This window comes from Mercenaria mercenaria, chromosome 3, assembly GCF_021730395.1.
Source record: "Mercenaria mercenaria strain notata chromosome 3, MADL_Memer_1, whole genome shotgun sequence".
NCBI classification, from domain to species: Eukaryota; Metazoa; Mollusca; class Bivalvia; order Venerida; family Veneridae; genus Mercenaria; species Mercenaria mercenaria.
This window is the reverse complement of record NC_069363.1, coordinates 73,757,114-73,829,202: the sequence shown is the minus strand read 5'-3', so window position 1 is coordinate 73,829,202 and position 72,089 is coordinate 73,757,114. Positions and strand designations below refer to the sequence as shown.

Genomic DNA, 72,089 nt, shown 5'->3' with positions numbered 1-72,089 from the left:
CAAATATATACCTACTGGGTTCAAATTACGGGTAAATTTAAGAAAGACTGAAAACGAAATATATACATTACTAAATATTCAAACTTGTATGTGATAACCTATTATTTCTGTTTCATTTATACTTAAAGTTCATGCATACATTATCTAGAATTTGGTTAAAGTTAAACTAGATGGTTGCGGTTAAAGGCAGGTCTAAACTCGTGTATTGAATGTATTTGCCGGAGACATATATACATATTAACCTGATTTAAACTCAAACTTATCAATTCGAGATCTAGCAAAACATAGTGAATCATCGAATTAAATCAAACATGTATGTCATTCAAAACGCATTAAATGTCTAAAGTACGTAACTATGTCCTAAAATGTCATCATTTATTTGAAGAGAAATGCTGTTAAGTTTTGAAATAAAAATAAACAATAACTGTACCTAAGTCTGGAATAGCTTCATTCAAAGCAATTTTCGAAGCCAATATATCAGGCACAAGTGGTAGTGATTTGATCAAACCTTCGTTTTGCCTACAAAAGAAGCGAATTATATGTTATTACACTAGGAAAAATAAAAGTATAGCAATGTCGGATTCCACAATAATTACATAATTGTTTGATTTCTGAAACAAATGCTGTTTCAGTTAACAAATGTGAATTGCTATTACCTGTGCTAAGAAGTTTAGGCTCAGCTATTATATCTCTTTATTTTACTCATTGCTGTTGGTTATAGAATCTTAAGCCATAATTTGAACATTTAGGTACGAAAGGAACACAGTTTTTTTTACTTTAAACAAAAGCGACCTCTTGTAAAATACACTGTTTGAATCAATATTACCAAATAATGGTATGCAATGCAAAATAGATAAATATATGCAATCATGAACAAGAGAGGGTGAAAAATGTTATGGAAAAGATAATTCAATATACCTGTCAGAGGCTGGTTTTGTCAGTACTTCAACACTGAATCTATCATTCGCTGACGCTAGCGGTGGCAAATCTGGAGCCTTCTCATGCAGAGTGAACATAACAGTTAACACTCCTTTGTCCTTCTTTATGTCATTTACAACTGCATGACCGATCCAAACGTTACCTAGACGAGGCCTAATACTCTTTTCTGCCACATTGGTATGCAAAACTCTTTTCAAGCAAAGCCAGTCGTAAGATGACAGTACTTTTTGACCATCAGAACTGACGTCCTCTCCACCAGAAAATACAATATTTCTGACCCCACATTCTTTCAAGGAAAGCGAAAATGAACCCTTCCTTTCATCAAGAAACTCGACCTTAAGATTGTTGATACAGAAAGTATTTCCATTTAAAATTGTATTTGTTGCTGATTCCATCAGGATTATTGGAAGCCATCTTTCAACATAACTTTTTGTACTTCTGTACTGGTCAATGGTTGGTCGAGTAGCATAGCGGCAGAGATGTAGAACTGGATTTTCTTGGTGTAGAAGACAAAGCTTGACGTTTTCCGTCATGTTTAAAAGGACTGGTTTTGGAACGATCTTTCCTTTCTCTAGTTCTGACGACATCTGCAACTGAATTTGCTGTCCCTGCGAAAACATCATTGAAAACTCTATGCTTTGACGCAAATACGACGTATTTGTACATTCTGTGCTTACGTCATCATGCGTTCCTGTGTGATTATTCTTCATCAGTGCATGGTTCTTTACAAGTTTTCTTAAATCACCAATACGACCTTCTACTATGCACTGTAAGATCTTTGCCCAATGATCCAACGTTATTGTAACAAACCCTTTGTAAGGGTTCAATTTCAGTTCTTCACCTGTACTTGGATGATCGTTTGCTTTCGCGTCAGACTTGTACAATCGTTTCTTCCCAGTTGCGTTTACTCTGCACAATTTTGATACACTACCGGGATGATCTTTTGCTATCGCGTCAAAATTGTACAATCGTTTCTTCCAAGTTGCGTCTACTCTGGACAACTTTGAAAAACTGTCTTTGTAAACATCAGTTTTTTTCCGAATATCAAGTAGATTAAACGCAAGTTCCATGTCCAAGTTTAGTGACCCAGAGCAGATGTGAGCACCTGTGTTTGTAACGTCCGTAACGCAACAGTTAACAATTCTCGGGTTGTTCTTCAAGTCAAATAACTGCGACAGGATTTTACAGTCCTTCTGGAATGCATTTACTTGTTTAGTGACAGAGTTCAGATGTTCGCATATATTTTCAATCTCTTCTTGTGTGTACGGGGAGCTGGTTTTGTCGAATACTGATGCATGTACAAGACGATGGACAACTAAATCGTTATACCTTCTGATTGGAGATGTGAAATGAATGTACGGGTACGTCGCTAGGCTGTAATGCGTAGCATCAATTTTACTTGAAAGGCTACCAGAGCATCTGTAGCTGGCACGCTTTTGAATAGAAATCCAATCACGATATACAGAAAGTTGTATTGGATGCAGGTCATCTGTTCTAATGTACTTTGCTGCGTTTTCATTCGTGGAAGCTATTTGCTCCCAGACAAGACTTGGAATAAGTATCGGAGATACAGAACCAAAACATTCTTTAAAACTTATTCTGTTTGAACCTATTTGTTTATCCTGCAGTCTGAAAGGAATGTTCATGTAGTTTCCATATTTTCTGACGAAGTCCTCTAAACATTCTTTGGAAGGAGGTTGATGGCAGCGAAGTGGAACGCAACTGTTACAGGTCCACCTTAGCAGTCGTTTAGCTACCGTTTTGTTTGCCATAATCATTAACTCTTCAACGAGGTAATGTGCTTCTCTACTTTCTTCAGTTATATCGTTTCCTTCCGAATCTAAATCCATTGCTAACATCGAGTTTCCAAGTCTGTTCTTTCGAATCATATGCGCCACCTTGAAAAGTCCTTTAACATCTTTGGCTATTTTGTCATCGTCTCTCTGATCTCCTGAAATCATTGCTTGGGCTTCTTCATACGTAAGACGTCTCTTTGAACGGATATACGATTTCACTATTTCACAGTTGTTTCCCTCCATCTGCAATGGTCGACCATTGCGGTCGATATAGAAAAACACCGAAATTGTCAATCTGACTTTCTCTGGAATAAGACTGAACAAATGTGTACTTAAATGTTCTGGTAGCATATACCTCGGATTTTGAATATCGGAATAAAAAGTATTCCCCCTTTGTTTCGCCTCTCTATCTATCGGTGAATCTTTTTCTATGTAAGCACTGACATCTGCAATGTGAACCCCAACCTTATATCCTGTCTCTAGTTTCTCAAAACTCAAAGCGTCATCAAGATCATGGGAATTGACCGGGTCTATTGTAAAAACGCTCATTCCTGTCAAATCTATTCGATCCTGAAGAAATAAAGGAGTAGGTTCATCAATATTATGTTCTAACAGGCTTGCAACTTGATTTACTGTTTCCTTTCTGTAAAATTTTGGCACGCGGTGCTGGAGATTCAGCAGATTCACTCCTGACGAAATGCTCTTTCCAACTGGAAATGTTTTGATTATCGCACCTAAGGGATACCTGTCACGTAGTCCCCACTTGATATAAGCAACTAGGTGTATCCTGGAGTTTTGTTCAGCTGGATTTACATCTTCAATTCTTACATTGCACAGACGACCTTCAGTTTCATTGTATTCATATATTTCTATTTTATTTCTTCTTGACTTCTTCTGGTTGTACTTTCTTGCTATTTCCATTCCAATAAGGGAAACTTTGGATACAGTCTTGCACAATGGTTGAGCACTCACACTTCCATCCTTAACGTCTAAAGTACATATAAAAACGGGATGTTTAACATTTTTCATATGCCGCCTATTCCAAATACCGACTACTTTGCCAAACCTTTTGCCTTCGGCATTGGTATCATTCAATATTTCGACAATAACTTCGTCCTCATTAAAAACCTGTCCTATCTTCTGCCTTCCAGAAATTTCGATTGTATTCGTTTCATCATGTGAATTTACCGGGATACATACTGCATCATGACATCGCTTAAGTTCTATTACGCATTTTACATATTTCTTTGGTTCTCGAAGAAGCATTTGTTCCAGCTCACTCTTTTGAAGAAATTCGGTATAGAAAGGTGCCCGGGTGCGGATAAAATCAGGAGTGTCCCCAAAACGATACAGGAATGATTGGCATAACAGTATTCCAGTTTGTAAAAGTTTCTGATCTTTATCTAATTCATTCATGACTGAATGATCATTACTGTGCAATTTGCAGCTCTGTTCATAGAATGAAAAACTGTCCTGTTCATTGTCTTCTTCAGTGTCTGACCAAAGGTTTTCACCAGTATGGTATTTTCCACATTTAGTACTGTGAGCAGTAGTTGTGTCAGCTGACTCATTATCTGATTCATAGGATTCATAACCAGATGTTTCCTGTGTCGCTGTGCGTAAGGTTACGAAAAACCTTTTTCTACGGTCCGTATATTCTTCGACATTTTTGAGCTTTTCTATAGTTTTACAGATTAGCTTTGTCGTTATGGGTGATGGATCCGAACTACACTGAACTTCTTCAATCGCTCCTAAAGAACTGTTTTCCGATTGTAGAGAGGAGCATGGTCCCAGACAGTCTTTGGTTTTTGCTAAATGTACAAAAATTGATTTTCAGTCACCAAAGCTTCCTTGAAACAATGTACCGTTAAGTTAATTGTTTTAACAGTTGTATCAACATGCTATATGAAGAAGAAACACAATTTTGTCTACCGTTTCTTCAATAAAATATTTTTACTTTTACGATTAGGTTATTTTTAATATACATTTAATTGTGAACAGCTGGATTATCTTGTGTCGGGGAACATATTATTGTGGTGCAATTAAACTACAGAAGATTGCCAAATTGTTCCTCAATTCCAAACATATACATAATATTTACATTGGCAATACTTACTTCTTTTTTCCCCCTTTTTCCTTCCCTTTTCTGAATGTTTCGGTACCTTAGATGATCTCTGTAAATTGTAAAACAAACATTTAGTAACTGACAAAACTTTAAACGATATCTGTCTCGTCAACCTTTGATACGTGTGGCTTAATAAACGTAAAAATTAGGTAAAGATATACTGTCCAACGTCTTTTTATATTTCGACGTCTCAAAGGTGGTGTGCAAACGTGTTGACTACGAATGAATTGCAACGGTATCGAAACAAATCTTGAATAAATTCCATTAAAATTAATTTTGAGTTGTTTAATGTAATATATTTATCAAACAATATACTAACTGTAATGTTAATATTCGTGCCCTCCAACCAGTCTTCTACCGGTGCAGTTACACAAATTTGAACAGCGTTCATTTTTCCTTGTATTTCTGACATCAAATCTTTCAGCTGGTTGGTATTTTCTTCATTCTACAAAAAAAATATGACTTTGATTTTTAAAGAGAATATTGCTGACATATCAAGAATTATCTGTAACAAATATTGCAAAAATACTAGTGGACCTAACTGATAAAAGCTACATGTGCCAATATAGTTATGATTCTCTTTTTAAACGAGTCCGCCAATAAGGTACTGTCACTAGTATACAAAAATATTGAAATTTTAGTGTCAAATTCCACAGTTACCTTGCAATACTTCAATGCCAGCCTACATTTATCAAATGCAAGATCAAGGTCGTTTGATTCATACAATGAACGTGCCCAGAGTTCCAGCGTTTCGGAATCATCATAATCGCAAGCCTCTTTAAGAACTGAAAGAAATATTGAGATGAAATGTACACCGATCTAACATAGTAAAAATTATTATTTTATGCATTTTTGGGGACATCGGTAGTAAATACAATCAATGAAATAGTCGATCGGATTTAATATCACTAAACAATGGGAGTACGATCCCTTGTACCGGCTATCACGATTATTATTTTCCTCTTATCACAGTGTTGTAACACGAATCATATTCTGCCACACCCTCTCAGAGGAAAACACGCTTTCTTACAAAAATATTGCAATTAAACTTGCAAATGGAATACCAGATTATAAAACTTAGTTTAAATTAGATGTGAAGTGAAGCATGTCCAATTTTGAGACATACTGGTTCGATAGGACTAAAACGTTGACTTGATAATACACAGTACTTAATATCTTACATATACAGAATGTACTTACTCAAACAGCATGATCTTCGGAGGTTTTCATGCATACCCTGAAATTTAGAAAAACAAAACGGTATTGAAAAATTATATTTATGATAACACTATAACTAAAACATAGTGTACATTTTGATGCAAAGTTTGAAACAATATGGAATCTACGTAGTCATTGCTCCAATATATTATAAACTACATAAACATACTTATACAAATTGTATGTGTATTAAAGTATTTAGTGTATAAAAATCATTAAAACTGTTTTCATACCAGTTTTAAATAGCATCTTGTACAACATTTCATTGCTTCCGCCACTTCTTTGTGTTTTAGCAACTCTTCCATCCCTATTTCCGTATCTGAATGTTTTTTCGTCTGCTTGCAACCTCTTAATGATTTTTTAGTTTCCAATGACCTTACGCTGCTGTAGTAAGTGAAAAAATCTTTGTAAATCTCCAAGGCTACTGACCATTTCTTAAAATCTGTTGCAAGTTTTGCCAACTCAGCGATATCCATAAGTAGTCCTGTCATATTCTAAAAGAAGAAAGGAAACGTGTTTTATTTAGTTCAAATTTTATTCCGTCGGTCCTTTTTTTTTTGCATGATAGGGTGTGTGTTCGTAATGGTGAAAAATAAATAGTAACTACTATCTTATATAAACACAGATTCATTGTTTTCTTACTCGTAAACAATTTAATTCTTTATTTAACTCACTTGCTCGTAAAACAAATCTGAACATTTTCAACTTTTACAGAAGTTTGTTTGCGCCCATGAAATACAATTCGAAAATTGTTAATGATTTTTATTTTTTCATATTTTTTGTTCACATTTTTGTTTCGATAAAAATGAAGTGTGCTCAAAATATGTTAAAAATTTCAATTAAGAGTTTTTAACTTAACCAATATTTTACACGTGATTTCAATGCCCATTCTTAAACAAATGTTGACGTAAAAAGTCAATAAATTATGCTTTAACGAAATTAAATAGAATACTAAACCCCTACATCAACATGCTTGGTTTGACAGATCTTTTTCCACACTGCATCTATTCTTGGTCTGTATTTCCCTGAACTTAGGTAGGGGTCAAACAACATTGCTGAATATATAACGAATATCAGTTATTTCTAATTTTGCCGACGCAATAACAGTAACTACGACTTCTTTTTTTGTTTTCATTCATGATAAGATTGAAACAAATAATTAATAATTATTCGCTTTTCTATTGTACATAAAAAATATACGAGCAAATATCTCCCTAACATCGGAATTTCCATTTTTAATTTGTTACAACAATTAAAAATAATTCAATGTTTAGCAAGGAGTTCCTCTAAAGTGAGAATCATCCTTCACGGTCAATAATTAAATACTGACTTGTTTAACAACCTAGGATTTGCTTTTAACGTTGATCCTACAGATGTGACACAAAAAATCCTAACCTTTATATAAGCATCTGGCCGCCGCTACATTCTCGTTTACCTGAAAAAGATTTTTTATATTTGGCTGGGGTGGATATTAGCAATTTATCTTAAACATTACAATATTCACATCAAAGCTGCTGGGACATCTCAAAGAACAATTTCAGGGATTGGGGACGTCGCAGTCATTAATATTCCTGAAACAGCTACCTATGAAATATGTCTCGCACTATATTTGGATTTTATTTATCTATACAGGTTGTGGGTACCTTTTCTTATGGTTCTTCTTTTACAACTATGATATATATATATGGCATTTATTTGTTAAAGTAAGTTTCGGAGTGTACTGTAAATGGTGAATGCAATGACATACCTTTTCAAGTAAATAGTAGATTGAGCTGTATTGACTTGCTAGAATCTGTTCTGTAGTTTCGGATACCTGATCATAAACGTACTTAGTCTTCTCAACGTCTGCGGCAATGTTTGCCTTCAAAGTGTAATGTTTTGCTTGTGCGTCGTCGCCACATTTTAACGCATCAAATGCCTTCGCCAATAATGTGGAGATCCGATCCTCCATCTGAAAAACATGACTTTGCTAGATCTCAGCACTGACTTTACTGATTTGAACACTGGGACCGTCTTCCTATAATTGTCTTAGTTTTTCTTCATTTTCAAATTCATTAATTATAAACAAGAGGTCCATGAAGGCCCTAGATAACTCACCTGAGTTCCGTTCCACCGCTTCCTACTGTTTTGGTAGATTTGGTAGATGATCATATGCAAGGAAAATTTCTGTAAAGTTATATTTGAAATAGAAATGGGCGGGTAATGTGTGTGTGCGTGCGTGTGTGTGCGTGCGTGCGTGCGTGCGTGCGTGTGTGTGTGTGTGTGTGCTTTTAGGTGGAGGTAGGGTAAGAGGTTTGGGGATACTAAGTGACAATATCAAAGAAGACAATTTTTAAAATTTCCACTTAAAACATATAGGGAAAAGTGACCACAGCCCCTGGCGGCCAATTTCTTTTACAAAACGGTATAATTTGTATTATCTTCGAAAAGAGGTATCCAAAAAGTATTTGTGTAAAATTATTTTAAAATCTGGCCAGCATTTTCACACAAGAAGATTGTTTTAAGTTCCCACCATATACATATATGGAAAAGTGACCACGACCCCTGGTGGCCATGTTTTTGACAAATCAGAATAATTTGAACAATCTTGACAGAAGATTAAACTAGAACTATTTATTTGTGTAGAATTATTTCAAAATCTGACTAGCTGTTTAGGAGAAGAAGTTGTTTGCAGATTTTTTATTTTAGTTCTTTCTGCCCCAAGCGTACCTGTCCGGACAATTTTGGAAGAAGACCACCAAAGGAACGGCCAGGCTAAGTTTCATCAACTTACGCTTCACGGTTTTCAGAGGAGATGTTGTTTGAAAAAAAGTATGGACGGTCAGACGGACGACGGACGGTGAGTGATCACAACAGTTCATCCCGAGCACTTTGTACTCAGGTGAGCAAATAAAACAGAATCTACAAAAAGTTTAAACTTATAATATTTGAAGAAAATCTGACAGAGTGATAGCATCAAATTTTTGAATTCAAAGGAATTTGAACTTTGTATATTTACAACAATGAAACTGAATATTGGGAGCATTACAAAAGACACTATTGTTGTTGCTAAACATTTTATTTTTCCAGATCGGTGAATCATGTTAATATTTTCTAAAATTCAGTCATCAGGCAAAATAAGCTAATCAGTAGAGTGTCAGAAGTTCAAATACACAAAATTCAATTCTTACATGTATATATTTTAACAGGCTATAAAACAGCGAATGTACTTACTTCGTTCAAGATAACTGATATATCCAAACACTATATATTCTTTTTTGAGGTTAACCTATTCACGTGAAGAACGCTGTAACATTGTAAAAAAAGTATAATTAGAATCTCATATCAGATCTATAAAAATCTACATTATTACAGCCTATAATATTGCGGTCGATTTGGATATTTGGACCGGCTTCCAAAATATATGATGTAGTCATAATAAAGGAACAATTCAGTCAGCACTGAAAGATATCAAATCATTTTAAAATGTATAATAAGTTCTGATATTTAAAGACAATTTTGCAGAATGGTAGTCTCAAACTTATTAATTTAAAAACTTATGAGTTTTGTGCAGCTCGTGTGGGGATATCCTTTCAGGAGGATATGTGTTTGTTTTAGTATAAGATCGAAATGTATCTTTTACCGAGTGAACACTATAATGCAATATTTTCACGAGTAGCGCAGCCACGGGTGAAAATGTAAATTATTGTGTTCGCGAGTGAAATATATTTCGATCTTAACCAACTTATATCCAGTTTGTCAGCGCAACGTCACGTACATCGCATCATGACGTCTTTATGCGGTTACATCAGGATAATTATCTTTGTAGAAAAACTGTAAATAGTTCTATTATGTTTCCTGATTTCTTTTACATTTTATTACGATAGAATGTAAATATCTATGATCCTTTTATTATTTTTATACATCTATACCTTTACTGAAGAATATTTTGCATGGAATTTTCTATCATTTATAATTCATATTATTCCACATTAAAGTGTGGTTCCGTACCAGTGAATAATAAAAATGATATTTTCACTGTTTCAAACAGTGAAAATATCATCAATTTTATTGCACAGATAACTTTCAGTATTTCACTGAAGAGCATAAAATAATTAAATGTTATTTGGCATTTGCAGCGGTAAAAATAAGCTTTAACTAACATCGTACAATATTCTATCAAACAAATAAAATGTTTTCCACCGATGTCTGTAAAACAATATTTTACTATTTGCTACACGTACCGCTTAATATGTCCTAGAAACTAAATTTGTAAATCGTATAAAAATGGACTTACTTTATCTAGATAAGTTATAATCCTGTAAAGTTATTCTGTTCAAAATAAAAGTTTAAACGATACTGTTTTTATTTTGCTTTTTGCACTGTGTATTTATAGTTAAGCAGAAACTAACATCCAATCAAATACCAGTTGCTGTGACCTAATTTCCGTGAAAATCCTGGTAAAACAGTTCAGCAGAAATAAGTGCGACAGATTCTATTTATAAATTATAAACAATAGCCATCATCCAATCGCAGTGCATTATATATTTAGCAGTTGCTGTGACCTACTTCTGTGGGAAAAACATGATATAAACGCGATTATGTAGAACTGTCAAATACAGCGCTATAAGAGTGTCAGTCCGCCGTCCTAAATATTCACGAACGATTCACGAAGAATTATGACCGTTGCTTGTTCACTTAATATTATCCATAATTTTGTGCATCTATATCATGTACTGTTTACAAATTTGAATCAAATTTTATGACAAAAATCAAAATTACATTAGCATTTATCATATTTAATGTTCTGAATGAAAACTGAATATGAATTTCAAAATCCAACAATCTTTTGACTCAACCGTCACTGCTGACAGGCCCATTAACTAAGATTTATCTAGCAACCAATGTAGAAATAATAATCCATAAAGGTCTGGGATGCAGAACAATACATATAAATTAGAAAGTGTTGCTGTGATAAGGTTTCAATAAGGCCTAAAAAAAATTCTTTGTTTCCGGTAACATGCTAAAAAAAATTAGGGTAGGTAGGTCGGAATTTTTTTTTTTTTTGGAAATTTTTTATTAAGGGAGACTTTTCGGAAATTATTTTTTTGTCACAAAATGATTACAAATAAGAGGGTTATGCCTTTAGAGCATCAGTGAGTTGATTTCTAACATCACTGGCCATGTTTAAAGCATAAAAAATGCAGTTTTGCATCATTTTGTTAAAAAGTTGAAAAAAAAATTCTCCAAGGCCATAAAAACATTTAGGCTCGGGCCAAAATTTAGGGTAGGTCGGGATACCGGAAACAAACAATTTCTTTACGCCTAACAGATATATTTACGAGTTAAAAATTCTTATATTTGAAGGGATTTTGGGCGATTACAGCAAATGAATGACTTCAGAGTATGAATATCTTTTTTTAATGAGACTGAATATTGGTAGCCGTAAATTTTATATTATTTTTGTTCGTGTTGCTGTTGCTGTCTGCATATAAGACTAGACAAACTGTTGCAGTATTCATTTACAGCTGTAAACGCATTGTGTCATAAAGTTAGCAGTTATTTTTGAAAAACCCGATGTCAAATGATTTCTGCTGAATTATGAGTGCTTGCGACCGATATACGTGAAAAACTAGATTGTTATCTTCTGCACATGTGTACCAATTTTTAAGTACAAAAAATGCGTGTTGGGGGGTTGTTGTTGTTTTTTTTTTTTTGTTGTGTTGTTGTTGTCGTCGTCGTCGTCGTCGTATTGGATTGAATAGTTTACAATAACACTGCCTACATTTTTCTGCTTCTAAATATGACTTTACTGATTTGTATGCTGGCACCGTCTTTCCAAATATACTTGTGGGCTCTTCCAACTTGACCCTTTTTCGTTTCAAATTTATCTAATCATAAACATATTTTGACACTTTGTTATTAAAAAAAATACAACAAACAATTGCTTACTGTAAACATGTTATGCATACTGGAAAATTACTGCCATACAGTGCACGTGCAAAGTGAGTTATTTGACACGTGGTCTTGTAGTTGACGGTATATATACCTACAAAATAATTCTTCTTACAGATGCATGCTCCCTAATATTTCGAAATAAGTTGCACGAAACGGCCATTTTCTAGTAGCCAAAACATCACAACGAGACAAGGGAAATGATTTGAATGAAATTTTTCTGCAACAGTTACTCAGTGTAAAAATATTTTTCACCTATACTGAATTTCAATACGGTACTGAGGACGGCCAGAAATGTCTGGTTTTGATTACTTTGAATAAAAAGAATATTCAATTTTACCCCCTTAGTAGGATGAGTCAATTTGTAAATATAAATGAATTTGATCTTAAAGTGAGTTCATTTAACCACAAGTAAACAAGACAGTTTTACTTTTTATTCCTTGCCTATATAAAAGCTATATAAAGCAGATTCCTTTCTATTGAATTTCTCCCTGTCAAACATGTTTAAGAAATGAAATAGTTACTTCTTTTTTTTTTTTTCAAGAATACAATTAATTCAGTTTTTGAACACTTACACAATTTATATAAGAAATGTTTATAACAGTAAACTACATTTTTGATTCAACGTACTTTTTACGTATACATAATGAATAGAAAAAATAAAAATGGACTTACTTTAAGGTTATAATCCTAACACGTTAAGTTCTTTAGAAATTCAAATCAGTGTTTAACTAGACTAAGTATAATTTCATTCATCCCTCTTGGCTGTCTATTTATAATCATCAGCTTTGACCTACTTTTCTTGGAAATCTGCAGAATTGCGCTTATCCAATCGCAGTGCGTCATATTATTAGCAATTGATGCGCCTATATTTCTGGGAAAACCCGATATTCATAACGATGCAAAATAACAGAGTTCATTTTATTTGCTAAACGGAACCGCTTGAGATGATTAATGCCCCAGAAACGGTGAACTGCATTAGCAACAAAGGTTTAATAATTTTCGTGTGTGCCCTCATTAATAATTGAGCCGCACCACGAGGAAACTAACATGGTGGCTTTGCGACCAGCATGGATCCAGACCAGCCTCGCAGTCTGGTCAGGATCCATGCTGTTCGCTAACAGTTTCTCTAATTCTAATAGGCTTTGAAAGCGAACAGCATGGATCCTGACCAGACTGCGCGGATGCGCAGGCTGGTCTAGATCCGTGCTGGTCGCAAAGCCACTATGTTAGTTTTCTCATGGCACGGCACAAATATATTTCACTTTTTTTTTCATTTTCTTGATAAATGTATGTTTGTTTCTTTTCTTGAAACAAACTGTGCCTTTGAAAGGTTTTATCAAACTGTTTTAAGTGACCTGGTAGCTGTCTAGGCTGATTAAATATGTGTACCTTCCTCAGCACACAGACAGCACTATTTTTACCGATTTATTTTCTTTTTCTCAAAGAAGAGGTGATATACGTACAGTAGTGTGTTTACGTCAGAAATACTAGAGATTTTCTATATTACCTACTTGCTACTTATTGTATCGTAATTTGCTGTATGAGTAATGCTAAGCTTTTTAATCAAGGAGATGACAAAAACCAATTCTGATTAAGGCTATAAGGCCAAACGTTTTAAGGCGAGGACAATTTAAACCTTACTTATATTGAAATATACCCTGTTTTACATCAAAACGATTTTTTTCTGTAACTAATTTTAGAATTTGATTTCAAAAACAGTGTGTCTCTTGATTTGATTATCGCTGTTATTGATATTGTTAGATATTTTTTTTTTGTTTCAGAGAATGTTTTCTCTTTTTTTTTTTCTTTTCTTTTTCTTTTCTTTTTTTTTTTTCTTTTATTTTACTGTTTTCGCTCGCTGGCTTTTAGTCACAAGTTAGGATTGTTGGTACGCTAGTGTGAACGTTTAAACAACACCAGCAACGGTATTCAAAATTTAATGGGAAAAATAAATGATAAAATAGTATGTGTGTGTGATTACAACCCATGATAGTCGATTTGATACGTGATAATACAAGGAAGTCGAAAGAATAGAGACACTTGATCTACTTTAAAGTTTCTACAAAATCAATAGTGATCGGTTTTAACGCTGACACAGCGTGCGTCATACTCGACTTTCTAGTTTTAATTTTAGAGGAAGTACTCCAAGTTCCCTCAGCAACGGTGGGCATATGTATGAAACCGGCGGCTTTCAACAAGCCTGCCTGATAACTTCCTCACATGAAATGAACTCTACGTGTAATGTTGAGTTTAGAAACCACAAAGGTGATGGGCAAGTGGTTCGAAGTCAGCGGAGATCTCTTGTATAAGGAAAACAAAATGACGAGCTTCATGCGATTTAATAAGACAAAGCACAAGTCTCAGAGCTCATCATGACATAGTAATACAATAAGGTACGATAGCAATCAAAAAGATGCAACCCATTGCAATGCAATGATGTCCGGTCCGGTCCGGTCCTGTCCGGTCGAGTATGGTAGTAATGGTACAGGGCAGGACAGTACAGTACATTACAGTATAAACCAGTACAGTACAGAGCAGTTTGGTACGATACTTTACATCAGTACAGTATACAATACAGCAAGGCACAGTACAGTATACAGGTAGTGTATGTTGCAAAAAATACAGTACGCTTCTACATGTAGTACAGTACAGAACAATTACCAATAATTTGTGCAAAATATAAAAGCATTCATTTGGCATGTTGCTCAGGAAAAAATGTAATTTAGGACTTTACTAAACTTTATTCCTGTTTCATTGTATACTTTTAAAAATTAATTCATGGAAAATTATTTCGTTTGATTACAATGTATACATTTAAGAAAAATGAAAATAACATGACAATAAATTTAGCATAAAATCGAATAGAGAGAACGCTGAAGGTTCATATTTCGGCTCGTGTTATCAGCATCCGTATCAAACCAAATGAGCCGTGCTATGAGAAAACCAACATAGTGGCTTTGCGGCCAGCATGGATCCAGACCAGCCTGCGCATCCGCGCAGTCTGGTCAGGATCCATGCTGTTCGCTAACAGTTTCTGTAACTGCAATAGGCTTTGAAAGCGAACAGTATGGATCCTTACCAGACTGCGCGGATGCGCAGGCTGGTCTGGATCCATGCTGGTCGCAAAGCCCACTATGTTGGTTTTCCCATGGCGCGGCTCAAATGTGCATGGCATTGCTCGGTTTCTTTCTTCACTAACTGCACGTACGTTTAAAATTCTAGTATTGTGACAGACTTTGTGTCTTAAGTAAAAAATGTTGCACAAGAACAAATGACAAAAGTTTCTCTTTTATAAATACGACTTAAATGAATTATTTGCATGAACTTTGTAAATGAGTACTCACATGTTCCCTATTCTTCAAACATATATCCACTGGGTATGGTATAAGTATACTCAATTGAGAAAAAAGATATAATTCTGAGTATACTGGAAACTTTCAATAAAGAAATTCTTGATATTCAGACATGTCAGTATCACGTGAAATGGTTTTATCGTACCTAGCTATCAGCTGTTTCACATTTAAATTTCCTGTTATAGGAAACAAGGCATTTCTTTCGAAAACTTCCAATAACTTGAGAAATATCTTAACGTGATTTCCTATTCTTTGGAACTAAGTACAGAAAGTCTTCTTAAAAATCGAGAAGTCTAATTAAAATCTCATTCTATTACTTGGGCGAGACGAATATTTATTTGATAGAAAATAAAAATACATATTAAACAAATCACAACATTTTATACCATAATGATACAATACTTGAATACTTGATAGAATTCAAAGTGATGTGTTTATTCTAATCCAGCAGTGTTATATGTTGTCAAATACTTCATATAATACACACATACATACTGACCACACGCACACGCGCGCATGCACTCATTATATTGTATGTCTTATAGATGTGATATAGGATGGACAGATCGCAATACCTTATGCTTTTTTGCTTTAACGCGATCTGTAGATCTGCGCTTTTCTTATTAAGCTAAGTGGACGGACCACAATACCTTAAGAAGTCTATTATTTTCTCTACCACAAACCATCGTTGTACCTCACACATAGATCATATTTATGTGAATAAGTTAATGCGTTTTCAAATCATATATACTATTTGTTATAAATTTTCAACTCGGCCCTGTGTTAGATGGCAGAATTTCATGTTATCCTTTTTTATACGTATCAGACTTGTAGTGGGTCAATTGCTTATGTTTGTATGTTAATCTTTGTTTTATATTGATTAATTTATTACATGTTTTTCAGTGAATTACTGAAAAAATGCAGCCTAGTGAAAAATTTCTTGCCATTTCACAGTGAAAAACATCACATAGATAAATCACTGGTTATATGTGGAAATGGGAAGATCAGCAGTTTGTTTAATATAGCTTTTATATATTTCTTAATTGTGGTTAAATGAGCAAGCTAACTTCAACTTCAAATTCATTTACATTTGCAACTCTATTTATCCTATGATTATAATAGGTTTTTTCCCTATATGCTACGTACATCTTTGATAATATATACCTTTTAAGTATAATGAACAGAAAAATTATTATTGTTAACTACAATTTGTATAAAATGGACTTACTTAAATTTATCACAAATGTTATAATCCAAACACTTTTAAAGTTCTTTAGAAATTCAAAACAAGTTTAATTTCAACTCTCTTGGCTGTCCATTTATATTTAAACAGAAACCCGATGCATCATCAGCTTTGACCTACATTTCGTGGATGGAAGGCAAGGTTAACAATTCTGCAGAACTGACCTATTTATGGAATGTAAACATCAGCTATCATCCAATTGCAGTGTGTTATGTTGTGTGGGAAAATCCGATATTCGTAACCAGGTAATAAATAAAGGACTTCGGACACTATCATATGCTTCTAGCCTACATTTTGAAGGCAAAATTCTCATTAGGTATTTAAACAATACCCAAATCGTTTCGAGTCAATGATAAACCAATGTGTTAGTTAACTTATTACAGCAGAAACTGGTTTGTATCTGTTCCTATCAAGATGTTTTTTCTTATATTATCTAGGCCAGGGTATATTTTCTTGAAAAAATAAAATGTTTAATTTCCGTAAAAATATAATGTCATCACTTTACGGAATTTTTAAATATATGAATTCCAGTCGAATAAAGTGACAAAATCATTTTATTTAAGGAAAAAATAACATTTTAAGATTAAAATCCTATTAATAAATAAAAAATAGAACGATATTTTTGCAAAGAACCTGTACTTGATTTATCTATACACTGTTCTTAATGTAAAGTTATTGATGCATTACATGTGTGAAAGGTATACATGTGTAAGTGACCGGTCAGTTTTATTACAGTGGTTCAGGTAGTTATTTAAGTACATGTACATGTCTGTATAGTTCTGTTATAAGTGATGGCAGATAGTTGTGTGCTGCATAACATTAATACTAAGAAAAGGCAGTCATCTTATCAAGGCCGTAGGGTTTGTTCTTGTTTGGGATAAGTACCAGTGGCATAGATAACATTTGAGCCGCGCCATGAGAAAACCAACAGATGGCATATATAAATACGGCTAGACGCGAAAACGAACTAAAAGGTCCAGCCGAGTTTCAGATGGATTTTTTATGCAGCGACTTGGATACATTTTTATAACATGTTTAAGCCAAATGAGCCGTGCCGTGAGAAAACCAACATAGTGCAATTGCGACCAGCATTGATCCAGACCAGCCTGCGCATCTGTGCAGACTAGTCAGGATCCATGCTGCTCGCTAACGATTGGTCTAATTCCGATAGGCTTTGAAAGCGAACAGCATGGATCTTGACCAGACTGCGCAGATGCGCAGGCTAGTCTGGAACCATGCTGGTCGCAAAGCCACTATGTTGGTTTTCTCATGGCACGGCTCATTTGGCTTTGTGGTGTAACAGTTACTAAGGTTTACTATTCTAACTACAACAACAACAACTCTGTTCTGTATGATAACTACTATTTAATATTGTACTAAGTTCTAAGGTAATATATACATCAATGTCTTTCTTCACAATTCTCTATCATAATTTTCTAACATTTTCACAGTTATTAAAAGAACTTCTATTCTTCACATAATTACTTCAACGTTAATTTCCTCGGTCTTTATCTAACTAATTCATTTTGCTAGTATCGAACATACGCATCTAACCTTACTGAGTACCAGAATGATACTGAAGTTTTGTCTCAAAACTTCTGCTTATGAAAGAAATGATTCGTGACTTGAGTCATGCGGCGTGATCAAAAGACCGGGTGTTTATAATTACCCTGTCATTTATCCAGTTGGTCAGTTGTCAAAACAATATAGTAATTTTGAAACATGCATTGCTAGACAATGCATTAACTGGGCGATATAATGTTAACCTGTCATTTAATGCACATGACTAATTTCTAGACCGTTAAAGCTAAGTGTGAAAAGGAATGCGAAATATTCTTAAAGTACATGACTTATTATTGACCGAAAAGCTATCTGAAAAGAATGCCTAAGAAGTATTTGGTATAATGGATTCTTTAAACCATTATATCACAGCTTAAACATGTAACATAAATGTATCCAGGTCGCTGAATAAAAAATCAACCTGAAACTCGGCTGGATCTTTTAGTTTGTTTTCGCGTCTAGCCGTATTTATATATGACATCTGCATGGAAAGCGACTTGACACATCACTTTCGTGGCATCACACTGAATGTGAAACCGTCACTGATATGACCTGCCATGAAGCTACTGTTCTTGACCTATGCATCACAGGCATATCAATGCCAAGTGTTATTTCTGTTGGATAGACTATAGTCAGGATCAGATTAACTGCTGTGCACATATTGCCTCTTTTTTGTGGTGTTTAGGCCTAATCCGCCGCAAAGAACAGTCTTCAATTCAGTTTTCACAAAAGGAAGAACTTGAAGTGATGAATGCGTGTGACATTTAGTATGTATCTAAAAAATAATTATAAACGCACAGAAAAAGATAAAAAAAATAAAGAAATGAAAAATATATAAGAAATACAAAAAAAAAAAATAATAAAAACAAAATGGAAAACAAATTACATCATCATCGCTAGTGGCGTGCGCGTCGCGAAGGGGGTGGGGCATGCAGAAGATTACCTGGTGTGTTGCAAGTATGTTAAAGCACATATTTGTCAGTCTACTGCAACAAACAACCAGGAAAAGCCAATGAAAAGTTAACCCAACGGATAATAATGAATTCACAGTATTTGCTTCTTTCACTACTTTACATGTATAACATGCATATGTGTACCCTTTCAAACATTTGTATAGTACTTGAGTTACAAATAGATGTAAAAATATGTGACTATCAATTTATTAAGAATTAATATAAAAAGTATTGGTTACTTTACATTTGGGAACACCCTGTAGTTATATTTTTTGTTTAAAAGTACTGTTCCACCCCTTGCATCAACACAATAGTCACAGAAAATGTGTATAATTAATATCTACATATGCTGGCCAAATATGGTTTTGATGCATGGGTGGGAACAATGTTGTATAAAGCAAAACACTTTTTATATCTATATAACAGGGTACGTAATTCTAATTAGAACAAAAAATACTGTTCTATGAAACAAATATTGAAAATTTGACTTTAAGAAATAATCTCAAATATGTATTTTGATGGCATATGTAATTAAATACTTATTTCTTAGTAGTTTATTTTTTACACTTGGAGTAGGCAAATTCATATAGAAAGTGTCCGAAGTCCTTTGCTATATGTTCTATATAAAATTAATAATTTCTTAGAGCTGTAACATATAACCAGGCCTATTTCAAAAATTTCTTACTAGCCATATGTTCTTAAAAACCTATAAACCACAAAAAAAAAAAAATGTAGGGGTCATGTATCTACTAAGAGAGATTTTTTGTCTGACAGGTCAACACTATGGAATAGCATCCAAACTGTAATGAACACATGAGTTATAAGGGTTTTTTTTTTTTACATTTTTAGTTTTTAGTGATATCTGCAAAAATATACTCCTTGAAAATGCTACCAAAATGTAAAGTATACATCCACAATGAAACAAAAAATAGGAAATGGCTGACATAAAACATGAAAATGCCACTTTAACAAGGAAAATATTCAGGATTTTTTCTTTCCGTCATTATCTGACTAGCTCAGAAGTGCTGCTTGATTAACTATTTAGTACTATTGTATCTCAACGGCTCGGGATGATACATGCCTCAGAAACTGTAAATAGCATTTGCTTTTGTTTGTTTGTTTGTTTGTTTGTTTGTTTGCTTGCTTGTTTTGGGTTTAACGCCATTTTCAACAGTATTTCAGTTATGTAACGGAGAGCAGTTAACCTCACCGGTGTTTCTGGATCCTGTACCAGGACAAAGTAACTGCCAACTTCCCGACATGAATCAGAGGTGGAAGACGAATGATGTCAGACACGATGTCTTTTATCAAATCGTCACGGGGAACGAAACATACATACGGGGATCGAGCTCGCGACCCTGAGATCCGTAGATCTGCGCGCTCTCCCTATTGAGCTAAGAGAGCGGGCTAAATTTTCCTGTCTGACCTCAAATAAATTTCTTGTACCCCAAACTCTATGTCTCCAGCTAATGAAAATGCTATATATGGGGACAAAGGGTCATAGGGCCTATAAAGTGATTATATATAAAATGCACTGTACATATACCGGATCACATAAACATCTTTTTGATTGCCAATAAAACATAACAACTGATATTCTAAACGATTATAATAGAACAATGTTAATCGATAACCTCATCTATCTAGCTGATAGCAAACAAAACCTTTTTGCATGACTTATAATTACAATCTGACTGATTTATTTCTAAGAGATAAACAGACAATCTTACTGATTTTAAACAAATCATATATAATGGGCAACCTAAACTGGCCATATAACTGATTAGAAACAAATCATTACAAAATATTACCAAGATAAGCATATTTTCATTTATCGTTAAGGTTAGCCTTGAATTTTGAGAAACAACACCAAATCATGGAAAGAAAGGGTTGTTTCACATGCAAATTAAACAGCATATGAAACGTCCTTATTACTCTACAAACAATGGTCATTTTACTGATATAAATGAACATATAGTGCAATTCGGGTGTGAATATAAAGCATCAACGAAATTAATCTTATTGGGTTAGCGGACTTGCTGTGGAATATATACGCTCGTTTGTACTGCTATAGGCACTTTGCCGTAATTGGTCTGGTATATTGTGGTTGTGATTAGTTCGTAGAAATTCTCTCTACATATTTACATTGAATTTTAGAAAAGGACTGCATTAATTTTTGAGGAGCCACACTTTTGGACAGTAAACATCTTTAAATATTCACCATTTTCAAAGAAATATTACGTATCTTCGTTTTGGTGCATTTGCAATAATGTCCCAGTGCTGAAACTTCACACAACTTGGTGGAACGTTGTTTTCAGCAATTGTTAGTTTTTATTTCTTTTCAAATGACATTCAATTTTAAAAGAGAACAGCTTTTTGAGAATATTTTATTATCCATCATACAGGTAAAGATGTTGGTAAAGATTTGTCAAATATTTCTATGTTTTGATGATAATTATACTCCTAAACCGTAAGGTATTCGATCCTCAAATAAGTAATATTTCGATGCCTGGTGACCCCATGTTTTTCTAGTATCATTTGAAGAGTTGTGTCTGCTGAACAAAAATTATTTAATTAGATGGCCATAAATAATATGCACGAATCACTACAGTCATGTTTTTTGACTGCGAAATGATAAATCTTACACTGGAGTAACTGGATTTCTGTTTAAGTATCACTGAAAACTATAAAGTTAAAAAGATAAAAATTCTATAAATATTTTTGTAATGTAATTTATATTTTCTTTTTCAGTAGACAATACACTTTTAAATGATACCAAAATTATATGAGCTTACCAGACACTGCTTCTTTGTGGATCGGATACCTTAAATAACAGGTTTAGGAGCGGAGTACACGCTACTAATCACATATAAATTCATGCGCTACATAAAACAGTTCGGTTCTACGATAAAGTAGTTCAGCCTGTGACTTCACCATTCAGTGCCGGGCTGCGATTATGTACTTTTTATCACAGCTCTTGGCTACATGCATTTAGGCTGACCGTTTAAATTACGTATGAGAGGTCGCACAGAATTCAAGCTAGATCTGAGGGATAGCAGAATAATTATTTTTAAGAGCTCTATCAATAGCACAATTATTTGTCATTAAGCAGACGTATGGGTATTTTGTTTTTGAGGCTTTATTTTATTTTATTTATCTCAAATGTTCGATATATTTATTTCTTTACTCGAGATGTGTCTCCTGAAAGGTTTTATCAAATTGTGTTAAATGACATGGTATTTGTTAACAGGTCGTTGTCAACATTCAGCATAAAGAGACAAAGTCATTGCAAACTATACCGAAATCCGCTTCCACGGTGTTCAATTAATCAAGCAATCAATTTCGAGCTAAAATAAGTTCGCATTAAAGTGATGCATTCTGTTCAACTTACATGTAGATTAATTTCTGAAGCTGTCTAGGCTGATGAAATATGTGCACTTTTTCCAGAACAGAGAAAGCACGATTTTAACCAATAATTTTCGAAAAGTTACGTATATAGTAATTCGTGTACGTCAGAAGTACTGGTTAATCAACAATCTATAACAGTACAACAGTTTAACATGTTCTTGATATCTACTCATGTTCTTCCGCTGTTGCTGGTATACGTATATGTTAATTACTTATGAATAATCATATGTAAATTAACAAATACTGATAACGGCTATAAGGCCAAACGTTTTCTTTTTTAATTAAATGACAATTTAAAGTTTAGTTTATACAGAAACATAGCACTGTTTTGCATCAAATTAAAGTGTGTCTCTTGATTTGATTGATGTTGTTAATGATGTTATTAGATTTTCTTTGGTTTCAGAGAATGTTTGTTTTCGTTTTATGCCCCTGGGCATATAGCGATTGAACTGTCCGTCAATCCGTTCGTATGTCCGTCCGTTTGTCTGTACGAACCAGTTTGCGTACAGCCCACATTAATGACCCGATTTAGTTCATACTCACACACATCAAACCTTGTAACATGGCAAGACCTACAAACTGGCCTATCTATAGATGACACTGACCTTCATCCATCCGTATGAACCAGATTATCCACAGCCAAAATTCAAAATCCAATGGGAAATAATAAATGGTAATATAATATGTGTGTGATTACAATGATAATACAAGGAAGTCGGAATAGTATAGACACTTGGTCTACTTTCTACAAAATCAGTCTTGATCGGTTTTAACACTTACACAACGTGCGTCATACTCGACTTTCTAGTTTTAATTTTAGAGGAAGACCCCAGGTTCCCTCAGCAATGATAGGTACCTGTGTGAAACCAGCGGCCTTCCACAAGCCCGAACATGAATGAGCTCTACGTGTAATGCTGACTTTCCAATCCACAAATGTTTCGAAATCAGTGTCCTTTAATATTCCTTTACGGAGACCTCTTTTATAAACCACGCAAAATGACGAGTAACATGCGATATGATAAGATATAGCACAAGTCATAGAATATATCATATAAAAAAACACAATACGGTTCGATAACAATTCAAAAGATGCAACGCATTATGTGCAATGATGTCCGGTCCTGCCCGGTCCAGTATGGTAGAGGGCAGGACAGTGCAGTACATAACAGTATATACATGTCCAGTACAGAGCAGTTCGGTACGGTACTGAAAAGCAGTACAGTATACAGTATTTAAATTAAGAATCATATATGTAAAATTTGAAAATATTCATTTGACATTTGATTTAAGAATTTACTAAACATGTTGCTAAAGAAAAAAAAAAGACTTTACTAAACATGGTGCTAAAGTAATTTAAGACTACTAAACATAAAGAAAATGGCTAGAGAAAGCTTCATTAGTATTATGGGCAGCAGTGTATATGTTAACTGTTTAAATGACAGTGTTTATTCTATGGGATGCAAAAGTTCTCTTTTTGATAAAATTATACCAATATACAAAGTTTTTACAAATTTTTAGGTACAATGTGTTTCATAAGATGGTAACAACTGTATTGAGAGGTGACAACAGTATTGAGAGGCACCAACAGTACTGAGAGGCAACAGCAGTACTGAGAGGTAACAACAGCATTGAGAGGCAACAACCGTATTGAGAGGTAACAACAGTACAGAGAGGTAACAACAATACTGAGAGGTAACAACAGTATTGAGAGGTAACAACAGCATTGAGATGTAACAATAGCATTGAGAGGTAACAACAGTACTGAGAGGTAACAACAGTACTGAGAAGCAACAACAGTTTTGAGAGGTAACAACAGTATTGAGAGGCACCAACAGTACTGAGAGGCAACAGCAGTACTGAGAGGTAACAACAGCATTGAGAGGCAAACACCGTATTGAGAGGTAACAACAGTACAGAGAGGTAACAACAATACTGAGAGGTAACATCAGTATTGAGAGGTAACAACAGCATTGAGATGTAACAATAGCATTGAGAGGTAACAACAGTACTGAGAGGTAACAACAGTACTGAGAAGCAATAACAGCATTGAGAGGTAACAACAGTACTGAGAGGTAACACCAGTATTAAGAAGCAACATTAGTATTGAGAGGTAACACGAGTATTAAGGTATTAGGCCCATAACAGAGTACCTCCTTTTTTGAAGAGTATTCAATTCCTACCATAAACCTACTTTGACTGCAATTCTCAGGAGGGCGTAGGTTCAAGCCCCACTGGGACCAAAATTGTTTTTCTTTATTTTCCTTTTTTTTCTAGTAAGTTTTTACTTCTTTCAAGACTTGTTATTGATTTATTGTACAAAAGTGGAAAAAAATCATTTGATAAGCGATTTTCTGCTGTTCAAAGTAAATTTACCTCTGAAACAGAAGGGGTAGAGTTAGACATCTTTGGAAATACTGAGTTACATGCGGTAAAAGTTCTCTATTTTGCCTTCATTCTTTAGATTACATATTGTGGAAAAAATGTAGGTAGGTTTTACTTCTGCCCCAATGTTATTTTTGAATGAAGTGAGCACAATTCAAAACAGACCCGCAGGATTCGACCTTAATTTTTCAATGTTGGAGTTAGAATTCTGTCTCATTAAATCCGTTTACTTGAGGCACACTACAAAAAATTACATTGACAGTTTTATTTTAAGTTTTATCATTGTTTACCAAAAGTTTGATGTTTCTTTCATAAAAAATAATGGTGTAATGAACTCTCTGCAAACATTTTAGATAAAGGCCATCATTTTGAAATTTGTCTCTACTTCAGCTTGAGGAAATACCATAAATTACACAAAATTTATAAAAAACAGCACGGTAAAAGTTTTTAGAAATTTGCAACACAGTGCGAAGCACGGTCAACTGTAAGAATATACAAAGCAAATGCCATTTTTTAAACATTGCCATTAGGGGCCTAATACCTTAAGAAGCAACAACAGTATTGAGAAGTAACACCAGTATTGAGAGGTAACACCAGTATTGAGAGGCAACATTTCATTAGATTATAATGTATACATTTTGGAAATTAACATGACAATGAATTTAGCATAAAATCTAACAAAGAGAATGTTTAGGGTTCATATTTCGACTTGTTTTATCAGCATCCGTGTCATTCTTTTTTTTATATTTTTTCTTTTTGTAGGTACAGCTTACTGCTCAGTTTCTGTGTTCACAGCACAATAAGGGGAACAGTAACCTGCTTGCGGAGATATCACTTGAAGTGACAGTCAGTGTGTTTCGGGGGATAATTACTTTCTTTTGCTTTTTCACCTGTGTGTGTCTAGTTTAACCTAAAAATTGCACGTACATTTCGAATTCTAGCATTGGGACAAACTTTATTTCTTAAGTAAAAATGTTGCAAGAACAAATGATAAAAATTTATCTTTTATACGACTTAAAATATATAATTCTGAGCATACTGGAAACTCTCAATAAAGGAATTTATGTTCTCTTGAGAAATAAATTTATGTTATTTTTCAGTAGGCACGCAAGAACTATAATTTCTGCTTCTGTTATTTCAATCCAGTCCATATAATCCAGTCCATATAATATAACGTGCCTCGATTAATCAATTTCACGCACGAGCAGTTCACGGGTGTGGTCATTTTGGTCATTTTTATTACTCCTCTCTAAATTTAATCGTTTTGCACGACACATATTCTGGAATGATCTCTTTAATAATAAGTATTCGTTGAGGTCATCTTGACAGTTCGTTCTGCGAAATTTTCTTAATTTACTGTATTTACTATGCTTAGCATTAGAACATTCGTTATCCCACCATACCGGTTGAATATTAGCGTTGATATTCTGACTTTTCACAGAACTTGAGATTTTCATGCATTCTCCTGCTTGTTTATATAAAGTTACGAAGTCCTTATGACTATGTAGTATATTATCTTGATTAAGATTTTCAAGGAAGTTTGTAAATAATTCACGGAACTTATTTAAAAATGTGGATTTCAACGGCTCTCGCCATTTACAATATTGGTGTTTGGATACAGTTTCATCATAGGGTTTCGTATTTTCACCGACCTCCAGTGCTGCGGACAAGCGTAAACTGCAAATAACGGGAAAGTGATCTGAAAGGTCAAGGTCACCGGCGAAAAAATCATTTATATGTTGAAATAACTCTGATGACGCTAAAAAGTAATCTACAACACTTTTACCATTATTGGCTGTACACGTATAATTGCCGTCACTATCATTAAATCTGCCGTTTAACAAATGTATATCTTTTGTACAGCAGAATTCCATGAGAGAGATACCAAAACGGTTATATTCCGTGTCTCTATTAGAACGTGGTATAATAAACCAGTCTCCCGGATAATCAACTTCCTCATTGAACACATAGTCAATATTATCTTCTGGTATAAAGTCAGAAAAATCTTTCACCCTCGAATTTAAATCTCCGGCTTCTAACCATACAAAAATGTCATAAATTCATTTTCAAAGTCTGTGACACCGTTCTCTATAGAAAGAGAAAGTGTTCGAAATGCAGAAACACTCTTGGAAATACGCTATAACCTCTAGTTATAAGTGATATTCAAAATATGATGATGTTTAAAACATTTGTAACCTTTAGTAAACACCATAATTTTTGTACCCATAGGCACTACAGTTACGTTTTTTTAGAGATTTAAAATACTTTTCCAAAAAGTATATGTTTACCTGCTTTCTAAATATGGTGTAAAATTACACAAACTTTTGAAAATTTTAAAGAATGAAATTTCATGGAACGTATGACGAACTTTGAATATTGTTGCATATAACTGCACTAATTGCTGGTTCCGGAAATGCAACTGAACCGCGCCATGTGAAAACCAACATAGTGCATTTGCGACCAGCATGGATCCCGACTAGCCTGCGCATTCGCGCAGTCTCGTCAGGATCCATGCTGTTCGCTAACGGTTTCTCTAATTGCAACAGGCTTTGAAAGCGAACACATGGATCCTGACCAGACTGCGCGGATGCACAGGCTAGTCTGGATCCATGCTGGTCGCAAATGCACTATGTCGGTTTTCTCATGGCGCGGCTCATATCATACTGTTGTTGCATCAGCTTGAAACAAGATAAATGCATTTTTTGTTCATTTACATAATGACAGTATTCATATTCTAATATCATCTAAAAGCTTACTTGACAGCTATAATATTTCACCTTCCATGATGTCAGGGAGAAATATTTATAGGTTATTAGCTTTGTATCGGGAAATATGCACGAGTTCTTCAGCGGAAATATTGCACGACTTTAGGAGCGCAATATTATTCCGCTGAAGAACGAGTGCATATTTTCCGATGCAAAGATAATAACCTTTCTATTACATACGCATCTATACGTATACATATAATGTAAATATCATAAATATGTTCAATAGCCTGAGTAGGATTGGCAATACTGAAGAAAATAGAAAAAAATAGTGCAACAGCACACACTGAATTACGTCATGCACCCGATATGAAATTCAGACGTCAGTGTATGGAAAAATATTGACGTTTCCGGTACCAATATAATTCAACAGGGAATAGAAACGAGTATGTAATAAAAATAATTATATTTTGTAACCTGCGTGTGATTTATATTGGCATTAAATTATTAATTCAATAAAAGATATTGTTGTTGTTTTTTCTGAACCATACCATACCATGTTTGGTATCACGCATGGTAGATAACGACAGGGGTACATCAGCCCAACAATGTATGTCACGGATTATAAAATAAGATTTTATATTGTTATAATTCTTTATGTTAAGACTGTTATTTATGACCAACAGTGGAAGGTAATATACATATGGCAGCCAGAACAACTACCGCATGATCAGTTCTAAGACTTACATTTGAAGAGCATATCATGCATTCATTTTCTCTACGTATTAAACGGATAAACTGCTACACATAAAATAAAAAAGACAATAAAATCCACTAAATTCTTTCTGTGAAACAGCTGCGATTTAATCCAGCCGAAGAATTTCTCAAGAATATTGCTCAGAAAATCACGCAAGCTTGAGGAATTTTGAAATGGAAACATGTTTTTCAAGCAAACACTTGAAATAATACTAAAGTACAATCACTATTGTTACACTTGTCAACAGAAGTATAATATGTATGTGTTTTCTGCTTCTTCCACCAAAAGCAAAAAATACTGTGTCCTATTCCTTTGGACATAATGACACGTGTCAAGAATCGAATACTTTTATCTTTAAAGGTGCGTGACAATTATGATTTCACTCCCTGAAAATCAGATCAAAATGCAAATGAGCCTTGCCACGGGAAAACCAACATAGTGGGTGTGCGACCAGCATGGATCCAGACCAGCCTGCGCATCCGCGCAGTCTGGTCAGGATCCATGCTGTTCGCTTTTAAGGCCTATTGGAACTGGAGAAACTGTTAGCGAACAGCATGGATCCTGACCAGACTGCGCGGATGCGCAGGCTGGTCTGGATCCATGCTGGTCGCAAAGCCACTATGTTGGTTTTCTCATGACATGGCTCAAATGTAATTTTCCATTGTTTGATCGGTATTGCATGACATCACTTGAATGGGCCTGTCTCTCTTAATGAGAGTCGATGTGTCCTTCCAGCAGTTTTACAGCATTTTTGACTCCATATTTGTTCATACTTTTCCCTGTTGACCTCTTTTACGCTATCAATCAGACATTTATTCCTTGGGGATTTCCGTGACAGTTGCTTATATTAAGATTACATGTAGTTTACAGTTGTAACATGTAGTTTACAGTTGTAATTGCAATTGTTTATTTTATGTATTTACTACTCACCATTTTAATGAAAATGCGTCAGAAATCAAAAATAAAGTCACGAAAGTAATCATGTTTGAAATATAATGAAAACCTTTTTGTAAAAAAAACAACTGCGTATGAACTCAAGTTGACATGATAATGTATGTATGTACAGCGGCTGTCCAAAAACATTATATCGAAATAACTGCGAAAGAAGGCCACATGAATGTCAATGTCAAATCATTGGTTACCGTTGTGCATAGTTAACTGGTGGTTAAAGACTGGACATGCAGTAATTTTTAGGGCTAAATTACACTATTGAAATGACAATGACATAAAGACAGAATGCAAACGATTCCCACACAAAGACATTTTTGATAGCACTATTTTTCAGTTGTCAAATATTAATGACATCAAGAAGTCCATGAGATTTCACAGAGTACATGTAAAAAAAGAATCAAAACACATTGCTTTTATAATGTTGGTCTTTTAAAAGGTATTTACGTAGACAAAGACCAAAGTGAGCACTTTTGATACAGTACTTCCTTTTTCATTCTCTATGTTTACAGACACTTACAGATATGCAAAGCATTTCTACAAAAGATGGCTTTCAAATCCGCGACAGAATTGTTAAGCACTTTTTCTTAAATCAGTAATTAAATCCGTCTGTCAGGTAATTATTTTTATATGTTTTTGATAGTTGTAGAGTAAAAATGGCGTAAGTGTCTGGAAAAGAATGCAGTACTTGGACATATGAGATTAAAGGATATCGGTCTTAGACGAATAAAAGCAGTGTGTTTTTTTGTTCCGGATCCTTTTTCTTTGTCAGGTTGATTCTATAAATCTGAGTATAGAGTTCCGTTGATTTATAAATTTGTACTGCATTAAAGTCTGTCTCAAACTGCTATTATTTGTCACATTGTGTAAATATCAATATCGTTTCTAATGGCGACGTATTTTGTTGCAGCCATGTTTACATTTACAGAGAAAAACTGACGCAAGACGCATTTGGTAATATATTGCATACAAAGTGTAAACACGAAAGGCTATCAAACTAGTGGAAAAAAAACAAGAAAAAAAAAAACAACACAAAAAAAACAAAAAAAAAACAAGAAAACGCGAAGCAAATAAAAATAATTTTTATCAAGTAGAGTGCTTTCTTTTCAATGGTTTGTAGTGTCTGACAGCTTAGCCGAAACAGACTAAACGTATATTTCTTTTCGGAAGATGGCATTTCTAAATCATTATTGTTGCGTTGGTATTAAACACGAGAAATATCAATAAACATTCTATTATGCTTGTCTCTGTTAAATCACTCTTACGCTAGAATGACGTCACGTTAACGTGCGGTGACATCAAGTTTTTGTTGCGACCAAGAAAGAGCGCTACTATATTTTATCTACTGATTTAGATTAAGGGCATACTAGAACCGAAATTATTCATGGTAAAACCGTGTTTTAACACTATTTATACACTCCGACGTTTTCCGCCCATCGTGCATTAATAGTAATAAAACACTCTTTTGCCATAAAATATTTCTTAAGTAATTGTATATTCAAGAAATATCCGGGGCAGTATTACGTTTACACTTTGCCAGGGAACGCGCATATATAAAAAGGTGTTATAATAGCACGTGAGTGCGAGAATCTCTCTGTTAACACACGTTTTCTCCCCTGTTAAAGACCCCGAAAATTGACAATATATAACAGCAGTTTTATGCTAGAATGTACGTTGTTATTGGTGACGAAGACATAATTGTCGAAACTAGTAAAGGATGTGTTGTCTTGGTCATGTTTAATCCTTTGATCTATAAGACAATTAAGGGCGGAGAAAGCACATGTCACCGCACCCGTTTTTATTTTAAATCACCCACTGTTTAAGCATTTCTAAAATTAAGTAAAATTGTAATGATGGTGGAGCTTTATAAAACATATAATATCTTACTTAATGTTATAAAAGTGATTTAAGGTCTTACAGGTTATTCTGAATGCAAGCATCAATGTCACTAACAAATCTCTTTCATTTTTATATTTTGGCATGATAACCCTACTACTTATTAATCCCCTACAGATTGAAAAACAGCTTCGGGGGACTATACGAATGCGCTTTTCCGTCCGTCATTCCGTCCGTCCGTCTGCCCTCCGTCCGAAATTTCGTTTCCGGTCCATAATTCTGTCATCCATGAAGGGATTTCAATATTACTTGGCACAAATGTTTCTCACGATAAGACAACGTGTCATAAGTAAAATTCGGACCCCTAGCTCAAAGATCAAGGTCACAATTGGAGGTCAAAGATCAATAGGGTATTTTTGTTCCTGTCCGGTCCACAACTCCATGAAGAGATTTTAATATTACTTGGCAAAAATGTACCTCATAATCAGACGATGTGTCATGCACAACTTTCAGACCCTAGCTCAAAGGTCAAGGTAACACTTGGCAGCAGTTAACATAGCATGAACAGGGTCTGTTTCGTGTCCGGTCCGTAACTCTGTCATTCATGAATGGATTTTAAAATTGCTTGGCACAATTGTTCTTCATAATAAGACAACGTGTTTGTGCAAATTCTGGACCCCTGGCTTAAAGGTTAATGTCACAATTGGGGTCCAAGTTCAACAGGGCTTTTTTCCGGTCCGGTCCATAACTCTGCCATCCATGAAGGGATTTTAGTATTACTTAGACAAATGTTTTCCATGATGAAACGACATGTCATATGCAAAACCCGGACCCCTATCTCAAAGGTCGAGCTCACAACTGGAGGTCAAAGGTCAGTAGGGATTTTTTCCGGTCCTGTCCAACTCTGTCATGCATCAAGGATGATGATGTGAACAATGATTATGAGGATGATAATAATGATAATGTTTACAATGATTAGAATGATACTGCTTGGGGTTATAATGATGAAAATTTATTAACTGCTGAAGAAGATGGTTGTATGGTTGTAGTGATGATGATGGTGGTGATAGATTGACTGGCTGATTGAATGACTGACTGACTAACTGATAGATAGATGATTTTATTGATAATTGGTGATGAAATTGATAACATGTAAATAAAGCATTTATAAGAGGCACCTGCTACATAGAAATTATTGCTTTCTGTTACAGGATGTTTTCATTTACATTTACTATATAAATGTCATTTTGAATAATATATACTTGTTATATTATTATACAGTGCAGTTTATTGGTTTAAACAAAGAGCTATAAAAATAAATAGATCGGCAACTTGAAAGGCATATAGAGCAAATCTCGCCAACATCCCGTGACAACTGAATGAGATCTCGTTACCGGAAGTGACGCGTTCTCCATGCACCATTTTGTATGCGAAAGCAATTATTCCTCGGTAAATTAATTATCACCGTATGACCACGCTTCTTTTGATGGTAAGAAACGTGTACTCTGTCTTAAAACTATTTCACATTAAACTTTTAGAAGGTAACGTATTTTAAATGTAGTTTTAAAGGTACGAATTGTAACTCCATGCTCGCCGATGTTTGTTTTTACTAAGATAACGCCGATTCACGCTCTGACACGAGATCACGCGAGATTACAGCCAGTTGCCATTCTGTGTATTTTATACTTCTTTGGTTTAAATATATTATTGATATTTATATAAATGGATATAATGCTTTTTAAGATGGTGTTTCAAATACAGTAAATTAGTAATAAATGATGCTTACTTTTGAACTCTAATAAGACTAACATGTTTTAATCATCACACCGATATAATGTTGATGTCACTTCGACATGATATAAATTTTAGCGTCATGTATACAACTAGAAATAGCGCTTTCAGATTTGATCAAAGGTTTTACTTAGTAGCATTTTAAAACGAAATGTCACCTTGAAGAACTGTCTCGATTATTTTACACATATATATGATAAGTTGGTTATTCGCTTTGCAGAATAATACGCCATCTTTTGCGCCAAAGTGAAAACTGAACTCTTCCAAAAGTCGTATTACCTTTTCCAGTCCAGGTGTGCATAAACAAAGAAGCCTGACGACCTAACAGTTGGCGCCATGCATGCACAAAGAAACAGTTCTGTCATATTTGATCTAAATTTTACAGTAAAACACAAATTAGAATCTAAAGAATTAATAGCAAAATGCTTTAACATTATTTATACACTCAGGCGGTTATATGTCGTTCGAAATAATTCACTTGAGCTGCAGTGTCGATCTTGTGAAATCATTACTCATGGCATATAACTGCCCAATGTGTATAAATAGTGTTAAAGCACCTTTTTGCTACAAATTATTTTTTAAGTACAATGAATCGTTAATAAATGGTATTGAACAAATTTCTGTTTCTAATGAATCGTTAACAAATCGTGTATTTCAAATTTTAAGTTTAATGAATCGGTAATAAATGGTACTGGTCATAATATCTGTTTCTAATGAATCGTAAACAAATCAGTTATTTGCAATGGATGGGGGGCGTGACTTTCTCTGCAAAAGCCGATTTGTTTCCGATTCATTTAATGAATCGTAAACAAATCGTATTAATAAATCGGCAAATCCCGATTTATTCACCATTTATTCACGATTTTGATACGATTTGTTACTGGATTTTTTTGTTTGGGACAGTGCGAAGCACGGTTAACTGTAAGAATATACAAAGCAAATGCCATTTTTTAAACATTGCTATTAGGGGCCTAATACCTTAAGAAGCAACAACAGTATTGAGAAGTAACACCAGTATTGAGAGGCAACATTTCATTAGATTATAATGTATACATTTTGGAAATTAACATGACAATGAATTTAGCATAAAATCTAACAAAGAGAATGTTTAGGGTTCATATTTCGACTTGTTTTATCAGCATCCGTGTCATTTTTTTTTTTTTTATATTTTTTCTTTTTGTAGGTACAGCTTACTGCTCAGTTTCTGTGTTCACAGCACAATAAGGGGAACAGTAACCTGCTTGCGGAGATATCACTTGAAGTGACAGTCAGTGTGTTTCGGGGGATAATTACTTTCTTTTGCTTTTTCACCTGTGTGTGTCTAGTTTAACCTAAAAATTGCACGTACATTTCGAATTCTAGCATTGGGACAAACTTTATTTCTTAAGTAAAAATGTTGCAAGAACAAATGATAAAAATTTATCTTTTATACGACTTAAAATATATAATTCTGAGCATACTGGAAACTCTCAATAAAGGAATTTATGTTCTCTTGAGAAATAAATTTATGTTATTTTTCAGTAGGCACGCAAGAACTATAATTTCTGCTTCTGTTATTTCAATCCAGTCCATATAATCCAGTCCATATAATATAACGTGCCTCGATTAATCAATTTCACGCACGAGCAGTTCACGGGTGTGGTCATTTTGGTCATTTTTATATTTCAAGCCGGTTCATTCCTTCACAAATAATTAAACAGGCAAGTCGACACTTCGTGTACAAAAATACCGACCCTCCTCACCCCAACATTTTTTGAAAGAAATTCTGCTGCTGTGTTATATATTTTCAGCGCCAATACACCGGGTCATGCCACATACTGCCACGCCGATATACAGTGCCTTTTATGGATAAAGAGAATTATTCCGTCCAAGATGTCAAAAGCTTCCAACCAAGTATATGAAGGCTTCATTATGGATTCTGTGGATTTTGAACAGTTAAAAAGACACTTGATATTTACAGAATATCAGAAACGTTCAGTTCTGAATCAAATACAAACTCTTTTCACGCGTTCTCGGGCAGCAATGGAATTCTTTATTTTACTGCAAAATCTCATCATCTTAAGATCAAGATCAAGACTGCCAAAAATATCATTTTAAAGAATTTAGTTTTAATTGATAGTCGTGACTTTTGTTCTCATCGTGGCTTACATATTGTATTACTGCATAAACATGACAAAAACTATGGTCCAGTAAACATGTGCAGGAGTAGTAGTATTCTATTTGGCAGTTTTATTTTAACTTAAACAGTAATTGATGTCCACCCGTTACATGTGAGCTTATAAATGAAAATTATGATCCACAAAATTAGCTTGCCTTTAAATGGCCTTTAATACAGCGGCTGTATCGCAAAAATCCAAGCTCACTTCTTAGGTTGGTCACTAGATCAGCATTCAATGTGTGTCGGTCGACTGGCCTTTACTTATCATTGGTGTTAAGGGCGAGCGTTCTTAACCGTTAGAGGGGGCCTTGACCTAAAGGGCCGGACGTTCAACAGTGTTCCTCGAAGTGACTGTAACTTATTTAGAACAGGGATTTACAACTCTTCGACCAATTGATCATTGATCCGTCGAAAGTTGTTAAAAATGCGTTGTACTTGTAGGTCAGTACATATGCTATATACACACACACATATGTGGATCACTTTGCTACAAACCTCTAACAACTGGGTCTGTTGAAACAGACATGACCCCCCTGTTTCTTTTGTTGAATGTGCAGATTAGTGCAGTCATTTGCTTGGATGGTTAATCATTGCGTGGCACATGTTGTCCGATCCAAACCTAGCAACCGAGTCCGTTATACAAATAATACAATGAGAGATAAAAAAAGATGTATTAATGCATCAAATACAAATGTTAATTTTGCAGACTATGACATGTCAAACGTTGCTAAATTATATATGTATGTTATTATTATTGTATTTTTGTTATTCAATGTCGTGTCATTCATATTCTAAAATTTGCTATTATGTCGTTATTCTTATGGTATGTTCGATATTCTTATGGTAAAAGTCATTATTGTTATTCTATGTTTCGTTATTGTTATTGTATCTTTGATATTGTTATTCAATGTCGTGTCATTCATATTTTAAGTCTTACCATTGTTATGGTATATGTCGTTATTCTTATTGTATGTTCGATATTCTTATGGTAAAAGTCATTATTGTTATTCTATATTTCGTTATTCTTATTGTTACTTTGATATTGTTATTCAATGTCGTGTCATTCATATTCTAAGTGTTACCATTGTTATTCTATTTGTCGTTATTCTTATTGTATGTTCGATATTCTTATTGTAAAAGACGTTATTGTTGTGGTATATTCATTATTGTTTTTGTAAGCCTGATATTCTTGTTGTATGTGCGATTTCCCGCGAAATAAATAGCACAGCGACGCTATACAAATACAATCACATAACATAGAATAAGAATGACACGTTTTGTAAATAGAATCGTCAGATATTGGACAACAATGATGACTTTTACAATAAGAATATCGTAATGAATGACACGACATTGAATAAAAAATGTATAAGATACAATAAGAATAACGAAATATAGAATAACAATAGTAAAACTTAGAACATGAATGACACGACATTGAATAACAATATCAAAGATACAATAATAATAACGACATATAGAATAACAATAGTAAAACTTAGAACATGAATGACAAGACATTGAATAACAATAACAAATATACAATAATAATAACATACATATATAATTTAGCAACGTTTGACATGCCATGCAGACACAATTTCAGTGTTATATTAATGTATAGACCTTTTTACACAGAGCTATTTGCTTAGCAACGGGAAACAATTTTCGCGCATGCGCACTCTACGTAGGGCAAAAAGATATGACTGCACAATATAAATGACGTTAGAGATATATTGTATTTTGATCTATTCGATCAATAATGAGTTTGTTTTATAGTAAATATCCACCGTAAGACAAAGGAAAATATATGTAGATCTTTGCAAACCCACAGCTTTAACTAATTTGCATTGTCATTGATGATTTTGGATTAATGGACTATTCATTCGGCAATTTTGATCTCGACAAATTTAGGTTAAGAAAAATGAAAAAATGATATTTTCGATGATTTTATAAAGTAATAACAAAAATTTTGTTTTATTTCCTAACGTGATCTCCCATAACTTACCGCGTGTCGCAGTTAGCTTACATGATACTTGAAATAATACAGTGGAAGTTGAAAATGAAATGTTTAATTAATAAAGTTCAGCCTTTGGTTTTGTATCCAATTATACTCAAACGGTGATCAATTCATTCAGTATTCAAAAAAAAAAATCATCATCTTAAAATTGTTATTTTTATTTTAATGGTTTCTTCGAATTTGAAAGTTTTTATTTGACATTATCAAAGTGGTTCGAATGGTGAATGCAGCGGTCATATTTAATAGAGAGGGGGCGGGTAGTGGGGAGGGGTCAGGTTCTATACTTACATTCTTTATCTGTTCTATTCTTTGCGGAATTCAAGTTTCTCATAATTATTCTATTAAGTATAGGTTAATAAATGGGAGAGCGGTGCTTTTGAGTGATAATGGCCCTGGCAAGGTGATAATAGCCCGAGGGCTTTAGCCCGAGGGCTATTATCTTCTTCCAGGGCCATTATCACTCAAAGGCACCGCTCTCCCATGTATTTACCTGTTTATTACATGTTTACCTATAATATAGTAAGAAATGGGTTTTTTGTGTCATTTATATGGGTAGGCCTACTTGCATCTTCTGGCACAATAAATTTCAGCTTTTCAGTTTCTATAATATTTGTATAAGGGTGTATTTACTGTATAAAATCAAATACCTTGATAGTTTTACTTTCTTGCTTATTGCATAATTTAGGGAGAAAAATACGCTATTTCACGAAGAATACACGATGTTACGCTCAAGATGATCAAATAAAACGGAAATGTTCCCTGTTTTACCTCCATGAAACGCCATGACGTCATTTTTGTTTACGGACGTTAATTTCCCGCGCTAACGCCAGGGCCATTATCGATAATGGCCCCGGGGCTTATTATGATAATGTGATAATACACGACGCAATGCGATAACAGGAGAATTTTCAGCACAAATTTGTTACTATTTATAGGTACTCATGTAATAAGTATAGGTTAATAAATGGGAGAGCGGTGCCTTTGAGTGATAATGACCCTGGCAAGGTGATAATAGCCCGAGGGCTTTAGCCCGAGGGCTATTATCTTCTTCCAGGGCCATTATCACTCAAAGGCACCGCTCTCCCATGTATTTACCTGTTTATTACATGTTTACCTATAATATAGTAAGAAATGTATTTTTGTGTCATTTCTATGGGTACTTGCATCTTCTGGAACAATAAATTTCAGCTTTTCAGTTTCTATATTATTTGTATAAGAGTCTATTTACTGTATAAAATCAAATACCTGGATAGTTGTACTTTCTTGCTTATTCCATAATTTAGGGAATTGATAAAAATCGCATTCTGGTACTTGAGCGTGACGATTATTTATTTCATAGAAAGTAAAATTAAATATTCACAAAGCACAACATTTTATAACATAATATGATACTATACTTGGATACTTGATAGAATTCAAAGTAATTTGTAATCCAGCAGTGTTATATGTTGTCAAAACAAGGACATAATATTTCATATAATACGCACATACATATTGACCAAACGCACACGCACGCATGCACTCAAGTACGTACAGTATAGTGATCACAATACCTTACGTTTGTTTGTTTGTATATTTGTTTGTTTGTTTATTCGGTTTTACCGCCGTTTTTCTAAGTAATGCATTTATGTAACGGCGGGCAGTTAACCTTACCAATGTTCCTGGGTTATGTACTAGATCTAACCAGATCTCCATGACTGCCAACTTCTCAACATAATTTAACAGTTGGAGAACGAATAGTTTCAGACATAATGTTCTATACCAACAGTCAAGAAGAACATACGCCTCGCCCGGGGTTCGAACTTGGGATCCTGCAATCCATAGATCTGTGCTCTCCCTATTGAGCTAAGTACCTTAACAGCCTATTATTTCTTCTACCACAAACCACCGTTGTGCCTAACACATAGATCGTTCATGTCTTTTCAAATAATACAGAATTTGTTATAAGTTTTCAAGGAAGGGAGCGGGGGGGGGGGGGGGGTGGGTGCTGGGGCTTTAGGGCTTTAGAATGGATTTTCCGAAAGTGTATTTAACGCTCCCTTATGATGACACATCTTATCCAATTGATGTAATAATGCAATTTCTCTTTAATCTCTGAATCTTTATTGAAAAGTCGTGATTTATTTATAACGTCGTAATTCATCAAGTATCATTACTATTATTAACAGAATGTGGTTTGAATCAACTACAGAGAAGGACATGTATTCAGCCAATATTGTATGATACTACATATGGTTAATTTATCAATAAATCAATATTCAATATCAGAAATAAAACCAAAACGTCAAGGACTGTTGGATGAGAAGCTATACAAAGAAATGGTACTAATATATCAGCCTGCGGTTACGGATCTAATGGAGGCGAACGTCAGAAAATAAGAGTATGACATTCTTATTTCCCGTTCATCTAAGAGTAAAACCGCCGAATGGATATATAATAGATTACGCAAAATCCTTTCTATGGGCGGCGGTTACCGCCAATATTAGTAAATATACAATCCATCCATTAACAAGTCAGTCAGTCCAGTGCATTTCAACGCCGTCTACTCTAAATTTAATCTTCATCCCGTCTAATAAATTTGGATTCAACGCGTTGTATTTTTTGAAACCATGAAGTAAAAACCTTCATGACGCAATCTGACTAAAGTACATCTCCTATTACGCTACGCATAGGATCTGACAACGAGCTATTGATGGCCTCGTTCTGACAACCGTTCCGCTAGCCAATCAAAAGCTAACTTACAACATTCTGCAAGCTTTAAAAAACCTTGGTTTTTGATATCAACAATTTTTATGTCGAAAGATGTCAGATAGCCGGTTAGCTCAGTCGGTAGGGCACTTGCTCTGTAAGCGAGAGGTCCCGGGTTCGAGCCCTGGAATCAGCAAATTTTTCTTACTCTTTGACATTCGAACAAGTTGTCTGATTGGTTCAAACGAAAATAGATTTGCGAAAATAAAAATAGCAATACTGGAAAACCAAAATATACAGAAGACGAATGTGAATGGGTCGTTCTCAGATCTTCGTTTAGAAGATCAAGTACTTTAGTCAGATTGCTTCATGACGCCCATTTAAACAAGAAACGATGCATTGAAAAACTTGTCATGATGCACCGTAATATGAAATTATTCGACAAAACATGATGCCATGCAGCTCAATGTGAAGCCGTTAACGACACATGAGTACGTGCATTGTAAAGTGAAACGATTCATTACAACTTCATGCCGTCTTAATCGTGGTCTCGCGTTTCACCATTGTTATCACGCGCTTCATACAAATTGTCTTCATATTAATGAATCTTCATTGAAAATATGAACCCAAGCATTTGTGGCCAGTTGCAGGACAGATCGTCAGATAACTCGCGGATCAACGCTGAGTGGCAGGTTGAGTTATCTACCTATAATTCCCAGATTATCCCAGAGTCAAATGGGTTGCGCATGAAAATTTCAAGTCTTACTCAATCGAGTAATGGGTGATCGGCGAATCATGTTTATTTAAGTATTCACATGTATAGTGGGTGTATGTGTATACACGGTATAGCATTGTAAAATTAATAGTAATAATGATACTAACTTTATTTTCTGAAGGTTACATACTTAGTGTACAAATACAAATATTATACAACTTATTTCCAGTATGGCCTTCAATTAAATTCCATATACATTCACACATCTACACAATGATCTAATCATTTTATAATTACACATTTACACAAAAATACACATATCAGAATTACTTAAAGTTTCTTCGACAAACAGGTCTCAAATTAAAGAAGTCTTAGATAACCATGATATACACAAATTATAAGTATAACAATAACTATGTTTTAAAAGAATTTCCATGCGTCGCAAAGATTAATTCACGACAATTAAGATGTGCAAAAAGGAAAGTATGTCCCATAAAATAATATACATGTTCCAGATTTGAACCAAGAGGGCGTTAGCCCGACTGGTTAAATACTGAAGCATCTGAACGATGAACCGTGGTAAATTAGACGATAAGTAATGTATCGGATCTTATGTGGCATTTTTACGTCATAATTGACGTCATAATGCTCTCTTACCGGTCTGCGCGTCAACCGTTGTTTATCGCTGTATATACAGAGCTTGATTTCCTTCTTTGTTTAACTGGAAATCAAACCGAGTCATGTTAGAATGAATTATCTCATTTTACACTGCATGAACGAACTCATGTTGCGTCGAACGTCTTCACGCTGCATGGCACCATAACTGGTAGGACGGTTTCACATTTCGATGCATCGCAACAACTTTTTTAAAGTGTCGTTTGTTTAAATGGATGGAATGAAGTTTTGTACTGAATGGTATCTAAATACAATGCATTGACAGAATAGTTACTGAACGGGATGGAATTTTAGACTAGACGGCGTTAAATTGCACTGCACTGTCTGGCTTGTTAATGAATGGGTTGTATATTTACTAATTTTGGCGGTAACCGCCGCCCATACCTTTCCTTACAAGTATTTATTCATCTTCTCTCAGTGAATCGTACTGGCAAAATACCATTGCAGTGTAAACTAATGTGTCAGCTTTACAAGCACCCTGGTAAAAAGAAATGGTAAAATATTGTTTTTCAATAACAGTAACGTTAATTGTTCAATGCATTTTGTTTTGATTTTCATTACTACCGAATTGTACACAGATGCTCATAGATCGTTTTATATATGTTTTATTTACAACAGTCTCACACAAGTTCAGTATTTTTTTCTTGCTACTCTCCAAGGTGTAGAGGGTTTAAGTGAACGCACTTACAAATGTAACAATAAACACGGTTTCTTGTAGCCTACTAATTCCCTAGGCACATAATACTTTTTACGGACACAATAGCAATCCTCATCATCAAGGAGTTTTGACTCCGCATCAGAAAAAGAAATCTTGCATTAAATGCTGTGGATACTGCTGCTTAATTACAGATTGTTTACATTTGTAACATAAACCTTTGAAACAAGTGTAGGAGGGAGGGGCGTGAAAGTCTTCAGGGCTTCTGTCGATTTACCTTTTTTTCCCCTGAGGATTTGGATCTTTTGCGTATCTTGTATTAATATCTCCCCTTTCAGAGCATTTCCCTCGCAACATTGCTTATACTTTTCCTTTTAAGTGACATTTCGTTTGACAGAACCCTTGCGTTTTTTCGAAGAATGTGCTTGCAACATCTACGGATACTGAAACAGTTTCCTTGTCTGTAGGAAGAGCACATTTATCAACTTGTACGTCATACGTAGGCGAGGCATACAAGTAACTGAGGGCATGATTCTAGACCACTTTTTGCCTTCTTTGTCTATATAAAGCCGCCATTTTTGTTTGGGAGCAGTTAGTTTTCGAGATGAGATGTAGAAACTCATACGAACGAAATGACGTCACATTAGTAAGCTTGTCCATCATTCGAGACCTAGGTGGAGGAGGAAATGGTTGAGAAGTTACTAGTAACAGATGCTCAGGTAAGGAGATATGTTTAAGGACTGATTAAAGAGATGTATCAAGCAGGTACCATTTGGTTTATAGGGCTGACTCTCATATGAAAGGTCGGGTATTTTTTCTCAAATATTTCCTCCTCTACATAGGTCTAGAATGGTGGTAAACCATACTAACGTGCTGTCATTTCGTTCATATGAGTTTAAACGTCACATTTCGAAAAACTGATTGCTCCCAGTCCTCCCAATCAAAGATGGCGTTTTTATATAGACAAAGAAGGCTAAAAGTGGTATAGAATCATGCATTCAACTACACATACGTATTAAGTTGCAGGCATGATCTTTATTCCCATGTTCTCGTACACTTCCATATAACAAAAGATTGATCTCAGCTCTTATGGGAAATAATTTTGTTTACAGGTTTCATCTTTACTTATGCGTCTTGTTTTTTGTCTATACAATATCGGGTATATAAAGCTAGTCTTTGTTTTTCATGGTCTATAGTTTCCCGCTTTACTTTCCGACTCGGTGAATTTCTCGTTTTATTGCATTTAAGTAATTTAATTTTCACTCGAGATAAAGTATATGGCAGTGAAAGTTGATTTGTGTGCTCTGTTACAACCCTCCCTCCATGCCTTGTCAATATCTACAGTTTGAACTTCAGATGTATCTGGTGGTGTAATTCTTATTCTAGGAAATGTCGTTTGCTTTCAAATGTCATGTGTTGCTGTACAGATGTTTTATAACATATACACTGTTCATGTTTTCTTACATAAATTTCGTTTCAAATCACTTGCCCCTTATCGGTGTGGGTGCGTTAAATACTTCATGCCCGCTCGTGATGAAATAATGCACGGAGGAGCACCTGGGGTTTTCTCCACCATGAAAGCTGGAAAGTCGCCCTGTGACCTGTAATTGTTTTGATGCGGCGTTAAACCCAACAAAAACAAATATATTTACTCATATAAAGATCTATGCCTTCCAATTTTACAATAAAGTGATGATTTTTCTGTCCCGTTTCGGCGTGTCCGTCTTACAATAAGATGTTTGTTAGAAAATGCTTTCGTGCCAAGGATTATATTTTACATTGCTTTATGTGCAGTAAGAAATTGGCAAGCTGAGAACCATTTAACCTAATCGCAAAAAAGAAACTTTCATAAAAAGAAGGTGTAGAAAAAGTGATGTTCTATAAAGATACGTACATCAGAACTGAATTGGTCGTTTGTAATAGGAAACAAGGATCGAAAGAAATTAGTGCCCTTTACCTAGCTGAAGTCTTATTCCGTGCAATAAAGGCGGAGATATAACTTATAGTACAGAAAGTAAGTCATACATAGTAAGTAGTACATTTTCCCATTCGTGGCCTGTTCTAATGGTATAGCTAGGGGTAGGGTATAACATGTACAGTGTTTAGCCAGTGCTTTAGCAACTGGCTATAGCTCTTAATCAACTACCAAGTTTCAACTACGCGTCGTTTGAGTTTTCCTTCTATTTCTATATGACCGCATCACAAAAATATTCTGGACGTGTAAAAATAGTCCCATATTTTATTTTTATATAATATTGGTATTGTGTGAATGTGTGAGCAACTGAGGACTACTGTTTTAAACAACAAAAACAAGCAGAAAGGGATTCTAGAATAATTATGAACCTTATATTCACATTCGAAATATTCTGAATCATTCCGCTCTATGGTTAGGGTTTAGGGTAAGGGTAAAGGTTAGGGTTGAAATTTTCCCCAACCCGGGGCAAACTTGGCTTTACATAGAGTTGAATAGGGAAAACCTTTAAAAATCTTCTTGTCTTGAACCACAATGCACAGAGCTTAGATATTTGGCATGCACCATGGTCCAGTAGACCTCTGCCGACATTGTTCAAATCATGACCGGTCTATGCACAATGAACTGTTGATTCTTCAGGTGTATCTAAGCACTGGCTATCTGTCCTTTAAGGGCTTTGATTTTCTTTCTGGTCTGATGCCATTGATCTTATCTGTATCTATTGTATCATCATCTGATTCATTTCATTGAACTTCAATGAGTCTTATATTATTTTTGCCAGTAAAAATATTAATGCCTTCCTTTAAAAGATTGTCCATCCATACCGCCTTTTGGAGAATAAATTGCGCACGTTTCTGGTTTCTCTTTAGATACTCTTGAACCAGAAGCCTACATTTGTCACATGCGTTCGTCATTCCAATTAATGAAAACCAAGTTAGTCAAAGCTTTAAACATCCTTGTTATTTTCCTTGAAACCATGAAAATGATTACATAACCCTTCGTTTGACAAATGATTATTTATCTATGAAGTTTATCTCTTGAAAATCAGGTCACGAAAATGCATTTGTATGCATACAAAAGCTGGTCATTATTTTAAGGGACGCATATGACCAGGAGAAATTTCGCAGGTGCAATAAATAACGTTGCTGTGGATAAAACTTATAAGGTATAAATACTAGTTTACTTCTCCTTTTGAAATAATGTGAAGTAATGTTCGGGGTGACCTGACATTCTCATAAGAAACGTAATCCTTTGTAAAAATTGAAAATCTAACAATTTAGATATATTTAACATTATTATCATTATTATTATCATCATCATCATTATCATAGGTGCACTCTTTACATGCGTATAAACGCGTTAAAAGTGCTTTACAGAAAAGTTTCGGAAGAATACCTATAGTTTATTAGCTTTGTATTCGGGAAATATGCTCGAGTTCTGCAGCGGAAATATTGCGAGACTTTAGGAGCTCTCAAAATTAGGGCTCTTTTGTACCTATAAAATTGGAATCCCGCGATTATGTCCACTTTTCTTCAATATGTTAAAAGCAATTGCTTTGAACTTTGCAAACTAATTTATCATCAATAGGGGCGTATGTCGGCCAAGACCCATAACTCTGGTGTGCATTTTGGCCCGTTATGTACTTGGGATATTTGAATTTCTGGGTTGAAATTTTTGTTCAGATCAACGTATCCTGTATTCTTACTTTGATACTTTATTTATTATCATGAGGTTAGTAAGAAGTCACGAACAATAACTCTCTCTTGCAGTTTGAGAGAATTATTACCCTTTTTATCTTAGATAATTTGTATTTCTTTTTTCTTTCTTTAATTTATTATGTCCACTTTTCTTGGATACTATAGCTTAGAAACTTTATATATTTTTAATTCTCAAAAGAAGAGTAAGAGGTCAAGAACTATAACTCCTTACTTGCTTATTACCTTATGTAAAACACTAACAGACGAGCGTTGGCACCCGTACGAGATGCTCTTACAAATAGTCGTGACAACTTTGCTACAGTTATTTCTGCTGTTGAATGTACGTCTGCAATATAATAATTAGACACCGTTTTGATTTGGTTAGGATTTCATTTTAAAGGCTCATAATGCCTTTGTTTAAAATCAGACTGCCACATTTTCCATTATGAACATGAAATACATTAATTGCTTGCTAAATCATATTTCTGATAATTACTTTCTTTAACATTTGTCAGAGGTTTGAATATTGCTAAATATACTATAATGTTTTATTGAATATATCAATTTAATTCTATTACCTCCCTTTAATGCTCTAACTACAACAGTTCATTTGCAACATTGATGTAAGTACGCATAACATCTATTTGGAAAGCTGTTTCATTTGTTTTTAAGATAAAAAATTAAAGCATTATCATGGAACTTTAAGCAAGCTTTTAAATTAAAACATTTACGACATTGTTGCCTATCAGTTATACACACACTCACGTTGATATATCACTGCAAAAATATTTAATATAAATAATGTAGACTACGTTAGACCATTTACATATATTTTCATTTCGGTTCGGTAAATCTACTGTAAATTCTTTTAACGTGTTAGACATCCTTATCACTTTCGAAATTTTGATATTCTAATTCTACTTTAAAACTTTATTACTGTTTTGACTGATTTTAAAATACACCATCATTTCTGCCCAATTTAGAGAGTCAGTTATAGAATCGTCTTGAACGGTTGGAAGCTGCACCGTTATTTCTATAAAAAGAAGCAGAAAGCAGACCGGAGACTACAGTATTTTCTCTTCAAACTTTCTCTTTCTAACTTAGCGTCAACATGGGAAAGCTAAAAAAGTATTAACGTAAACCATATTTTTATTTTGTTTACTTGTGCAAATTTAATACCGATATAAAGAAAAAGAGTAATCAAATATTAAAAAAATATAAACTTTGATACTCATAACCTGTCTTGGTTTATACTATATCATCATTTTGCAACAGGTTGCAATCAGATAAAAAATAAATAAACTGATAATAGAGATAAAGTTGATGTCAGCCAGCAAGTTTACAAGGCCACAATAACAATTTTGATAAGAATATCACGTGCATTAAAGTTTATTGCAAGCACAGTCATTGAAAAGAGTAATGATATTTTTTTTTTCCAAAGACGAAATTAACATATGAAAAGAATATAAAACTTGATAAAACATTCCCGATAACCGCCTTTCAGTGTAATATTATTTAAGATCCCCATCTATGTAATTAACACTTGGTGGAAAACGAAGCAAATTTAAAATGGACAAACGTAGTTCTAAATCCAGTTCAGATCCAAAAACATGTAGAGTTACGGGTCTTTTTCAGTAAGGAACACCCACTAGACAGACGATGGGTGCATGCGAAGTCTTATGTGCGATTTGTTGCTTTATTTTCCCGCCATTCATTCTGCAGTCAGTTGGACTGTTCTCTCCAGAATGGGTATCTAACTCGGCGTGTGATTCTGTCGGGTTGATATATAGCTGTTGCACGGGGACAAACAACAACTCCTGTAGTAATACCAATGGGGGAGATGGTAAGATCTAAATGTGTGTTTTCGTTGGCGACTAGTCTGCTCCAAACTTGCCGATAATGATTATAACGCCATTTCTTAGAGACATCAGGTTTGTGTAAATGCATTTCAAATGTCTACAATGTATAGGTGATAGGTTGGAAGCGTTCAACATTTTAAAATACATGTATACTCTAGTAGAATATACTAAAGTGATACAAGTAAAGCCATGCTATTTTTGGCATCAACATAATAAAATAGTATCCCGTTTATTTATACAACACCAATATTTTCAGTTGAAGAAGTTTATTACTATGATAAAATCATTTCAGAACTTGACGTTCGGGTTCTTGGTCTCGAGGCCACATCCTTTGCTATGATGTTTCTAGCAGTGTTAGGAATGAGCTGTGGGACCTGTTGCAACAGTGACGATGACGATGACGAGACAGGATGGTGTGGAATTTTGGGAGGCTGCTGTTTTATCTTATTACCTATTGCAGGTAATCGCTATTTTATCCTAGTGTATAATAATCGTTATTTTTATTTTAGTGCCTGTTGCGGTTAATCATTGTTATCTCTTACTGCATGCTGCGGATTATCGTTGTTGCGTTTATTCCATGCTGCTGGCTATCGCTGTTTTCTCTTGGTGCCTGTTGCGAATAATCGTTGTTTTATTTTAGTGCCTGTTGCGAATAAAAATTGTTTTATCTTGGTGTCTGTTGCGGGTTGGGTTTTTTCTTGGTGCGAGTAATCGTTGTTTTATATGATTGCATGTTGCGTGTTATCGTTATAGCGCTTTTTTCCTTGTTGTGAGTACTCGTTATTTTTTCGTTTGTGTCCGTTGCGGGTAATCGTTGTTGCGTCTTACGAGTAATCATTTTTATCTTTGACCTGTTGCGATTAATCGTTGTTTGCTCTTAGGGCCTGTTGCTAGTAATCGTTTTAGCATATTATTCCCTGTTGCAGGTAGTCGTTGTTTTCTGTAAGTACCTACTGCGAGTAAACGTTGTTGCGTCTTATTTATTGTTGTCAGTATCGTTCTTTTATCTTCATGTCTGTTGCGAGTGATCGTTGCTTTAGTGACAGCTACGGCTCATCCTTGTTGCCTCTTATTCCTTGGTGCGAATACTCGTTTTGTTTTATCTTTGTGCATGTTGCAGGTAATCGTTGCGATGTCTTATTCTTTGTTGCGAGTAATTTTCCTTTATGTTAGTGTCTATTTAGAATAATTGTTGTTTTGATCTAAGTAAGCTTTATTACGTCTTATTCCTTGTTGCAAGTAATCGTTGCTGGGTCTTATTCCTAATGCAAGTAATCGCTATTTTACCTTTGTGCATGTTGCAGGTAATTGTTGTTGTGTCTTATTTCTTGCTGTCAGTAATCGTGCTTTTATCTTAATGCCTATTGCGAATAATCGTTGTTTTCTCTTATTGCCTGTTGTGGGTAATTGTTACAGGATCTTTTCCTTGTTGCGAGAAGTCGTTGTTTTCTCTTATTGACTGTTGCGGGTAATTGTTACAGGATCTTTTCCTTGTTGCGAGAATTCGTTGTTTTCTCTTATTGACTGTTGTGGGTAATCGTTGTTGCGTCTATTTACTTGTTGCGAGTAATCGTTGTTATCGTTGTTTACTCTTAGTGACAGCTGCGGGTAATCCTTGTTTCCTCTTATTCCTTGTTGCGAATACTCATTTTCTTTTATCTTTGTTCAGGTAATTGTACTTTTATCTTAGTGTCAATTTAGAGTAATCTTTGTTTTATCTTAGTGTCTGTTGCGGGTAATCGTTGATGAGTCTTATTCTTTGTTTCGAGTAATCATTGTTTTATCTTTTGCTTGTAGCAGGTAATTAATGCTGCGTCTTATTCCTGTGTGAGTATTCGTTGTTTTATCTTAGTGCCTGTTGCGGGTTATCGTTGCTGCATCTTTCTCCTTGTTGGGAACAATCGTTGTTTTATCTTTGTGAATGTTGCGGGTAATCGTTGTTGCGTGTTATTCTTGTGTGAGTAGTCATCGTTTTATCTTAGTTCATGTTGCGAATAACTGTTGTTTATCTTAATTTCTGTTGCGAATAATCGTTTGTTTTCTTTCTGTTAGCGCCTGTTGCGGATAATCGTTTCTGCATCTTATTTCTTTTTGTGTGTAATTGTTCTTTTATCTTAGTTCCTGTTGCGGGTAATCCTTGCTGCGCCTTATTACAGTGTGAGTAGTCGTTGTTTTATCTTAGTTCCTCTTGCGAATTATCATTGTTTTATCTTAATGCCTGTTGCATGTAATCGTTGTTTCATCTTATAGCCTGGTGTGGTTGATGGTGTTTGCGTCTTATTCTCGTTGTTTCCAGCCTATTCCCTAAAGGATGTAATCGAAGGTTTCAACTGAAATACATATAAAGTGTTCTTTTTTAGTTTGATAAAGATTACAATGACAATTTTATTATGAGACCTTTGACAATCATTTATATCTGTAAAATAATAAATTCACACCAAAAATTAAGTAATCTAAAAAATAGATTTCTCAAGAAACTTTAAGAATTTGTCAAATCGCCTCGGTAAATTGTTCATCTGTTATTATCATATTTAATGATATGTTTTCATTTTACATAATCGCACCAGTAGTTTCAACTTATTTAAAACAGATGTTTCGGTTTTTGAATAACTTTTTAGGTCAGTCATCTATTGTTTCTCCTGTATGGTTTTAGGTCTTTTCAGTTTCATTGGTTGTATGATCATAGCGGCCAATTATTCAACGTCTCAGCTCGGATGGTCGTTCTACCTCTGCCTGACTTCTGGATGCTTCATTTTACTTTTGACTATAATAATGTGCTGTTGCCTGCGTAAATTCATGAAGGATGATGACGGTTTGTATGATTAAAGTATTTGTAGTATATCGCATGACTCATAGATAGCTAGATAGATTTATTTCAACATAAAAATGTACAATTTACATGGCGAATTATAATTAAAACATACAATCAAACAATAAACAAACATGTATGAATTAATATAGCCATGTCAATCAACATTATATGTTAAGGATAACACAAAAAAGAGTTAAAATAAACTCTTATTTCCATTGTGGTCACCGCTTGCACCTGTGAAATAGTCGTTATCGCAAATTTGTGATCTCGTTGACTACATTTATATTGAATAAAGTACACTGTGTAATTAACTACCCGCAATCCACTTTAGCCATACAAAACTTTAGACATACATATAATCACTGATTTGGGATAAAGATCGAAAGTGTCAGGGACATGAAGATGGCAGCTTACTATATACGTATATCGATATCCATTTGAAACCAGAATGTTTTTACTTTTAGCATTATGTTTTAACTTGTTAGTTTATTAAGGACTAAATTTTAGTTTTGTACTTTCCAAATAGATATTTTACATACATTGAGCTGTTAAAAATTGTATGGAGGCCGAAAACCGAATATTTTCACGCGTGCAATGTATTTCATACGCATTTGAACTGTAAACAGTACTTAAACGCTTACTCAAGATTTGCTTGTGTACGTTTTTCAGATATACCTTCGAGGCACCAGGCATCTTCAAGTAGTGTTATGCCTTATGAAGGTGGTGGTGCGGCAGCCCCGTACGGAGGAGCGCGTATTGCCGTTGCTCAAGTCGAACAGCAAGCAGTAATTCACGATGAAGACAGTGGGAGTTTGTTTGTCTTTATGAGGAAGATAAATATTGCCCATGTTGTTCATACGTTCAGACACGACGATTATTAGAAACATAAACATTAATCATGCATGATGTATTGATACATGTTCAATTCATCAACAGAGGTATATAATGAGACCAGAAGTTTGTTTCTTTTATTTTTTCATAAAATACAAAATGTTCTATTGCGTTCAGTTTTATATTTTCTTTAGAATAAGATTTACTTAATTCAAGATAAAGCTAACTTATTTGAGGGCAAACGAATACACGAAATAAAGATAATTTCACACATTAGTCATTACTGTTTGTCTCATTATTTAAAATATCTATGTTCAATGTTCTGTTACAACAGAGTTCCATTCAGTAATAGGTCTCGTGATGGGTGTTACACTTCTTTGCTCTATAAGAAGCACCAGGGGAGATTTGAAATGCTTCGAACAGTCTCTGGTGCTGTTTGTTACTCTCAAGTCATCCTTTAATTTGTAGCCGATGACCCCAACCTTTGTATGCTGTCTTTCCGCACCTAAAATTGAAAAACACACTGTATTTACCAGAAGGCACTCTTAATAATACTTTACTGTTATTTGACAGTGTATTCTTGTAACGGACAGCTGGGATACTTTGTAAAATTCTGTATGTACTATTTAACAAACAACATTTCTACCAAAATATTTTGAACATTGAACTATGAAAATTTGCCTGTCATCATTTTGATATTGATGAATTGATATATTTTCATCAAATCCTGAAGATTTACAATTGGGAACACAGCAGTTAAACACCATGAGTTTAAGACAATACTAGTCAATCTTTGCAATGTGTGCATATGGTATGTAAACAAACACACTGGCAGGGAAACTCTCTTTTTACCTGTTCCGGGTCACGTGATAAATGTTGTCGATATGCAGTTACTGTACTGTATACTCTACTTCTATTCAGTACCGTACCGGACTGGTATATACTGTAATGTATTGTATTGTCCTTGCCCTGTACTATACTGACAGGACCGGGTATCATTATATTGCAATGAGTTACATCTTTTGGATTGCTATCGTACCTTATTGTATTATTGTGTAATGATGTAAAATGATAAGCTCTGTAACTTGCGCTTTGTCTTATTATATCACATGTAGCATATCATTTTGTGTTATTTATACAAGAGGTCTCCGCTGACTTCGAACCACTTTCCCATCACCTTTGTGGATTCGAGCCCAGCATTACACGTAGAGTTCATTTCATTTGAGGAAGTTATCAAGCAAGCTTGTGAAAGACCGCCGGTTTAACACATGTGCCCAACGTTGTTGTGCATACTACTACATAAATTAAAATAACATAATCAAGACATTAAACACATTGCCTTGGCCTTATAAATGAATCAAGTCACGACAAGTGTTTGCAGAGCGACGTTATATTTTACGAACCTTTTCTTTTATTTCCACTGGTAGATAATCCACGGCATTCAAGCCAACGTTTCAGCTCAAATACTGAATGCTCATTTATATCATTTGAGCGAAACTTCGCCCTTGGAACACGGTTTCCGTCAATTTTTATTGAGAACCGTTTCTCAGAAGCTATCGTGTTTGTTGTGTATATCACGCGGTACACATAACATATATTGATGACGTCACTGGCGATTGCATTCTAAAAATAGCCGTAAATAGGCCATATTCATGCGTTTTGTTGTAGCTGCACTTATTTTTCAGAGAATGAAAAATATGTAATATGCCGTTTTGCACTAATAAGTGTAGTGGCTTTTCATTTTCCGTCTTTAATCCCATTGAGTCGGAGCAAAGCCCCGACCCAAAAATGATTACTCACAAAAAAGAAAAAAGGCGCGACAACGATCAACCGCAACAAGGAAAAAACGCAACAACGATTACCACAACTGGCACTAAGATAAGACAACGATTACTCGCAATAGGAACGAAGATAAAAAATGATTACTCACAAAAAAGAAGAAAGGCGCGACAACGATTAACCGCAACAAGGAAAAACACGCAACAACGATTACCCGCAACAGACACTAAGTTAAAACAACCATTACTCGCAACAAGGAATAAGATGCGGTAACGATTACCCACAACATGCGCAAGGATGAAACAGCGATTACTTGTAACAAGGAATAAGACGAAGCACTGATAACCCGCAACAGGCACTAAGATAAAATAATGATTATCCGTGACAGGTACTAATATAAAACACTGTATACCCGCAACAGTACTAAGATAAAACAATGATTACCAACAAGGAATAAATCGCAATGTTGCCACATACGTATCTATACATACATCAATGCAAACATTTAAAAGCGTTGGATCAGACGCTATAACAACGTGATGATTATCGGGGGCCCTTTGTATTCTTCAGATAGTCATCTGTGAAGCAATTCTTGATTATAAACACATGTGAAGAATGCAGCTATAATAATGATTATGATAATAGCTATAACAGACTTGATGTCAGCCAACAAGTTTACAAGACCACAGCGCAGTATATACTATGACGTTCAATCTTTAAAAGAGTTCTTTGAAAACATTTCAGTCAGCAATATCTTGTCCTTTTTAAATCAGATAGGCATTTATCACAAAATCTGAAATCGTATATTTTTCTTTTACACATTTTGCAATATTGTTGTTTGTCACTAATATTTTAACCCTTTATATACGTTTTTGCATAAATGTTTTTAGACGTGCTTTACAATTTACTAAACATGTTATATGTTTATACTTTTTTACATAATTGTTTTTAGAGATGCTTTACAATTTACGTTTTCAAAGCGCTTTTTTCGGCAATATATGGCCTTTTTGTGTCGGTCCGCCGTAAAATCTAACTCACTCACTCAAAATAACAATTTTGATAAAAAAATATCACGTACATTAAATTTTATTGCCAGCACAATCATTCAAATTTCTTCCGAAGACGAAACTAACGTATGAAAAGAATATAAAAATTATATATATAATTCGATAAAACATAATTATCCCAAGGTATGCAATTAACTCAATGGCTGGAAACTAAACAAAATGTGCGAAAGTAGTTCTAAATTCAGTTCATATTGTAACCAGCCTTTTTCAGTAAGAACCACCTAATAGACAGACGATGGGTGCATTCAAAGGCTTCTGTGCGACTTGTCGCATTATTTTCCCGCCATTCATTCTGCAGTCAGTTGGAGTGTTCTATCCAGAATGGGTATCTAATTCGACGTGTGATTCTGTCGGGTTGATATATAGCTGTTGCACGGGGACAAACAACAATTTCTGTGGAAATACCAATGGTGGAGATGGTAAGATCTAAATGTGTGTTTCCTTTGGCGACTACTCACTGTAAATGATTAACACGTCATTTCTCAGTTGAATAAGAGTAAGTCTAGAAATACATGTATAGTCTAATAGAACAGACTATAGCGTTAGTAGTAAAGCCATCTTATTTTTCACATTAACATATAAAATAAGTTTTCAGCGCATAATACAATACAAATACTTTCAATAAAAGAAATGTATCTCGGTTATTATGATAAAATCATTTCAGAACTTGACGTTAGCGTTCTTGGTCTTGAGGCCACATCCTTTGCAATGATGTTTCTAGCAGTGTTAGTAATGTGTTGCGACTGCAGAAGTGACGATGACAAAGAAGACGAGACAGGATGTTGTGGAGCTTTGGGAACCTGCTGTATCATCTTATTACCTGTTGCGGGTAATCGTTGTTTTATCTTAGTGCCTTTTGCGGGTAATCGTTGTTGTTGCGGGTTGTTTTATCTTACTTCTTACTGCATGTGATCTTTGTTATTGCGAGTAATCGTTTGTGTTATCTAAGTGCATCCTGCGGGTAATCGTTGTTGCTGCGAGTAATAGTTGTTTTATTTTAGTGTCTGTTGCGGGTAATCATTGTTTTATCTTAATGCCTACTGAGAGTAATCGTTGTTTTAGTCTGCGGGTTATCTTTGTTGTTGCAAGTACTCGTTGTTTTATCTTAGTGTCTGCTGCAGGTAATCGTTTTGGCTGTTGTAATCGCTGTTTTACCTTAGTGTCTGTTGCGAGTAATTAGTGTTGTTGTTGCGGATAATCGTTGTTTTATCTTAGTTTTATCTTAGTGTATGTTGTGTATGTTGCGGGTAATCCTTGATGCTGCGAGTAGTCGTTGTTTTATCTTAGTGCCTGCTGAGCGTAATCATTGCTGCTGTAATTAATAGTTGTTTTATCATAGTGCCTGTTGTTGATAATCATTGTTACTGCGAGTAATCATTGTTTCATCTTAGTGTCTGCTGCGAGTAATTGTTGTTACTGCGAGTAATCGTTGTTTTATCTTAGTGCCTGCCGCGGGTAATCGTTTTTTTTATCTAAGTGTCTGATGTGGGAAATCGTTGTTGCTACAAGTAATCGTTGCTCCATCTTAGTGCCTGCTACGAGAAATCGTTGTTACTGCATGTTATCGTTGTTTTATCGTAATCTCTGCTGCGGGTTCTCGTTGTTTTTATCTTAGTGTCGTAATCGTTGTTACTGCGAGTAATCGTTGTTGCTTCGAATAATCATTGTTTTATGAGAGTAATCGCTGTTGCTGCGGGGAATCATTGTTGCTGCTAGAAAACGTTGTTTTATTTTAGTGCCTGCTGCGAGTAATCGTTGTTGTTGCAAGTAATTGTTTTGTCCTAGTGTCTGTTGTGGGTAATAGTTGTTGCTTTGAGTAATTGTTGTTGGTGCGGATATCCGTCATTGTTGCTGCGGGTAATCGTTGTTATTGCCGGTAGTTGTTTATCTTAGTGTCTGCTGCGGGTAATCGTTGGAGCTGGGAGTAATCGTTGTTTTATCTTAGTGTCTGCTGCGGGTAGTCGTTGTTGCTGCTAGTAATTGTTGCTTTATCCTAGTGCCTGCTGGGAGTTATCGTTTTTGCTACAAGTAATCGTCGCTGCTGCGGGTAATCGTTGTTGTTGCAGGTAATTGTTTTATCTTAGTTCCTGCTGTGGGTAATAGTTGTTGTTGCAAGTAATTGTTTTGTCCTAGTGTCTGTTGTGGGTAATAGTTGTTGCTTTGAGTAATTGTTGTTGGTGCGGATATCCGTCATTGTTGCTGCGGGTAATCGTTGTTATTGCCGGTAGTTGTTTATCTTAGTGTCTGCTGCGGGTAATCGTTGGAGCTGGGAGTAATCGTTGTTTTATCTTAGTGTCTGCTGCGGGTAGTCGTTGTTGCTGCTAGTAATTGTTGCTTTATCCTAGTGCCTGCTGGGAGTTATCGTTGTTGCTACAAGTAATCGTCGCTGCTGCGGGTAATCGTTGTTGTTGCAGGTAATTGTTTTATCTTAGTTCCTGCTGTGGGTAATCGTTGTTGCTTCGAATAATCGTTGTTTAATCTTAGTGTCAGCTGCGTGTAATCGTTGTTGCTGCGAGTAATCGTCGCTGCGGGTAATTGGTGTTTTATCTTAGTGTCTGCTGCGAGTAATATTTGTTGCTTCGAGAAATCGTTGTTGCTGCGGGTAATCGTTTTTGTTGCAGGTAATTGTGTAATCTTAGTGTCTGCTGCGGGAAATCGGTGTAATTGCGAGTTATCGTTGTTTTATCATAGTGCCTGCTGCGAGTAATTGTTGTTGCTGCAAGTAATCGCTGTTGTTGCAGGTAATTGTTTTATCTTAGTCTGCTGCGGGTAACGTACCGTTCTTGATGGGTGTAATCGCTGTTTTATCTTAGTGTCTACAGCAAATAATCGTTGTTGCTGTGAGTAATCGTTGTTTTATTTATGTGCCTTTTGCGGGTAATCGATGTTGTTGCAGGTAATTGTTTTATCATAGTGTCTGTTGCGAGTAATCGTTGTTGCTGCGAGTAATCGTGTTTTATATTTGTCCCAGCTGCAGGTAATCGTTGTTGCTTCGAATAATCGTTGTTTTATTTTAGTGTCTGCTGCGAGTTATTGTTGTTGCTGCGAGTAATCGATTTTTCAGCGGGTAATCGTTGTTGCTGCGAGTAATTGTTTTACATTGGTGTCTGTTGCAAGTGATAATTGTTTTATCTGAGTATATGCTGCGATAATCTTCGTTGCTACGAGAAATCATTGTTGTCGTTTTTTGTTGCAGGTAATAGTTTTATCTTAGTGTTTGCTGCGGGAAATTGGTGTAGCTGTGGGTTATCGTTGTTTTATCATAGTATCTGCTGCGAGTAATTGTTGTTGCTGCAAGTAATCGTTGTTGTTGTGTGTAAACGTTTTTTCCGCCTTAGTATCTTAGTGTCTGCTGCAGTATTGAATTTATGAAATAAGTTGCTTGTATTTCCGTTGTCTTCAACGTATTTCCTGTTTGGGGTAATCAGCGGCTTTCACTGAATTACATATAATTTAGTTTTATTTAAGATAAGCTCGAGAAGAATGTTCTGAATATCATATAGAAATCGCTGAAATGTTATGAAACCAGTGTATTTTTGTAAGTAATGTTGCCAAAATGTTCAACTAATATAGATCGTTATGACATGACATTATTTTTCCTTAAACCTACACAGATCTTTGTACCAAAAGAACAAAAAAACACAATATGCTTCATATATTGTATAATATGTAATGAGCAGTTGGGCACGATTAGCTTACATTGTTTTCTTCTTCCAATATTATCATATCCATTACATTTACATATAATAAAATATTGACATGAATCATATAACAACATCAAATACCATTCAATTTAAAAATATCAATTCAATGATTGAACATGCTTAACATTCAGTTCTCATCTATATGTATAAACATGTTTAAACAAAGTAACAAATAATGTCCTGTGATTTACACTTAAAAAATAATCTGTTTGTACAGCTCGTTTAAATGGGTCAACCGTGTTGATGTACTTATAAAATAGACTTGCACGGTTTACAGGTTGGTCAGGGCTACGATATGTATTTTATTTTGCCATCGAAATAATTCTATAAAATGCTTCTTCCCCTTCCGTTTGGATCCGTCCATGTTTACAAACACGTTTGTTTATTTTATGGACTGTAAGCATTGGTGCCCAAAGCTGAATGACCATACAAATCAAAACAATCGGCACCATAACTTGCCTTACCAGCGTTACTAAGGCTACCAACAAAACAACCTTCAAAACAAGATTTTGATTGGCCTGATCTATAAAACAAAAGATCTATACCTATTCAAGGAAAATATTTCCCGCCTAATTCGCTTCGCTTAACTGACGGAAAATATATGTAGTATATAGGATGACACACCGCTATGTAATAGTCGTTATTGCAAATTTGTGACAGGATCAAAGTTTTCTCGTTCGCTAGATCTATATTGAATATAGTACACTAATACCGTGTTCAGACTACGTTTTTAATCCTACATTAACTTGGGTTTATTTTTTAAACTCGTTTGCGTCCACACTATATGTGGTGTAAAACGTGAATTTTGTAAAGGTCAAGTGGTTTCTGTAATGTAGCATTAAAACTGCCTTGGGAGGTGGTTTTAATACTACATTAAAAAGTAATACTACATTATTTTACAAATGTGAACGCAAATGTGGGTTATAACTGGTTTTACAATCCCAAATCCACAGATCTAACATTTTGAAGGAAGAATACCATGTGTTTCTCTTTTGTATCAAACAATTGATGCTGTGGCTGGCAAAAGTAATTGGACTGTTGGTGAAACAAAAACATTAAATTGCGATATGGAGTTATGCTGACGCTCAAAATGGACAATAGATGGAATGAACAGAAATACTTAGATGAATACAGAAGTTTAAACATTGATGACCCCTTCTTGTTTCTGTTAGCCTCAATTCTTTGTAACCTTTTTTGCTTATTGCAAGATATTTGTTAACTTACAACATTGCATGTATATATTTAAACCACATTTCTTTGCCTAGTGTGGACGCAAACTAGATTATATTTTGATGGGTTTTGAATGTCAAATACCAATTATAGCCAATTAGTGCCTGATAAAAATAAAACCGATCTGCTAGTGTGAACACGGTATAACCGCAATTCACTTACATATAATCACTCATTCGGGATAAAGATTGAAAGTGTCAGGAACATGAAGTACACATCGTACAAATGTATATCGTTACCCATTCGGAACCAGGAAGTTTTTATTTTTAGCATTTGATTTATTAGTTAATTAAGGACAACATTTTAGTTTTGTACTTACTAAATGGATATTATTACTTACATTGAGCTGTTTAAAATTGTGTGGAGGCCGAAAACCGGATACCTTCATGAGTGCAATGAATTTCATATGCATTTGAGCTGTAAATAGTACTTTTTATAAGCTTACTTAAGATTTGCTTATGTGCGCTTTTCAGAAATTCCTTCGAGGCATCAGGCATCTTCAAATAGAGTTATGCCTTACAAAGGTTGTGGTGCAGCAGCCCCGTACGGAGGTGCGCGTATTGCCGTGGCTCAAGTCGAACAGCAAGCAGTAATTCATGATGAAGGCAGTGGGAGTTTGTCATTATACCAGCAGACACGACAATGATTAAAATGAAATTCTGAAAACATAAACATTAAAAACATAAACATTAATCATGCATGATGTATTATTCTAACACGACCTGCTAATAACCTACATACTTCTAGAGCAAAATCTATTTCGGGTTAAACTATGCTGCGCGCGCACCGTGTTTTGGCTAAATACTGTGATAATAGGTGTCGTGAAAGGGTGTTACACTCCTTTGCTTATAAGAAGCATCAGGGGACACTATTCTTTACAGGCTTTGTTACATCAAAAATAAGGTTGTCTTTCCTAAGCGCTTAATCGTAAATATAAACTACACTCTTCTGGCTCAAATAGTTTACATTACTTATATAAGTATTAATTAAATCTGATCCACTGTGGGGGTTTCTGTTGTGATATTTGAAGGGTGACCGTTGTATCACCTGTGCATATGTAACGCGTGTTGTAACTCACTTCATACAAAAATTAAAATTTAATGTACCATGAAGTTGATAACATTAACACATGAACAATTGTGGGAGAACAATTCTTATTATTTAAGGTATATTAATAAATTGAAAATAAGTATCAAATTTTATTCTCCTCAAAAGTAAGCGTTTCTCGATTTTTTTTATTGAAAACTTTGAAGGAATAATACAAAACGCAATCCATTTATTTTTGGTATACTAGAGTCCTCGAAATTTTATTGGATAGAATTCGGCTATACGGTTTCAAGTTTGACACCATCACATGAACGTTTTAAATTACGCCAACATTACCTACGTTTATGGCATGTCAAACGTTGCTAAATTATATGTGTATGTTATTATTATTGTATGTTTGTTATTGTTATTCAATGTCTTGTCATTCATATTCTAAAAGTCATTATTGTTATTCTATATTTCGTTACTATTATTGTATCTTTGATATTGTTATTCAATGGCCCTTGAGTTACCGGAAATCGGTCTTTTTATTTTTGCCCGCGCTCTAAGTCGAACATTTCTCATCCGATCGTCTCTAAACTTAAACAAAATGTGTTTGACCACAAGTCCACGGCCAAGTTCTTCAAAATATAACTTTGGTTAAGAGATTATTTTGATCATATGATTCCCCACAGCGGATTATAAGCAGAAATATGTCTTAACGTAATGTATTGACATTTTTAGATTTTCATTGATTATTATTCTGCACTTTTTACTGTTTATAAAAATGTAAACCTTTCTATAGGTATATTACGTACGTTTTTAAGCATTTCAGTCCAAAGACGTCATCTTAAATAAAAAATTACACAATTAACGTCAAGAAAAACGTTAACAAAAATGTCAAACAATTAAAAAGAAGTATTGGATTTATATGTTCATCTACTGTATAACAGTGATTTTACAACGGTCATTTAAAATCATTTGTAAAGACAAACACTTTCTCTAAAATATAATAAGTATTTATTTTTATATAAATATTTGTTGTCATGAAAACGACTGACTTGTGGATAGAATTATGCGGCTTTCAAGACATTTTAAGTACTTTTTACACCGGTAAACTTACAACATTACAGTTTTAAATATTTTTTTTCAACTTTCACAAAAATATCCTACGAAATTTCACTTATTACAAATTTATTATGATTAAAAGCAAAGCAGTTTTCTATGTAAACTTTGTAACATCAGTATCATACAACGGTAGTGAAAAGGAATTATTTACATAAAATTTAAAGCAACATTTTTGTTTAGAACAATAAATCATGAAATGCCATCCCTTATAACAAGCAACATATCTGAAATAGCACACATATCTATCCGTTCCCATGGTAACAGCAATGAAAGAAGTCCGTCATCCGGTATTTCAGTATGTACTTCAATTTTCAAGTTTACACTGTTTATTACCATGACGATATATAACCAAATTAAAAAACTCATTTTTACACATTTGTAAACACTTTGTTCACGAGACGACAAACGTCTGGCGTTAAAATTAAAAAAGGTCCCATTTAAAGACATTGCTTTCCACATGTCCGCTATTCTTGAGCTGGTGCTGCACATAATTCTTCCTGAAACTGAAGTCTCACAAGCGGGCGAACCTGACTGTAAAGGTAGCGCTGTCGCTCTCGGCAAAGTCCAGCTGGCATTACTTCTTGGGGAATGTCGTATGAATCCATAGCAAGAAGGTTTGTTTTAAAATTTACAGACGACAAACCTTGTCTCCTCTGTGTCATCCGCAGACATTTTCATAAATACGGCTCCGGGGTCTGTTGAAGTGAACCGGAAGTAGTGGTACTTGGATATATTCGGAACTTTTTTATATCTGTCGCCGAAGAAAGCCTTCCACTGCGTCCGTTTTCATGTATTCCTGTCATACACAACTGAGACGTTGCTACAGGATGACAGATCAACAACATCCGCTACGTATTGAAGCGTATCAACATCCTCCATACGATACCTCTGTTTAATTCTGCCAAATCCGGCGTCAATCAAACATCTGAAAAATGCGACAGTTAATCATTCAGTTACTGCTTTAATCTTTAAACATATCATACATACATCATAAAATGTATTATTTTGTATCAACAGGCCGTTTAGGGTATGTACAACGGATCAAGCTAATAAGGTAACAAGGATAATCTCAAAATGAATATTTATAATGAACAAAATCTTTTGTAAATACATTTAGATAGCCGTCTTTTTAAACTTAAATAGTATTTCTTTGTTAAAATCTGTTTATGAATTCCTATGCACTATTAAAGAATATCACCCTAAGTATAAAGGAATGTCACTTTGACTAAGTTTTTAGGTAATCTGTAAATTGTACTACCTAGTATGGCCAGGTAACTGCAGCATATATTTGATATTATCGTGTCTGTTCGTCATAGTTCTTCATGAGAGGTAGGCAATCACGTAGCGGTTTTTATTTTGACCTGAAATACAATTTTCACAATTATTATCCATATCAAATAAATCATCAACCGCATTATCAAATCATCACCATCATCATTATCATCATGATCATGATTATGATCATCATCATTATCATCAACATTATTATTATGATCATCATCATTATAATCTCATCAGTATGACTTTTCTAATATTATGAATAATTATCATTATAACTATTTTTATCATTATTATCATTTGCATTGTTCCATTCATAACCATCGTTTATTTAACTCGTAACTGCCAGTTAATTTATGCTTTAACTAATACCTACACAAAAAAGAAAAATGTTACTTTTACTATTAGCGGGCAGAGAATGAGAAACAATTTCAATTTCCAAACTTATAATATTTCAGTGAAATGGGTGTCCTGTTTTTGGTCTGTTCTTTTTTATTATTTGAACAGTAATAAACACGTACCAACACAATTATCAGCATGTATTGTGCAATCTCCTCCCTGGTGACAAAACGTACCAAAGGCGTGGTCCAACATGGAGATCACAGAATCGGGTCCATGGGCCAATTGTCCATCTACACCTTGAAAATGAAATGGAAACTTGTAATGCAAAGTTACATTATAACTATTAAATTTATCATATTTAAAACAAGCTGTAACAAATTTACAATATATTTATAATGTTAAAGTCAATATGAAACACATGCGCAGGACTGTCATCACGAGCATATATACTAGTGACATGTAGTGTGCCTGCCCGGTTCGTCTAGTAGGAAGAATAAAATACTTTTAACAACCAGACATAAAGGATTCGAATCCCGAACAAAGCATATATTTTACCTGATTTTTTTAATTGCATGCATTACACTTAAAAGTAACCGTTTGTTTGGAAGTTGTCAGTTACATGAGGAGAAGTGAGAAATACTGGTCAATCAAGAAACATGGATTACGTTTTATTAACAAACAAAACAACTGTTACTTAATCATGTTAATTTGAACTTACACACCTATTGTCTGGTCTTCATCTATTAAATAGTTGTACTGGCGATATCCATCTATTCTAAAGCCAAACATCTGCACCTTGCATGGCTGTATAAAGAAGGTAGGTCCTTTCTCTCTTGCGTGATGAGGTAATTTCACATATTGACTAAAATCAAATGTATAATGGACCCTGCTGTGATCTTGTGAGCCACCTCGGAAAAGAGCCGTAGATTCTTGTACACATTGCTGATACACCTCTCGCTCTGCACGTGCAGACAAAACATGCTGGTGATAACTAGCAGTGGCGTCTAGTTTGTCATCTTCACTTCTAGCCATAGATATGGTATCGCGAAAGTCCTCACATGTCTTGCATACATCGTCTCGTGGATTCATGATTTTTATATGAGGGACACTCTGATTCCATACATTTTTAAATGTTGACCTTCCAACGTGAACCTTACCACTTTGTACACAAGCTTCCATATATTCTTGATGAATCATGATCTTAGTTTTTGATGCAGGTAGATAAATGGGCGGTGTATCATCTCGGCATCTTGGTGGTGATGGCTGTGGAAGTCCCTCTTCGATTGCATAGTTTATTAAGTACTGCACTGCATCTTTGATGACGTCAGAGGAAAATACATTTGACGGTCTTCTTCCTACTAGACCATGAACCCGCGGTCCTACACCATTTGTGGAAATGTGTTTCTGTATACGCTTTACAGTGCTTTTCCCCATGTCATATATCAAACAAAATGCTTTCTGGCAAACCGTTTTCCTTGGAAATTGTATTCAAAGCGCACTCGCTGCCGTTCTCCCTCCTTGCACCGGTCAGTACCAAGTTTTTCACGCAAGTTTCCCATGACAAATAACTCTTTACTGTCTTTTGACATCTCTCTCATTCTAAGAATATTGTCTAGAACAACTCCTACTGTAACACCTTTGAAACAACAAAGTTTACAACCATACCCCTCTTGAAGTTTATGTTTGATAGCTGCGAGATCTCTTTGGGAATCATCTTCGTCAAACTCATCTCTTCTGTTTGGTTTAGATGTGTATCATCATTGTGTTCATCGCCAGCTGTATCGGTTTGAACAATAGCTGCCATGAAGTTTTCCACCAGGTTTTCCACGGACATTTCATCATCAGTATCATCTTAAAGTAATCAAGGAAAATAGAATGTTAAAGCTTACTTATATCTTAGTAATGTAATTTTATAACAGAAAAATATCGGAGATAATTAAGACGTTCATTTTAATTCTTTCTTCTAAATACATCATTTTCATCTAAGTAAGATTTAATTGATTGGTATTATTAGCTAAGTAAATACTGATGATGATCATGATGCACACAAACGCGCGCACATACATAGTGTGTATGTATATAGAGCTATAAAGAAAATTTATAAAAAAATGTTTAAGTGAACTTTAAAAACGTATGTGTCGCTATTATAACCTGCATCTTAGCTATACATTAAAACATTTAAAAAGTGAATAATAGTTTAATAGTCACTACCATTTGTAGTTCCAGGTTCTGCAAGTTCCTGTGTACATCGGCTATTTGATGTACTAGATTTACTTCCCAATCCAAACACTTCAAGTAAATCTTCTAAATCCTGAATGGAGAAAAAAAAGAATGGAACATGTGTAGGTTGAATAATAAATAAAATAAATAGTAAAAGAAAAATACACGACGTGAGACGGACTCGAACGCGAGTCTTAAGATTGCAAATCGGGTACGCTAGCGCTGCGCCATTCCGCCAGAGACAATTTTACTGGTTGCATTTGGCCTAAGACCACAGTTATTTTTACTATATGTTCTATATAGGCACTGGACACTATAACAATTTTGCATGCATTCCAACCCCTATAAAAATACCTGAACTCAACAGAACTATTCAAGAGAAAAAATTCCAGCCACAGCAAACATTGGGTTGACCAGCTCTTTTTTCCACCATTTTGAACCAAATCACATGCGTATGAAGAATACTCTCTAGATGGCCGCAAACTGGCAAAACAAGCCCTATCAAAAAGTCATGTTATGCATATTCTGACATTCTCATTCTGTCAAATTGTACATGTACCTACTATTTCATATCTCCTCTATTAAATCATGCCATTTATTGCAGGTCTTTCACTCAAAAATTCACCAATATTCACCATCAAACAGAGGAACTATTGTATTGTCAACCAAGGGCAAATAACTGTGGTCTTGTGCCATTTATTGTATAAATAATTTCCCCTATGAAACTAGCACATACCCTCTTTAAAAATTGTACAATGATGTCATCGGCGGAGATATTTTTTACATATATGATATGTTTATGTACAAAAAGAAATGTGACGTAGCCGACAGTGCAATCTTCTTGACATAATTAAATAAATAAAAAAAATGGACAAAATAAACCTACAAACCAAAGGGATCCGGCACACGAATGGATTAAGTTTAATGGCTTATTTTTGAGTCCTAGAGCCATACTTATGTAAAAAAATCATACTAATATAACTACTCCCCAGACAAGGGATTTTACCCCGCAGAAGCTATGTTTTCAACCACTTTCTTTACATGGCCAGGAAAAAAATATCAAATGAAAATAATAAAGTGTTGGAGACAACCTTGGCTTTACAGGAATTGAACTTTGCCGGTTAGATTATTGTTTTTATTCACCATTTGTATTGCAATGGTTGCTTTGTCCGCGGAAGGTCTAGAATGTTGTCTTTACTGACTGCGTATAGCTTGATATGTTGATACGCGATGTTGTCCGACTTCGCATTCGCTCTGTGTTCGGTATGACGTCGAATTGTCGAAAAACAGATAAATATATGAAAATTTGTTGAGGTAATTTGAAAAGTTGATTCATTTGAATAACTGAATGCAATGTTTGAATGGGAAAATAGCTGATAATATTTTTTTCCTGGCCATATAAAAAAGTAGTTGAAAACATAGCTTCTGCGGGGTAAAAACCCTTGTCTAGGGAGTAGTTATATTAGTATGATTTTTTTTACATAATTATGGCTCTAGGACTCAAAAATAAGCCATTAAACTTAATCCACTCATGTGCCGGACCCCTTTGCTACAATTACAAACATTGCCAGAAACATTCGCATACAGTTGAATCGAAAATTGCAATACTGTAGGGCTTATCTTGACTAATAATTTACGAGAACAAATGTCGTTTCAAAATTGTTACATGTAGATCTAGATTCTGTTTCATTATTTCATTCAATGCAATATATAGCTTGATGACATCACAACAATCGATTCGACAGTGACGAAACACTTGACCTTCACCACTTTTTTACAGCAAGGATTTCTCATATTTTCATAATAAAAATGCTTATAATACTGAATCAATTTTCAAATATATGTTACAACATTATCAACATGTAATATTATAGACTGAAACGTACCTCAAACGTATCCATGTCAAATATTAACTTGTAAACATGTCAAAGCATGGGCGTCGCCATTTTGAAATCGCACCTGCAACTTGTGACGTCGATTCTCGATTTCGTCATAATGTACGTTAAGACATATTTCTGATTGGCGCGGTTCATGTGTAACTGTAAGTTTTTTGTACTATATTGCCAAATTAATGCTTATTGAGATGTAGTTTTAACCTACCCTGATAAATTTTATATTATTCAATTTGGGCAGTACCATTTATTATTCGAAGGAGTGTTTACTGAATAGCGAACAGTGCAGACCAAGATTAGCAGGCTGACCGGTGGTCTGCACTGGTCGCAAAGGCAGAATCACTTTCTGTCAGCAGGCTAAAGGTAAAGGCGCGCTACAAAATAAATGTATACTTTTGTTTTTCCACGATGGTAATTATACATGGTGTGCTTGAATAAATTGAGAAATAACAAGTATCTAGTTACAAATTTAAGGTGACAAATATTACTTATTAGGCCAAGGCAATGTGTTTAATGACTTTATATATGTTATTTAAATTTATATGGTAGAATGCACAGTGCTTGATGTATAAAGGTGACTTTAGACCACTGTGTTTCTCCAGAGTAAGATAGTTATTAGGTCTCCCACCACACAGTGATGTGGAAGACATGTCGATTTACTCCTTTCTCTGTGTGTGTGTGTGTGTGTGTGCGTGTGTGTGTCAAATCGGCCCAGGCTTTTCGGAATTATGGCCCTTGAATTACCGGAAATCGGTCTTTTTACTCTTGCCCGCGCTCTAAGTCGAACATTTCTCATCCGATCGTCTCTAAACTTAAACAAAATGTGTTTGGCCACAAATCCACGGCCAAGTTTGATAACTAGCCAAATCGACCTTAGCACCTCGGAATTATGGCCCTTGAATTACCGAAAGTCGGCCTTTTTACTCTTGTCGCACTCAAAGTCGAACAGTTCTCATCCGATCTTCACCAAAACTTGAACCAAATGTTTTTGACCATTACTCCTCGGCCAAGTCCATTAACTAGCCAAATCGCCCCAGGAACTTCAGAATTATGGCCATTGAATTAACCAAAATCAGCCTTTTCACTCTTCAAAAGTATATTTGTACTGAGTAATCAGTATATAAAAAAATGACTTACTATTTAGACGATTAGGCAGTTGTGGGAGACATGCGCTTTTCTCAAAAGCAGCTCTAGTTATTCTATGTTTTTAAAACTAAACTGAAAAGAAAATGACTGAATAAGTTTGTAGATGAAGTTTGTAAAACACATTGATTCAGGGAGGGCCAAAATTACCCACATTTCATCTTGTAGAATAGCTGTACTTTACCATTATTATCAGAATGATTTGCACGAAGTGTATGTGGGAGGAAAAAGTAGGTCACTAGGTTGTGGTGGGTCTTTAACCAAAATTTCCTTTGCAATAAACACAATTACTATTCTTGCATAAAACCTTTGTTTTTTTTGCCGATTTCGGGCATGCACAAACACGGAAAAAGCGTGTACAAACAAGGAGATTCTCGTGAGCACGTGCTGTTGGTGAACGTTTTGAATTTGCTGTTGCGGGTCCAACGTAAGCAAATTATGGATCCCGAATCAATTTTGGCCGAAGTCGAAAGGTCCGAGATTTATGAAATCTTTTCATCTGCATTTTTATTAAAAATATCATTTTTCAACCTAACTTTACTTTAACTTGTAATAAGCGCTTAGCTACCTCTTTTGATACGCGACTGAATTGACGTTCCTTATTATTGTATTATTACGCGTATTTGACTCAAAGTAAGTTTACACGCCGCGATTTAATCCCTGAAAATGATAGACAAACAACATTTACAAAAATACAATTTCGTTTTCCAAATTAATTTGAGTCGAGAAAGTTGACATGCTAACTTTAAATCTTACACTAAAACTTTTAAAAAATGTTTGTGTCTACTTTACACATCTATGCAGTCTACTGATGTAGTGATGGTGTGTAATGTAAAGCATAAACATGACGAAGCGTAAAGTTTGAAGGATTTTTCCATAGTTAATGAACATTTGATGAACAGAAGGTATTTATTATATATTTTTCAATTTATTTGTAGATCCCACCAACCATGTTTGAGTTTATAAATCCAATCTAAGTTGATTATATCGATGTTGGAAAAATTCAAATTTTTGTGTTTATCAAACTTTGATCGTGATGGGGTGGGGTGCAAAGCAAAATTTTCCACAGACATTGGGGGTCAGCACCCCTCCCCCTCCCATGCCGCCCCTGACAACCCTCAGTCAATATATTTTTGTTTTTTTAAAACTAACTGAGTACATGTCTTGATCATCCAACGACTTCTGTTACCATTTCAACATGTTTGAAAAATTCCCATACTCTATCAATGCTCAAAAAAAGCATTGATAGTATATGGGAGATTTTTTAAACATATTGAAATGGTAACAGAAGTTGTTGTATGATCGAGACATGTGCTCAGTTTGATTTAAAAAGCCAAAATATATTGGTTGAAGGTTGGCAGGGGCGGATTGGGAGGGGGGACAGGTTCTGACCCCCAAGTGTCTGTGAAATTTTCTAGTTATAGGCCTGGAGATTTCATTTTTAACGACATGAAGAATATAGGTATCGATACCAGTTTCTATCAAACGATAATATTTACATTTAAAAAGCGTAAGGGACAGACTACTAATTTAAACCAAGCAGAATTGTGTTCTGTCGGCACCTCACCTGCATAGTCTAAATAATGAGACCTCGGGCAGACCGATTTTACATTTTGATATTTTACGTTGTCTACCTAGAGGCGGATATCGACAAGTCAAAATAATATAACGATATTCAACTCTCGAGTACAGTTATTTGGACTACTCACCTGCACATTGTGTAAAGACAGGATGCCTTGTATGCCCTTTTCTCATAATTCCGAGCCTCTAAAGCTAAAGTTCCTACCGATATATCGGAAAAAGGGGGAGTCATGCTTATTTTACATATATTTAATATTAAAGAAATTACCACAACAAGAATGTCCGTTCGACATGTATAAAATATGCACTGTTTCTGTATGCCCTGGAAATGCATAAATAAAACACGTGTCCATAACAACCTGAAACGGCCGACTTCGATCGGCTAATGTCAGCTGAATAGTCTCGTTTTTTTTTTCGATATTTCCAGCACTTTAGTTGTGTTTTATGCAAGAATAGCGATAACACACGTTTGTTTCGTGAAACAACATCTGCAGAATCCCTCGGGCTATGTTGGTGCACTCGCCCTACGGGCTCGTGCACCAACCAATCCCTTGGGATTCTGCAGATGTTGTTACACAAAAAAACGTGCGTTAACCCTACAGTGTGCACTAAAACTTTAGTAAACTATTTTCACAAAAGTTAATTATTTTGTCGTAAGTTTTGTTTCAAACTTGGCAATTGATTTGTACGGAAACGCATATTGACCCCCTTATATTTATCAAAGTTGTACAAAAAATAAGGTTCTATCAGAAATTTATATATTATTTATCTCGCGGTGGGCAAAACAAAATATTTTTACACCGTTTGTGTATGGGATCGGAATTTTTAATTTTTAATAACTTTTTCGTTCATTTATGGATTTTAAAAATTCAAAACGTTTTGAAATGCTTACGATTTTCATATTTTCTTATTCAAATATCTTTTGAAAATGAATTACCGTTTTAAATGACATATGATTTTAATAGCGGCGTAGCGATGCTCCAAACTTTTAGAAAAAACACTATAAGTTAAGCGTTCATAATTAATCCATTTTATTTGGAAATAATAATTAAAAGTTATCAATAAATTGTTTGTTTTATATCCTTTCGATTGATCAAAACATTATTGATATTATTTATGTTTTAAGAAAATTTAAGCAGTTAGAAAAACATCACTGTTAACAAAAAACATGGTCGCTCGGCGCCTGCCCACCCGATCTTGGTCTTATCAGTTCTAAAAATAGAATATACAACGGATTTGTGTACAAACACGATCTCTCCTTATATATAGATTTTGCTTGATTATATATCTGTCAAATCTAAGTTACCGTATTTCCTGTTTGATATCTATTTACAACTAAAAACTTCAATCAATGCAATCCATGCTTGTTATTTATCTTCATCAAATTGTCAATTTTTATATACGATCAATAAATATATTCAACATTTTTTTCCTCAATTTATATTTCTATGCAATTTAACATCTGGTTTTATATGTGTTAAATGTTTTGTAAATAAATAGTTCATTTTGTATACCTGTCTTATATGTAGGGCTGTCATCGATAGAAACGATATCGATGTATCAACGATATTTTTTGGTCGATCGATTATCGATTCCCATTTTCAAAAATCGATATTTTACAGAGAGAAAAAACAACAGTCTAGATAAACACTCAGATCCTCTAAAACAACTTTTTCTGCCGGCAAAAATGTGCCGAAAGTAACGGAAGTTGTCTAAAAAGGTCATGTCTAAACTTGTACCGTAGCAGTCTTTTCCCACTAGCCGGCACTACCTATATGGGTAGAAGTAAAAAGGGCTCAACTTCAGAATCTATTTGCAAAAAGTTACGTTGTCCTGTCTTGAAAGGTCACTTCGTTGTTTGTGCATGTAAAAACATAGAGTATATATACTGTTTCTACGTCAATCTCGGCTTTTTACTTGTTGCGTATAGCTGATCACTCAGTAAAAGGTACAGAATTTAGCTAGTGCCCGTAACAATAACAATCAAAGATGGTCGAAGAGGAAGCCGTCGCCGGCTTAAATAGTGGAAAAACAGTCAAAAGACGGAAGGAAAAGCTTTGTTTTGGTTCGTAGAAACACAGAGTGTTGCTTAAACATGCCTTTCAGTACAACAAACAAACAGTCAAACACTACAAATTTAAGGCCCATTGAAAACTTGGGCAGAAGTTAAAAAAGAAAACAAAAAAAACAACAACAACAACAAAAAAACACGCGGTGCCAGTACCTAATCCGAATGTAAACTTGTGCAAGGTAAAAATTAAGACAGGGTATGAAACAGGCTAAAAATAAATAAAAACATTGTAAATAAATAAATTAATTAATTTAATAAATAAATAGATATCTGTGGAAGAGAAATGCAGAATTTAGCTGTTTGAAACCCAACTCCAGTGCCTGGTATTATTGTTTACTAGGTTGTAAAGTAGGATGAATGCAAAAGAGGAGTGAAGGCACAATGAAGATCTATAAAAGATTTCATTAATTTTCATTTATTTTATTTATTTCATAGATACAAATACAACACAATCAAACAGTAATATAAAAAGTAGGCAAAAAAAAAGACATAACATTAACAAGAAGGTATATAGCATGCCCATAAACAAAGAGATTGTTAATCTAACTTAATAATCGATATATCGATGTATCGTCGATATTTGTCTTCCGATATA

The 72,089-nt window shown here is 34.7% G+C and overlaps 2 protein-coding genes across 2 annotated transcripts in view; one reads left to right on the top strand and one right to left on the bottom strand.

Moving 5' to 3' along the window:
• LOC123524394 (helicase with zinc finger domain 2-like) overlaps positions 1–10,555 on the bottom strand; it is a 17,413-nt gene extending 6,858 nt beyond the window's left edge. Inside the window, 12 exon segments of the mRNA XM_045302556.2 lie at positions 431–519; positions 919–4,546; positions 4,852–4,909; positions 5,180–5,305; positions 5,521–5,645; positions 6,061–6,097; positions 6,312–6,572; positions 7,042–7,133; positions 7,474–7,513; positions 7,826–8,029; positions 9,292–9,364; positions 10,355–10,555. Of these exon segments, the coding sequence (XP_045158491.2) occupies positions 431–519; positions 919–4,546; positions 4,852–4,909; positions 5,180–5,305; positions 5,521–5,645; positions 6,061–6,097; positions 6,312–6,572; positions 7,042–7,133; positions 7,474–7,513; positions 7,826–8,029 (4,660 nt within the window). The 5' untranslated portion in view covers positions 9,292–9,364; positions 10,355–10,555.
• A 34,307-nt stretch (positions 10,556–44,862) lies between these two features.
• LOC123524395 (uncharacterized) lies at positions 44,863–51,313 on the top strand. The gene is made up of 5 exons (XM_053539963.1): positions 44,863–44,999; positions 47,167–47,374; positions 47,683–47,850; positions 50,044–50,202; positions 50,872–51,313. The coding sequence occupies exons 2-5, from the start codon at positions 47,191–47,193 to the stop codon at positions 51,081–51,083; spliced, it is 723 nt and encodes a 240-aa protein (XP_053395938.1). The 5' UTR covers positions 44,863–44,999; positions 47,167–47,190; the 3' UTR covers positions 51,084–51,313.
• Positions 51,314–72,089: the final 20,776 nt, after the last annotated feature.

Excerpts from the sequence above, each read along its gene's own strand:
- LOC123524395 (XM_053539963.1), top strand. The coding sequence starts at position 47,191 with ATGGGTGCATGCGAAGTCTTATGTGCGATTTGTTGCTTTATTTTCCCG. Across the intron at positions 47,375-47,682 it reads TAATACCAATGGGGGAGATG|AACTTGACGTTCGGGTTCTT; the intron begins GTAAGATCTAAA and ends AAATCATTTCAG. Across the intron at positions 50,203-50,871 it reads ATTCATGAAGGATGATGACG|ATATACCTTCGAGGCACCAG; the intron begins GTTTGTATGATT and ends TACGTTTTTCAG.